Source organism: Staurois parvus, unplaced genomic scaffold (genome assembly GCF_062004578.1).
Source record: "Staurois parvus isolate SC_StPar_1 unplaced genomic scaffold, SC_StPar_1.0 ptg000376l, whole genome shotgun sequence".
NCBI lineage: Eukaryota > Metazoa > Chordata > Amphibia > Anura > Ranidae > Staurois > Staurois parvus.
Window position 1 is genome coordinate 921,472 of NW_028318172.1, and position 72,089 is coordinate 993,560.

The 72,089-nt window shown below is 43.7% G+C and overlaps 1 protein-coding gene across 2 annotated transcripts; it reads right to left on the reverse strand.

The window, feature by feature from the left end:
- Positions 1 to 13,909: 13,909 nt before the first annotated feature.
- FYTTD1 (forty-two-three domain containing 1) lies at positions 13,910 to 58,894 on the reverse strand. 2 transcript variants are annotated; one of them, XM_089685445.1, is made up of 9 exons: positions 58,668 to 58,894; positions 38,909 to 39,022; positions 35,866 to 35,984; positions 31,751 to 31,845; positions 28,226 to 28,319; positions 24,720 to 24,781; positions 15,401 to 15,475; positions 15,200 to 15,311; positions 13,910 to 14,997 (listed from the first exon to the last, which is right to left on the reverse strand). In XM_089685445.1, exons 1-9 carry the CDS (start codon positions 58,723 to 58,725, stop codon positions 14,902 to 14,904), a joined length of 825 nt encoding a protein of 274 aa, XP_089541571.1. In that variant the 5' UTR covers positions 58,726 to 58,894; the 3' UTR covers positions 13,910 to 14,901. The 2 variants fall into 2 exon arrangements, with proteins under 2 accessions (XP_089541571.1, XP_089541570.1); XM_089685444.1 differs by having other exon boundaries at positions 28,226 to 28,322; positions 58,668 to 58,893.
- Between the last annotated feature and the right edge of the window lie 13,195 nt (positions 58,895 to 72,089).

Genomic DNA, 72,089 nt, shown 5'->3' on the forward strand with positions numbered 1-72,089 from the left:
GCAACATCAATGTAAACAAGACTCCCTCAGGTGTCAAATCTGAGTGGGAACAGGTTTTGTTGACACATACCTTTGTATTTATGGGGTGCAGTTTTGGAGGTTTGATATGAGTAATAACGTCCTACCTCCCTTGTATTCAGTGCTATTTCATACCCATGGTTGTTCCAGTATCATTTAAACTATTTTTTTTTTTTTTTACAGAGTATTCCAGTTCAGAAATGAAAGTACAATCTTTTAAAGTAGAACTCCAGTAAAAAAAAAAAAAAAAAAAAAAAAGACAGGAAATATCTGCAATGGAGATGCATGCAGCATTTTTTCCAGTGGTTAAGAGTTAACAGAACTCTGTGGTCACAATATACACTTTCATTTAAGAATCTTAGCATTGTAATAGCAATATAAACAATAGTAATTTTTGAATATCCAAATAAATCTCCATTCATGTTGTGAGTGCTGCCCTTCTGCTGGTCATCACTTTCCAGAACTTCCAGTATTCCCTACAAGCACTGTGGGTAGTTGGCAAGTGATTAGTTTTCTTTGTTTTTTTTAATACTATTGTTTGGGTTTCTGGTGGAGAGATACCCTTCGTTTCCTCTCCCAGTGACAGTAGAAGCTAGCACAAGAAGTGGAGGAAAATTTTCCCACCAAGATCCAAATGACAACGGAAATCTGACAACAGCCCGAGCAGGCTCACTCAGGTGACTCTCTATAGTAGTGTTTCTCAACCAGGGTTTCGCCGCAAATCAATATTGTGTCGGATGTGTACCGCCTAATGTCTCCAGTGTTCTCAATGCACACTGACAGTCACTACTGCCAGCGTGCATTGATACCCGATGCCTCCTCTGTAGTTCCGGCTCCTGTGAACTCAGAGGGAGTGCAGAGAGGGGGAGCGCACAGCAGGAAGAGACAATGTAACAGGAGGTAAGATCTTTATAGCTTTAGGTTATGCCATAACTGTACATAAAGCTATTATGATCTCACCGCCTGCTACATTCAGTCCCATCTAGCCACATGCCCTTGGCTTGTGCTCCCCCCCTCTCTTCAGTCTGCATTCAGTGCTGCTATACACTAGATGTCAGCTCCTGCTACATTAATCCACATGCTCCCACCCTCTGCTTATTTCTCCCCTCCACAGTCTGCATTTAGTGCTGCCATACACAGGATGTCACCTCCTGATCCAGCCAGGTGTTCCTGCTCTCTGCACTCCTCTCGATGCCACCGTCTGAGTTCAGAAGAGTGGTAACTACAGAGGAGGCATCAGGTATAAATGCACACTGTCAGTGCATACTGAAAACAACCTTGGGCAGATATACCTCCACCGCAGTTTTGATTTGCGGTGGCACCCCATTAGAGAAACCCTGTGTTATTGATTTGCAGAGCGGTGCAGGGAAGTATACTGTTATTTTCTCTAATGTTCCCCACAGGTTCTCCTCTTCTGTCTGCCCCAGGCTTTTGTATGTGATATCACCTGGGATGGACAAGAGGAAGGCTAGCAGGGATCAAGGAGAAAAAGGTATGTTACAACAGCAGCCTCCTTGCGCTGATTTGCATTTGTTTGTCAATTATTGTTGTATCTACAGCTTGCTGATCAAATCCAATGTTCCATGAGCTTTACAGTTGAAACATTTTTTCAGGGCCTCCCCGAGACTGTTTGCCAAGGGTTCCCGCACAGTAAAAAGGTTGAGAAACACGGCTCTACACTATTGCCCTTCACTCCTACCTTGGCAACTGCATAAAAAGGTTATGTAGGTAAAGGTCAAGGAGCTGCCAGCACAAACAGTAATTAGAAACTCCCAGAGAAGGAGAGAGAGCTATGATGTGACAGGGAAGAGGGGAACTGTACTAGGAAATGGACGACTCAAATTTTCTTTAAAGGCACTTTGCAAGCGAATAAAACAATTATGGAAAGGAAAAACACTGCACAAAGTAAGAATTAAGAAGGGAGAAACAAAACAAACAGTCTGGAAAAAAAATGGATACAGCCAAAATCTGACCCTTATTGGTACTTCTAGCCAATTTAATTTACCCTCCTGATTGGAGAAAGAACAAAAATCTCCCAAGCAGATATTTCCACGGGTGCCACTTCCTAGCTTCACACCAGGCAAATAAGATTTCCATGTCCTGTAATGGAAGCTCCCTGAGGCCAGCTTCCTGGCGCTTAACAGTGCGGAGATAACAGGACCCAAGACCTGATCTGGCTCAGCTGGTAGTGTCCAAGGAGCATCCACTGCCAGATGGCAGTGTACCAAGCCCTCCTGGGTTAGGCCGGGCTACCACTATCATCAGTGTTGCCACCTCCCAGGTCCTGCACAAAAGACACAGAAATAGTTGAATCGGGCGTGAAGGCACAGATTAGGGAGAACTGGTCCCTAAGGTTTTACCAATGCATCTGCCCCTATTACCAGTGGGACACACCCTGTCCAACCTGTAGTATAACATGGAAGCCAGTAGATGCACATCCGGAGTTCCCCAATGCTGGCAGATTGCTGAGAACATCTCAGAATGCATGGACTACTGTGCCGGTATTAGCAGCTGACGGTTAGGAAAAAATCAATGCAAGCTTTCTATACCTGGAATATGTACTGCTGTCAGATGGCACATGCTGTTCTGCCCCAAACAGAATGTGTCTCACCTTTTCCTGAGCTGCACAACTCCTGGTGCCCCGTTCCATATCCCTGAAAGGAAAATTTCCCATTCTCCAGATTTCGAACAATCAACCACCAATTCGAACTCTAATACTATGGGGACAGAGTCCTCCGGCAATAATGCATTGCATGGACCTTCATGTTCTAGACAGACAATGTTCCTCTAGAAAAGACATGGAGTGGAACTGTATGTAGGGAACTGCTTCAACATAAATACCATTTCCCCAGCAACTTCATGCAGAGACAAAGTAACGAAGGATAAGTTCTTATATTCTGCTTTACACTTGGAACTGACTGCTTCCTGAGCAAAAGATCATTGAGGTATCCTAAGATTGACACCCCTGTGTCCTCAGCAAGCCGAGCACCAGGGCTAGGAGCGCTGTGAAGCAAGTCCGAAGGCAGTGCCACAAAAGGAAAATGGCGATCTTCGACTGCAAATCACAGAAACCTTTGATGAGCCTGGAAAAAAAAAATAACCCATGCAGATATGCATCAATGAAGACAATGGACACTACAAATCTATCTAATCTTGCAGAGAGGCCACCACTGATCGGACCGACCCCATCCAAAAACAGAACGTTTAGAAATTGGTTTAGTGCCCTGAGATCGAAGATAGACCTCATGTCCCCGTTTGGTTGTGGGCCTGCAAACCAGTCGAGTGTCTCCCAATAACGATCCCATAACTTCTGCTCTGAGAGAAAATGGAAGGCAAAAGCCTTATAATGCTGCAGTGAACCCAGAGGGTCCAAAAGACCTCTGAGGTTTCTACCAACCTAAAGTCAACTTAAGACAGAGCAAACCACCTCAGAGGCTGCCCTAGCATCCTCTGGTCCGAGATACTTCTCAAAACACAGCAGTCTCAGACTCTGGAGGAAAAAAGTTTAGAGCACCTGGTATTCCCAGGCAATCTCCAATCCAAGTACTAACCAGGCCTGACCCTGCTTAGACTCAAAACTCAGACAAAATGAGGCACATTCAGCATGATGTAGCCAGAGTCCATTGCAGCTGCCACTTCCACCACCAGAAATGGCTGCAATGCCAAACACAGTGGCCTAGATACAGCTGACACCACTGGTCTATCTGGAAATGCGACCACCACCCTAAGTTCACTGGACCTTAGGGAGGCGCACCTGCCTCCCAGCTGCTTCTGCCTTCTGGGACCATTTATATTGTATAACAGGTAAATAATGTAGCAACTATTATTTGCCAAAACCAAATTATGCAGTCTCACATGGAAGCAGGTCCATAGCAATGTTGGTGTACAGCTATGCAATCACGCAGGTATGCAAGTAAGCAGATATGTAGGTAACACAGGTATGCATTTATGAGGTTCAAGCAAGTATACAGGAACTCAGAAAGTATGCACGCAAGTATTTTTGCCCAAACCATGGTTCTTTCTATGTCCCTGGAAATTTGTATTAATGCATGTAAGTATGCAGTTCAATGCAAGAACACAGGTCAATGCAATTATGCAGTTCAATGATTATGCAGGTATGCATGCAATAATGTAATACTATGCTGCACATGCCCCGCTCCACTTTCTAGAAGCGTATGTTTCACCAAATAACTGTCTCAAAATTAACTGCCTTTGGCCCTCTACTAGTTTGTCAGGACTAGTCAAGCACAAATGCATCAAACGCAGCCTCTCTGCCACTTCAGTGGAGCCGAAATGTAAGCTCCTGCAGGTCAAATCGAGCTACACTGGAGACACAACTCCTTTAAGTGCAGTGGTACCAGTGCAGGGGTGTATCAGAAAACAGTTGTACAAGCCCTCTGGGATCATGCAGACTAATGCAGTGTATAATCGTTTTCTGTCTGGTCATGGAGCTGCCCTACAGGTAAATACACCTCATTACTCAGCCTTAGACTGATCCATGTCCTAGGTGTCTCATCGAAGCCTCACTGATCCTTCAGCTCATGTGTGTTTTCAATCATAAGCAAAATGGCCGCCCTTCTAGTTCCTGCCTCTACTGCATAAGAGTAAGCTATACAGAGCGACCCCACGCCCTCAAACAGCTGGAGGAACAAACTGCATCCCAATACTCCTGAAACACAGAACATGGCCAGGCCAGATCAAACAGCACACTGCCCCAGTGGACACCGGGAGAATGACCAGTCAATTTTTTTTTTTTTAATTCAAAAGAATCACTGCAAATGTAAACGTAACATTCCTGCTACAAGATTCATCACAGTGGATGTAATGCAGACCTTTAAGGACTCAGTCCCCCCTTGAGTATAGCCCCCCACCGGAAAGTGCCTTGGTTAGCCATATACTGCACAGGGTTTCGTTATGCAGGGTCCAGTGCTGGAAGGCTGCATTACAGGCAAAACCCCAAGGATTCTTTTCCTTATCCAGCAAGGCTCGGGTACTATCCGTTTTGGCTAACAGCTTTTTAAATGGATCTGACTGAAGTCTTTGGTTCACAGCAAAACCGATTTGTACCTCCAAGTATGCTCCAAGAACACATGCAGCACATCAGTGACCATCCACCTTACAGACAATGGAGAAAAAAAATGAAGTACTTCCTGTGTAGGAGGGGTTATATAGGAGAGGACTTCCTGTTTGATTGATCTGCCATCCATTCACCTATAGGTGGTATATAGCTCACATAGTAAGGATTATAGCCTGCTCTGTGTCCCGTGATGTATGATAAAGAAATACTAACTCCAACTGAACCTTCAATATAAATGAATTAAATAGATTCCAGGTACATCAAAACTAGAAGTGTTCAATGTCTTACAGTTTGTTTTCAAAAGCAGCTACAGCATGAATAGAAAAGCCCATCCCCTGCCAGCATGTTGTATAATGAGACCTTTGCTCTTTGTGGGCAAGTAGTGATCTCTCTGCAGAGATCTGACATGCCCACTGCTGAGTTAGAGCTCTCAAATTAATAGAGAGCAAGAGGGTTGCTGATTGCTATGAGACTCAGAAAGGGACATGTCAGACCCGTGTACCTGTGGTCAAAATATAAAATGATATATTCATTTTTCGATTATTTCTAGCCTACTCATGTTAATCTAAGAGATCTTGAAGTTTGTACACTTACTTTGTGAAGATTCCCACACATTTACTTCTTTGAATTCTGTGACACATTTTCACTATTATTACAGTACTAATGCTGTAAAGTTGAAGTGTATGCTGTGACCATAGACTTTCTTTAACAGAGACACCACTGTTTCCCTACAGAGAGCAAGGGACCTTCTCTGTAGCATGTTAGCAAAGGACAGGCTTTTTGACCCAAGCTACAGCTGGTTTGAAAAGAAATCTAACTGAAAGACGTTCAAAACCTTTTGTTTTGAGGCACTTGGAATGTATTTAGCGAATCTGACCTTCAGCTGGGCTTTAAATAGCATGGCCATGCTACAATTTTTCAGCTAAAAACTCTTATATATCATAAGAATCAAAATTTTCTTTTACAAGTTATATATCAGAAACTTAGTCATGACTGTAGCTTTAACATAAAATGTGTATACAGGCACCCCATGTACTAATTAATCATGGTATATAAAAGCACCTCAGATACATAAAACAATCGATTTTACTTCCTTTCTGCTCCTGTGCACATTTTCTCCTCTATGGTCCAGCAACTAATTATGAAGATGCACATGCACAACGCATGATGATGGAGACTAATGGCCAATCGCTGCAGTTATTAGTATTTAAAACATCCTCTCTCAACCTTTCAACACAGAGGAACCCTTGAAATATATTTCTGGTCTCAGGGAACCCCTGCCAAAAATGACTATATCTACCTAACTCATGATACATTAGTGTGATGGTCAGTAAGAAGAATGCTACTTACACTTGTGGTCATTGGAAAGAGTTATCCCCTACTGATAGCCAAGAAGATCCATGGTGTCATTGGGAACTTATCTAAGAGGCAGAAATCGCTCATAGCTCAAGGAACCCCTAGCAACCTCTGGAGGAACCCTGATTTAGAATTTTGTACACACCTTTTCATATCTGGCAGCTGGCACTGGGGAAAAAAAAAAGAAGAAACTGCAAAAAAGGACATCTCCCATTACCGCCACCCCCCTCCCTTCCCCATTTACAATTCTTGAAAACACATCTTTCCCTCCAGTAGTGTGAATTCGACATGCTATTCTGAGATAAGGTCTGTTGGGTCCCAAACCTTTATCACAATATGCCGATGGCCCACGTTAGACAGCTTGAAATTGACTCTCACCAGACCCATTTGGGATTCTGAAGAATGGCACAATTATCTAGTTTTTATTTACATTTTTACCAACTGCAAAGTCTTTTACTAGACCCCTTACACGTTTTGAAAATGAACATGAACAACATGAGCCCCTTAGATACACGGTCTCCATTATGTATAGACTGATGAACAAGTTACCCCATCCCTTTTGTCCCTCCATTCATCGAGAAATAGAAGAAAGACCAACAGATTCAATTGACTTCTGAACAAAGACAAAGGGGTTGATTTACTAAAGGCAAATAGGCTGTGCACTGCAAGCTCACCAGCAAGTGCACTGCAGGTGCAGTTGCTTTAGATCCGAGGGGAAGTTCTGAAATGAGGCGAAGATCTGCTGATTTCTTTCATCTAATCATGTGCAAGTAAAAATGCTTTTTTAATGTTCCTTGTATGTTCCCCTCAGGCTGTGCACTTGGAAGTGCAGTTGCTCTAGATCTATTTGCCTTTAGTAAATCATCCCCAATATATTCTAGGCACGAAACATATGTACACACAAAATAGTAAGAGTCTGTCTAAAAGATCCTTACACAATAGTATAGGATGCCACAAGTCCCACACCATACGACCTCAACTATACCAGACCCGTGCTGGAGATGTGGCATAGCCCAAGGGATACCTTGCATATTTTTTGGTCTTGCCTGTCTTTGCAGCTGTTTCAGGCAGAAGTACACTGTATCACCAAAAATGTATTGACATCCCACTACCAAATTACTCGGCCTTCTTTTTACTATATAAATATCTCCAGGAAGTCTTTTGTGAAATCTATCCTTCCATATTAGATTAACGTTGTCAAGAGCTGCATCCCCAATATGCTGAAACAACACCAGGCTCCATCCATCCATATGAAGATAACCAAAATAAATAAAAATAGACGTACAGTGAACCTTATTGCCTTATTTTTTTTCTTCTTTTCTGGATTATGAAGCGGCATCTCATCACTAACTGGCCTAGATGGTAACACATATTGCTCTTTGTAGTTTGACAATTTTATTTGAAACGAATGTAAGCCAGCTTGTAAATTCAGGCTATGTAATTATACCCACTGTACAGTATGAGTCTAAGGGATGGAGATATATACAGTCATGGCCGAAATTGTTGGCACCCTTGATATTTCTCCAGGAAATCATGTATTTCTCACGAAACGTATTGCATTAACACATGTTTTGCTATACACATGTTTATTCCCTTTGTGTGTATTGGGACAAAACAAAAAAAGGGAGGAAAGAAAGCAAATTCGACATAATGTCACACAAACCTCCAAAAATGGGCTGGACAAAAGTATTGGCACCCTTTCACAACTGCGGATAAATAAGAATGTTACAAGCATGTGATGCTCCTGTAAACTCACCTGGGGCAAGTAACAGGTGTGGGCAATATAGAAATCACACCTGAAAGCAGATAAAAAGGAGAGACGTTCACTTAACCTTTGCATTGTGTGTCTGTCTGTGCCACACTAAGCATGGACAACAGAAAGAGGAGGCGAGAACTGTCTGAGGACCTGAGAACCAAAATTGTGGCAAAATATCAACAATCTCAAGGTTACAAGTCCATCTCCAGAGAACTAGATTTGCCTTTGTCCACAGTGCGCAACATTATCAAGAAGTTTGCAACCCATGGCACTGTAGCTAATCTCCCTGGTCGTGGACGGATGAGGAAAATTGATGAAAGATTGCAACGCAGAATAGTCCGGATGGTGGATAAGCAGCCCCAAACATGTTCCAAAGACATTCAAGCTGTCCTGCAGGCTCAGGGAGCATCAGTGTCAGCGCGAACTATCCGTCGACATTTAAATGAAATGAAACGCTATGGCAGGAGACCCAGGAGGACCCCACTGCTGACACAGAGACATAAAAAAGCAAGACTACAGTTTGCCAAAATGTACTTGAGTAAGCCAAAAGCCTTCTGGGAAAACGTCTTGTGGACAGATGAGACCAAGATAGAGCTTTTCGGTAAAGCACATCATTCTACTGTTTACCGAAAACGGAATGAGGCCTACAAAGAACAAAACACAGTACCTACGGTAAAATATGGTGGAGGTTCAATGATGTTTTGGGGTTGTTTTGCTGCCTCTGGCACTGGGTGCCTTGACTGTGTGCAAGGCATCATGAAATCTGAGGATTACCAAAGGATTTTGGGTCGCACTGTAGGGCCCAGTGTCAGAAAGCTGGGTTTGCGTCCAAGATCCTGGGTCTTCCAGCAGGACAATGACCCCAAACATACGTCAAAAAGCACTCAGAAATGGATGGCAAAGAAGCGCTGGAGAGTTCTGAAGTGGCCAGCAATGAGCCCAGATCTAAATCCCATTGAACACCTGTGGAGAGATCTTAAAATTGCTGTTGGGAAAAGGTGTCCTTCCAATAAGAGAGACCTGGAGCTGTTTGCAAAGGAAGAGTGGTCCAAAATTCCGGGTGAGAGGTGTCAGAAGCTTATTGATGGTTATAGGAAGCGACTGATTTCAGTTATGTTTTCCAAAGGGTGTGCAACCAAATATTAAGTTAAGGGTGCCAATACTTTTGTCCAGCCCATTTTTGGGGTTTTGTGTGACATTATGTCATATTTGCTTTTCTGCCTCTGTTTTATATTTGTTCCAATACATACAAAGGGAATAAACATGTGTATAGCAAAACATGTGTTAATGCAATACCTTTTTTGTGTGAAATACTTGATTTTCAGGAAAAATATCAAGGGTGCCAACAATTTCGGCCATGACTGTATATATATATATATATATATATATTTATTTATTTTATTGTTAAACACTTCAGCTCCAGAAGATTTATCCCCCTTCATAACCAAGCCTTTTGCTATAGGGTGCTGCGTTAATTTAACTGACAATTGCACGGTCATACAACGCTGTACATAAATGAAATTAATGTCTTTTTTTCCCCACAAGAGGAGCTTTCTTTTGTTATTTGATCACCTCTGGGTTTATTATTTTTTGCACTACAAAGAAAAAAGGCCGAAATTAAAACAATTTCTTTTAAATTTCTGCTATAAAACATATCCAATTAAAAAAAGTAAAAAAAAAAATCAAAAATCTAATTTCTTCAAACATTTAGGCCAAAATGTATTCTGCTACAAAGTTTTCATAAAAACAAAATCCCAATAAACGTATATTGATTGGTCTGCACAAAAGTTATAGCATCTACAAACTACAGTATATACAGTCAGATCCATAAATATTGGGACATCGACACAATTCTAACATTTTTGGCTCTATACACCACCACAATGGATTTGAAATGAAACAAACAAGATGTGTTTTAACTGCAGACTATCAGCTTTAATTTGAGGGTATTTACATCCAAATCAGGTGAACAGTGTAGGAATTACAACAGTTTGCATATGTGCCTCCCACTTGTGAAGGGACCAAAAGTAATGGGACAATTGGCTTCTCAGCTGTTCCATGGTCAGGTGTGTGTTATTCCCTCATTATCCCAATTACAATGAGCAGATAAAAGGTCCAGAGTTCATTTCAAGTGTGCTATTTGCATTTGGAATCTATTGCTGTCAACTCTCAAGATGAGATCCAAAGAGCTGTCACTATCAGGGAAGCAAGCCATCATTAGGCTGAAAAAACAAAACAAACCCATCAGAGAGATAGCAAAAACATTAGGCGTGGCCAAAACAACTGTTTGGAACATTCTTAAAAAGAAGGAACGCACCGGTGAGCTCAGCAACACCAAAAGACCCGGAAGACCACGGAAAATAACTGTGGTGGATGACCGAAGAATTCTTTCCCTGGTGAAGAAAACACCCTTCACAACAGTTGGCCAGATCAAGAACACTCTCCAGGAGGTAGGTGTATGTGTGTCAAAGTCAACAATCAAGAGAAGACTTCACCAGAGTGAATACAGAGGGTTCACCACAAGATGGAAACCATTGGTGAGCCTCAAAAACAGGAAGGCCAGATTAGAGTTTGCCAAACAACATCTAAAAAAACCTTCACAGTTCTGGAACATCCTATGGACAGATGAGACCAAAATCAACTTGTACCAGAGTGATGGGAAGAGAAGTGTATGGAGAAGGAAAGGAACTGCTCATGATCCTAAGCATACCACCTCATCAGTGAAGCATGGTGGTGGTAGTGTCATGGCGTGGGCATGTGTGGCTGCCAATGGAACTGGTTCTCTTGTATTTATTGATGATGTGACTGCTGACAAAAGCAGCAGGATGAATTCTGAAGTGTTTCAGGCAATATTATCGGCTCATATTCAGCCAAATGCTTCAGAACTCATTGGACGCCGCTTCACAGTGCAGATGGACAATGACCCAAAGCATACTGCAAAAGCAACCAAAGAGTTTTTTAAGGGAAAGAAGTGGCATGTTATGCAATGGCCAAGTCAATCACCTGACCTGAATTCGATTGAGCATGCATTTCACTTGCTGAAGACAAAACTGAAGGGAAAATGCCCCAAGAACAAGCAGGAACTGAAGACAGTTGCAGGAGAGGCCTGGCAGAGCATCACCAGGGATGAAACCCAGCGTCTGGTGATGTCTATGCGTTCCAGACTTCAGGCTGCAATTGACTGCAAAGGATTTGCAACCAAGTATTAAAAAGTGAAAGTTTGATTTATGATTATTATTCTGTCCCATTACTTTTGGTCCCTTAACAAGTGGGAGGCACATATGCAAACTGTTGTAATTCCTACACCGTTCACCTGATTTGGATGTAAATACCCTCAAATTAAAGCGGACAGTCTGCAGTTAAAGCACATCTTGTTCGTTTCATTTCAAATCCATTGTGGTGGTGTATAGAGCCAAAAATGTTAGAATTGTGTCAATGTCCCAATATTTATGGACCTGACTGTACACTGGAATATTTTTTTTCCAATACTAGTAATGGTGGCAATCAGCAACTTATAGCAGGACTGCGAAATTACGGCAGACAGTCTGACACTAACTGACACTTTGTGGGAACCAGTGACACTAATATAGTGATCAGTGTTAAAAATATACAATGTCGCTGTATTAATGACATGGGCTAGGAAGTGGTTAAACATCTAGGGTGAACAAAGGGTTAACTGTGTGCGCAGCCAGTGTTTTTGTGTACTGTGTGTGCTGTTTTTACTAGGCAAACTGGTAGATTTTATTCCCTGCTTCTAGCAGACCGCTGCTGACAGAACACGGCTCTACCTTATAATTTAAAAGATGCGGCGCTATATCACAAGTAATAAAAAGAAAATGGAAATTATCCAAGGTGTCAATATAGTGATCATAAGTGATTAATGTGATCCTGAACAATAAGCAGAGTAACATGCAGTGCAAAAAAACAGTCTTTGTGGTAATATCTCTCCTTCAAAGTGCTGATTCCATGCGGTGAACGTGAAAAAGGACAAGACTGTGCACTCACCAGATGCACAGCGTAACTGCGCATTTAGAGATGAATTATCTCTGAAAAATCCACTGGTAGCTCTTTAAGGTCAGGTCAAATCAGATATTCCTCCACCCGCTGGATGTTGATGATAATCCGCAGTCTCTCTCAAAGATGGCTCTACAGGTGATATGTGACTCACCAAGGGCCACAAAGAAAGGAGACCAATAGCGTGATAACGTTTTAAACGTTAACGTTTTATCCAGCGGGTGGAGGAATATCTGATTTGACCTGACCTTAAAGAGCTACCAGTGGATTTTTCAGAGATAATTCATCTCTAAATGCGCAGTTACGCTGTGCATCTGGTGAGTGCACAGTCTTGTCCTTTTTCACGTTCACCGCATGGAATCAGCACTTTGAAGGAGAGATATTACCACAAAGACTGTTTTTTTTTTGCACTGCATGTTACTCTGCTTATTGTTCAGGATCACATTAATCACTTATGATCACTATATTGACACCTTGGATAATTTCCATTTTCTTTTTATTACTTGTGATATAGCGCCGCATCTTTTAAATTATATGCTTTTGTAAGGTTTATTGGTTTCCTTTTTGATGCTGTGGCTGCTTTAGTTTTTCTAGCGCTCGCAACTTCTTTTACATACGGCTCTACCTTGTTTACATAGGCAGAGCTGTGTTTTGTGTTCTGTCAGTCTCCTTGGCGATCAACGGTAGCCGGCGCTCATCCATTGGTCTCATCTGTTGATCGGCTGCTGCTGTGTCCAACTCACAGGAGAAGCGATGCACCTCCTACGGTGGAAGTGGAAAATCACGTTTATATATGTGATTTTTCACAAAACGTCCGTACTGTAGCAGCAAGTCTGCTATAGGGTGGACTTAAAATGGCTAAAGATAAACATCTGCATCTAGGGTGTAAGTATTATATGTGTGCACCGATTAGAAAGGCAGGATGGGGTCATATTCAAAATGCAACTTAAAAAGATATATCACGAAAATAAAATAAACTAGGTTTACCACATAAAACAGGCATCACGAAATGGCAGACTACAACTCAGTTCCGGGCCAAGTGACAGTTCTGTCTGGACTGATACGGCTGCACCATTCAGCTGCCTCTGTTTAAATGGAGGCTGTCATGTAAAATGCAGGACTTCAATGTGAAAGATACTGTAAAGGAGGGCTGTGATGTAAAGAGGGATGTTGCAATGCACAATGTAAAGGGGGTGCTGTATTGTAAAGGAGCACTGGGATGTAAAGAAGGGCACTGTGCTGTAAAGGGGGAGACTGCGGTGTAAAGAGGGGGCTGTACTGTAAAAGGGGGCTGTGATGTATTGAGAGGTTGCTATGTAAAGAGGAAAACTGTGATTTAAAGGGGTGCTGTAATGTAAAGTGGGGCTACAAAATAAAAAGGGCTGTGTTGCAAAGGGAGGGCCTGTGGTGTAGAGGGAGGGTTGCTATGAAAAGAGGAAGACTCATTTAAAGGGTGTGCTGTGGTCTACATGGGGGTACTGGGATGTGAAGGCGGGGGAGGGGGTCTGATATGTAAAGGGGGAGATGTGAAAGGTGTGGGACAATAGTGTGAAGTTATATCGCGAACAGATTTTGACATCTGCTGAAAGAAAATTTTACTGACCAGACCCGGTGAATTTTGAACTCAATACCCCAATATAAAATAGAGCAGCTCTGAAACTTAACTCAATCTCAGTGCAAACCATCAGTTGTGCATAACCTTTTATTTTGAAAAAAGAAATGAAAGATAAAGGTATACAACATTGTTTCCTCAACTGAATTGAACAATCATAGCAAAAGGGTCATTCAACATTTTGAACAAAGTTTATGGAAAGTATCTTCCATGGGGTGCTTCAAGCCTAGAACCTCAGCTCAGGCAGTTAAAAAAAAAAACATCCCAATGACACACTTGCGTTACAAATTTTTCCATAATTCTACAAATGCTATGCTGTACTTCACAGTATACTTTTTATTTGCAGTATTCTTAACACTCCAAAGGTTAACTGAAGCAGAACTGTGCTTTGTCTCTGAACAAGAACACTGCAAATACTTTTATTCTGCAAATAGGGTTGGCAATAGGATGTGAAAGACAGTTAAACTGGACCCAACAAATGCAGTTGAAAGAGTGCCAAAAGGTTGCACTCAGTGGACATTACCTCTGTTTTGATGGGGAACAGAAATGCAGTAACATGACTTCTATTGAAGATCTTCATGCGGATGAAACCATATTTTGTTGAATAATGTCTTGCCTTGTTTTTAGGAGCCATTTTAGCCATCAATTTCCATCAGTTAGGTGGGGCACGGGTATAAAGCATAAATAAAACTGTACATTAAAACTGTACAATAACAATAAAGGAAAAGAACAACTCTACATCTTAGTATGGAAATATTTATGTCCGTCAAAATAAAAAGTAGTGACTATGTACTCTGTACTCATCTTGATTCATCAGAAAAACCTTAGAAGAGAACCTGAGCTAACAATTCCAAGTCACGTTTCACTTTTCTATGATCAAATGTTCTTTTGTGTATTTTACAGTAAAAACAATACAAAAAGTTTTCCCACTTCATTTCTCAAAAAATAAGGAACGGAGGAGCCGCATCCTCAGCATAGGAGACACAAGTCTTTGTCTCTGCTGTTAAAGCCAAGTGAAAAAACAAAAACAGGAACGTAAACACAACAATCCTAGGCACAAAACGGGCCTCATCCTACAGTCACAAATCTGCTGCCTTTGCTCATAGCCTGAGACAGTCTTTGTTCTTTTAGAATCTTGAAACGTTCATTTAATGTGATTCCCGTCTAGAAAAAAAAAACAAAAAAAAAACCACAGTAAGAATATATAAAATATGTTTAACATTCTTTATTAAAGAAAGGGTTGCAGCGCATACATAAAGGAGATGTTGTACAAGTCATGGTCATCAGAGAGAACAATATAGTTAGGTGGACAAGAATATTTTATGTACAAATCAAGTTAAGAGTTTGCAATCATGTAATGGCATACCTGTTTTACAACGCTGTTTATATCAAAGTCTAAAGGGACTCCTTTGGGTACCTTAGGTTCTGAACCCTCCTTTTTCAACAAAAAAGGTAATGGGGGTCGGGGCAGCCTTGTACTGTAGAATAAAATCAAACTTAGGTAAGTCCAAAAATTGCACAATAAAAGATAGATGATTTATATACTCTTTATATTTCAAACACAAACCTAGGTAACAAAGCTGCAGTAGGATTATCGATTGATACCGTCAAAATACCACTGCTGTTCATAGATGTCCTCCAACTAGAAGAAAAATATAATTTGATACAATGTTCTTGTTTCTGCACATGTACACAAGGGAAACAAAATACAGCATAAATTAAAAACCGATGCTCACTGAGACAAAACAATTGTAACAACTGCAACCAAAACAATTCCTCTTCCCTAAACTATACTACTTGGCAAACGATGTCTAAAAACCTGGAATTAAAATGTACTTAACCATTTAGAGTCTCATATACGCACCTTGATTTTGACAATGCAATATTTTTATTTTGACGCAAAAGTTAATGCAAATCTGGATCTGTAATTTTTGTGCAAAATTGCTCTAGCCATATTAGGCTAAAAGGGGATTACTGGAGAACAACAATTTTCCAATCATTCAACAATATACCGTATTTTTCGCTCCATAAGATGCACTTTTTTCCCCATCAAAAAATGGGGGGAAATGTCTGTGTGTCTTATGGAGCAAATATGGATCGGCCGGCCCAGTATTCCCCTCACCGCTGTGTTAGAATACCGGGCTGGCAGCTCGGCTCTACTGTGCATAAGAACCCACTCCTCCGTCCCACCTGTTCCTCGGTCCAGCTTCCATCAGCCGTTTTCTCACCCTGGCGCATGCATCTTCAGTGTGGGCACCCGGCTGTGACAACTTGAGGCTTCACAGCCGGGTGCCCACTGTGCATGCGCAAGAAACGCTGCGCTTTGTGAATGGCCCCATAGTCTTGTGGGACTTGTCACGTTATGAGGGAAGGGGAAGGACAACTCCACGGAAGTGGGAGCGGGTACCCACCCCCCCTCCCCAAAGGTCCGCAGTCTCTGTTCATTTCCTGTACTATGTCTGCAGTCCATTGGTTCAGAATTTTTGTTTTTTCTTGTTTTGCGCCTTTAAAAACTAGGTGCATCTTATGGAGCGAAAAATATGGTATGCAAATACTGTATCACAGTGCTGAATCGTGTAAAAATATGAAACATTTTTTAGCACAATAACAGTCCCATGCAAAAAATAGTCAATTGAAACAAACCAAATACAGTGGATAAAAAAAGTTTGTTAAAATGTGAGGTTTCTGTGACGTAAACAAATGACAAAGAAATAATTTCAGAACTTTTTCCACCTTTAATGTAACCTATAAACTGTATAACTCAATTGAACAACAAACTGAAATCTTTTAGATGGAGGGAAGTAAAAAAAAAAAACAAAAAATAAAAAGTGTGCACGCCCTTAAATTAATACTTTCTGGAAGCACCTTTTGATTTTATTACAGCAATCAGACTTTTTGGGTATGAGTCTATCAGCATGGCACATTTTGACCTGGCAATATTTGCCCACTCTTCCTTGTAAAAACACTCCAAATCTGTCAGATTGCGAGGGCATCTCTTGTGCACAGCCCTCTTCAGATCACCCCACAGATTTTCAATCGGATTCAGGTCTGGGCTCTGGCTGGGCCATTCCAAAACTTTTATCTTCTTCTGGTGAAGCCATTCCTTTGTTAATTTGGATGCATACTTTGGGTCGTTGTCATGCTAAAAGATGAAGTTCCTCTTCATGTTCAGCTTTCTAGCAGAAGCCAGAAGGTTTTCTGCCAATATTGACTGGTATTTGGAGCTTTTCATAAATTCCCTCTACCTTGACTAAGGCCCCAGTTCCAGCTGAAGGAAAAACAGCCCCAAAGCATGATGCTGCCACCACCATGCTTCACTGTAGATATGGTGTTCTTTTGGTGATGTGCAGTGTTGTTTTTGCGCCAAACATATCTTTTGGAATTATGGCCAAAAAGTTCAACCTTGGTTTCATCGGACCAAAACACATTTTCCCACATGCTTTTGGGAGACTTCAGATGTGTTTTTACAAAATTTATTCAGGTTTGGATGTTTTTTTCATAAGAAAAGGCTTCCGTCTTGCCACTCTACCCCATAACCCAAACATATGAAGAATACGTGAGATTGTTGTCACATGTACCACACAGCCTATACTTGCAAGATATTCCTGCAGCTCCTTTAATGTTGCTGTAGGCCTCTTGGCAGTCTCACAGACCAGTTTTCTCCTCGTCTTTTCATCAATTTTAGAGGGACGTCCAGTTCTTGGTAATGTCACTGTTGCGCCATATTTTCTCCACTTAATGACTGTCTTGTGTTCCATGGTATATCTAATGCCTTGGAAATTCTTTTGTACCCTTCTCCTGACTGATACCTTTTAACAATGAGATCCCTCTGATGCTTTGGAAGCTCTCTGCGGACCATGGCTTTTGCTGTAGGATGCGACTAAGAAAATGTCACAAAAGACCTACTAGAACAGCTGAACTTTATTTGGGGTTAATTCAGAGGCACTGAAAATGATGGCAGGTGTGTACTGACTGCTATTTAACATGATTTTGAATGTGAATATTTAATTGTGAACACAGTACATCCCCGGTTATAAGAGGGTTTGCACACTTATGCGACCACATTATTTTAGTTTTTTTATGTTTAGTAACGGTAGATGGGCAGAAATGAGGCCAGCTGAATACTTAATAGAGTCCCAAAGATGGAGCGTTAGCGTCGGACCAAGGGATGAGGGTCGATGAGTAGAAGGAAGCCATGGTAAAGGAGTGGAATCGGGTGGGAGTCCAAAGTCTACAGTAGCCCACAAAGGAAAATGGTGAGATGCATGGAGATGGGCTAGGGGGGCAATATTGGCCGCCAGATAGTAAGACTGAAGGTTTGGGACTGATAACCCACCCTCAGTCCTATGAGCAAATAAGATTTTTTTTTTACCGATTCTGGGTCAAGAGGAACTCCAAATGAAAGACAGGAGTTTTCGCTGATGAATACGCAATATATGTGAGGGAACAGGGACTGGTAAAACTCGAAACATGTACAATAATTTGGGAAGATAAGTCATGTGGACCGCATTGATTCTACCGAACCACGAAAGCGGATAGTGAGACCAGGAGGACAACAACTCTGTCAAGTCATTAAAAGCAGTGGGGAAATTAGCCCGGTAAAGTCCTTCATAAGTCGGAGTAAGCTTGATTCCTAAATACGGCAGGGCAGAAAGCCATTGAAAAGGGAACAAATGTTTCAGAGTCTCCAAAAGTGATGGTGAGAGGGTAATTGACATAGCTGTGGACTTGGCAGGGTTAACATGGAGGTCTGAAAGAACTGCAAAGGAATCCAAAAGTAAATTTGGCAAAGTAACCCCCGGGTTCGTAACCGATAACAATATATCGTCAGCGAACATAGATAACTTGTGTTGGGAACCAGCTACATCTATTCTCTTAATATCAGAATGCATACGAATGGTTTCAGCCAACGGTTCCAAAGCCAAGATAAATAGTATGGGAGAAAGTGGGCAACCTTGTCTAGTTCCCCTGCCAATCGAAAACGTTGAAGACTCAAAACCATAGCATTTGAGTTTTGCTTGAGGTGATGTATATAGCGAGGAAATCAAACGCAAGAACGAGGGACCAAAGCCAAAATGATGAAGGACCGACATGAGATAAGGCCAGGACAAGGTGTCAAAGGCCTTGTTGATATCTAGAGATAGAAGCATCATATCAATTTTGTGAGTACAGGCCAAATGTTGTAACTGTATAATACGTCTGATGGCATCTCCGGCTTGTCTGTGGGGGACGAAACCCACCTGGTCCTTCTTAATCAAGCGAGAAAGGAAAGAATTAAAACGAGTGGCTAAGATCTTAGTGAGGATTTTCATGTCAATGTTAATAAGAGAAATCGGTCTGTAATTTGCCCAAGAGGAATGGTCCCGATCCGGTTTGGGGATCATAACCACGTTAGCAGTCAAAAGTCAGGGGAAAAGTTTGCACCCCTCCTCATTGCATTGAACATAGCGGCAAGGTGAGGGGCAAGCACATCTGCCAATTTTTTGTAATGTGAAGCCATGTATCCATCTGGACCTGGGCATTTGCCCGTCTTCAGATCTGCAATACATTGCAGAACTTCCGATACTTGAATATCACGGTCCATCAGGTCCTTATGAGCCTGAGTCAAAGTAGGTAAGGACAAATGAGATAGAAAATCAGAGATAGATTGGGGATCAGCCCGTGTAGGATCCGCATAAAGTCTGGCTAGTCTATGCCGGAACTCCTCCAATACCGCTACAGGATTACTGGTGAGAACATTCTGACAAGTGCGTAGAGAAATTGGTTTAGGATGATGCGCGAAAGAGCGCAACCTACATGCTAACATGGAATATGGTTTATTTGCTTTACTATACCGCTTCTGGCGTGTCCATCGCAAAGAGCGCTCAGCCTCATCAGTCAAACAGAGATCTAGTTCCAGGCGAGCCTGATCCAAAAACCTACAGTTCGATGGGGTTGGTACCTGCTTATATTGAGCCGACACAGAAGCTAACTTTGATTCCAGCTGACTCTGTTTATGTTGTCTATCCTTCCTCCGCCTCGAAGCTATCTGAATAATATGACCCCGGAGAACAGCCTTGTAAGCTTTCCACAATGTCACCGAAGAAGAGACAGAACCCGAGTTTAGCTGAAAATACTCTTGGGATTTACGCAATAGTTCCGCCTGAATCTCCTTCAGTGAAAGTAGAGAGTCATTCATAATCCAAGAGGAGTAGGATGGCTTACAGAGGAGAGACCAAAATGGGGTCATGATCGGACCATGAAACCATGAGGATAGAGACAGAGCGTACCAAAGGAAAATGTTTACGCAATACAAAAGCATGGTCAATTCTTGAATGAGAATGATGAGGGTGAGAGTAGTAAGTGTAGTCTTTTCCTCGGGGGTGGAATTCACGCCATAAATCTACCAGGTCATGGGTACTTAACGTACGAGTGAAGGATTTGGCCGACGTAGAATAATTAGAGTTTTCTGCAGGGTATTTATCTAGGGATGGGTTTAATACTAAATTGGAATCTCCTGCCAGCAGAAGAGTACCCTTTTGATGAACAGCCAGGAGGGAGCAGATATGTGATAAAAAGGGCCCGGGGTTGACATTGGGAGCATAATAGGTCAGTATTGTAACATCGATACCCTGAATCGTGCCCTGTAATAAAAGATACCTGCCGCTTGGGTCAGCAATACGCTTCACACAAATGGGGTTTTGCCGTGAAAAGCAGCAAGGACTCCCCTTTGTTTAGTAGGGCAAGTATCCTGAAAAACCTGAGGGTAGCGTGCATCGAAATATTTAGGGGCAGAGGTATTTGAAAAATGAGTCTCCTGTAGGCAAGCAATGTCGACATGGCAAGCCCGAAGAAACAAATATCTTTACCCGTTTTTGCGGAGAGTTCATGCCCTGAACATTCAAGAATAACCAGTTTAGTGACATGGCAATCGGAAGGGAAAAAGATCATCTCCGCTAGGAGCCCTGAAAATTTTTTAATAAAAACACTAAACAGACATGACAAAAAACAGAGAAAAAAAAAAAGACTGGACAGAAGGAAGAAAACAAGAAATCATCTGGTATACGAGCAATATTCCTATGAAATAGTAAGATTAGCACAAACATCTTAATAATCCACTGTGGGTGAAATACCCACAAAAAGGCTGGATAGCGGGCAGGACACCAATCCAGTCCACTAACCAGCTCAGAGGGGGACACCATAGTCCACTGGAACTACTCGACTTAGTTAAGGCAAGAAAATACTAAACAAACAACTTGGGCTAATAAACCCAGGAAAAATTTACCTATAGTTGGCTAGTAAGGCCATAGGAATCTCAGTATACTTAGAACTTCAAAATGAAGAAGCTCCACAATAGCCGAAGGGGTGAGACCGCCCACTGGACCGCCCAGTGAGCTGAGTCACATCCGCGGCCTGAGATCCGTCGCCAGTTCCGCCCATCAACTATAACATAAGTAGAAGCATCTACACAGAACTAACATGGTTATTTAGGCACTAGCCGCTGTGGAGAAAGTGCTACAAGGCATAACTGCATAGGATCACATATGGCAATGTCGCCAGCATCTTCAAGAGTAGAAAAAAAATAAATGTGAAAAACCCAACCGGACAGAGAATATCAAGTCGCAGAAAGCTCCTGGAAACGCTGGGCCTGTAGGGATCGAAGAGCCTGAGAGCTACTCTGACTTGGAGAAGATTTACGCAAAGATTGGGAACTTCGAGGGCATGTAGAAACTGTTGCCTCCCCATTCTGGGAGTGTGCAACTCCAATTTCAGTTCCAAAAAGTGACGGCGAAGATCCGCTGGTAAAGAAGCTTGGAACTGACGACCTTGGAAGGAGAAAGAGAGCTTGAAAGGAAAGCCCCATATTTACTTAATATCAGCTGATAGTAAAATCTGGAGGTAGGGTCTCAGGGTACGACATTTGGCAGTCGTGACTGGGGACAAATCCGCAAACAGCTGAATAGAGTGACCCTGAAATTCCAAAGCCAGACGATTCCGAGCCGTCTGTAGTAGACGCTCTTTAGTGCAGTAAAAGTGGAATTTAATGATAATGTCCCTGGGAGGGCCCTCCATGGGTTTAGGAGCTAAAGCTCTATGGATACGGTCAAACTCCAGTCGTTCCAAGGGGAGTTCAGGAGCCAGTTCCTGGAATAGAGCGGTAGCAGTACCCTGTAGATCGGCGATTACCTCAGGGACCCCGCGGATGCGGAGATTATCTCTGCGGGCTCTATTCTCAGCATCCTCCAATTTATCCTTTAAAGTGTCCAGTTCAGCATGCAGATCATGCACCTCCTGTTCATGGCCCTCCAAGACCGTATTCACCAGATCCATATGTTGTTCCAGTTGATGGGCGCGGTGGCCCAGTTCTTTTAGGCCTCTTACCAGATCAGAAGATAATTTACGAGAGGCAACTGTAATCTCCTCCCGCACTATGGCACGGAATTTGTGTAGCAAGGCTTCAGGGTTTTGTTCAAGAGGGCCGGTCAGGCCCGATGGGAACTGCTGCTGACTATCGCCATCTGACTCAGGATCCCCTGTAAGCTGCGTGATGTCATCAGGCTTTGGGGGGCTGGGCATTAGCTTGCTAATGTGACTATGTGGAGGGGATTGCTGTTGAGCCCGGTTTTTGGGTTTGGTGCGTGGGGTACGGTGCATTTTTAAGAGAAGTCCAGGTAGTTCACAAACACCTTCAACCGGTTGAAATTATACGCCAGGGTGTAGAAGCCCAATTGCCAAGATATATGTTCCGGTGGCACGGCACAGGGAGATCACACAGTCCTCTTCCCCGATTACGCGTGCGTGTCCCCCAACGGGTTGCCTTCACATAAGATCCATTGCTGCGGAGCACATCATGCGTCCCGCCACAGCCAATAAATTGTAGAGAAGATTATCGCACTGGAAAGGGAGGGGTAGATACAGACTTCAGATGTAACTGTGGCGGTACCTTCCATCCATAGGGTGATGAGGTCCCAAGCAGAGCAGGCATAGGCCCCAAGATCTCAGCAGCCGGTTGGCCGCGAGGATCCATGACAATCAGGCCTGGTGGTCAGCAACACTAAAGGCCTGCAAGGGGGGCCACAGGAGCCCCCAATTCACCCTCTATGGAAGGGAGGGCTGATGGGTGAAGCCTCCACCCCTATCAAGGGCTGCTTATCCACTTCTATGGGCCTCCAGGCCCTATTGGAACCTATGTGGGCCTGGTGTGTCCCCTGGGACCAAGACAGAAGCCAGGGGGACCCACACAGGCTGTCCCAGCAACTGGCCTTATAGCAGGGGGCCAAGGGGCAGAGCGGCAGCGCCCTGTCCCATCCGTGGTAGCGGGAAAGACCGCGGCACCACAAACCGCGGTAGGCTGCAGATTGCCCGGATCGCCGAGTGGCCGGAGGGGAGACAAAAACGCCCGGCACCCCTCCTCAGATGTCAGGCAGGGTCCGCAGAGCCTCCGGTGGCCGTGTAAGGTCTGCTGTCGCCTGGATGGCAGCGAATTTAACTTCAAGGCGCCAGAGCTCAGGATCAGACGTCCGCTCCAGTCGCCATCTTGGACACTCCCCCTCAGTTTGCGTTTCAATTGAGTTGTACAGTTTATAGGTCACATTAAAAGGTGGAAAAAGTTCTGAAATGGTTTATATTTGTTTAATTTTTTTACATCACAGAAACCTGACATTTTAACAGGGGTGTGTAGACTTTTTATATCCACTAACTGTGGTAAAGACCCAAACAAACAAGCAGTACTCCCTGAAGAAGCCACGAGGGTTAATGGTGTAACGTGTAGGGCAGAGCCAAAGTGATGTCACTTCTGGTCCAGAGCTGATGCCGGAAGACATACTGTCTATATGCTGGTAATGAGTCTGTGACTCGGATTTATCATGCAAGTGTTTTTTAGTGGTTTGTTTTATTTAATTTTATTAAACAATACTGCACTCTCAGAGGGCCTACTATATTTTTCTTAGAGTTATCTTCAGATTCAAGTATTGCTCATAAACCCATCCAGTGGTTTATTTGAGCACCGGTCCCACCAATGATCCAGAATCCAGGGATGTACCTTCTGTTGATCTTCATAAGAGCTTTTCATTATAAACAAACGAAAAAAAAAAACAGGATAAAATTTGTACTTTTTATACTGTAAGGCCTTGCTCACTCGGCCGTACTTAAGTGTACACCCGTGTGAGGGTCGTGTTTGCCCACACAGGACGCACAGGTGTTCTTTGCATACACATGCAGACAGTAACATTCATATCAATTGAGATGCAGTGGCTGCTCCCAATGTCATATCCATATGAGTCCAGGTGTGTGTCCCCAAATGCAAAAACATTGTGATTCAGGGACAAGCGCCCATTTGGATGTCAAATTAGGACCAGCAGCTGTGCCTGGGGCTCAGCAACCACTGAGTACCAATTGAGATAATCAGACTGCTTGCACAGGGATGCATGAACACCTGTGCATCCCCAATGCCAGCCCTCACATGGGTGTACGCTTAAGTACGCCCATATGATTGAGGCCTAACAGTAGTTATTTTAAACTTAAAACTGATCAAAGAAGAAAAAAAGTTAAATCGTAACCACACACATTTCTGTGCAGGACGGCTTAAGTTTCAAGAAGTTTGAGACTGTTGGAGCCCTATTTGAACTCTTCTGCATTTATGCAGAGCTAGGCAATGTTTGTACAATTCATAGAACACTAGTGGCAACACATTTGTCTGCCTGTGCACAAGGGTACTGTGCACTAGCAGACAAAAAAAGGAAATAAAACATCTTCAACTTTTCTTCTTCTGCAATGAACATCCTATGTACAGGCTGGAAGAACACATGTTCTATCAAAACCTCAAAAACAGGTTCATTACAGCTCCACTAAGCCTCCTGTGTGGTTTACACAAATGCTAAAGGAACTGTACAGTGCTAGATACTCACGGATGAGTCCTCTTCAATTCTGGCAACTCTTCAAGTTGATCCATGTCCATGGTAGTCTCAACCTACAGAAATATATAAAGCATTAGCCTGAAGAATATGTAAACTATAAGAACACCATCTATAGTGTTTTTATTTTATTTAGTAAGATTGATATGCTGTATGATCTTTACCTGTAATTTACATTAAATAGGCTTTACACTACTGTACAGATTGTAATTTATATTGCTGCTAGAGATATCCATGGTTGCTTTCAGATATACACTATATTGCCAAAAGTATTGGGACACAGTCCAAATCATTTGATTTAGGTGTTCCACTCACCTCCATGGCCACAGGTGTATAAAATCAAGCACCTAGGCATGCAGACTGCTTCTACAAATGGTTGTGAAAGAATGGGTCGCTCTTAGGCGCTCAGTGAATTCAAGCGTGGTACCGTGATAGGTTGCCACCTGTGCAATAAACGTCGGGCACCATGGTGTAAAGCACACCACCACTGGACTCTAAAGCAATGGAGTGACAAATCATGCTTCTCTGTCTGGCAATCCGATGGACATGTCTGGGTTTGGGGATTGCCAGGAGAATGGTACTTGCCTGACTGCATTGTGCCAAGTGTAAAGTTTGGTGGAGGGAGGATTATGGTGTGGGGTTATTTTTCAGGGGTTGGGCTTGGTCCCTTCATTGCACTAAAGGGAACTCTTAAGATGTCAGCATACCAAGACATTTTGGACAATTTCATGCTCCAAACTTTGTGGGAACAGTTTGGGGATGGCCCCTTCCTGTTCCAACATGACTGCGCACCAGTGCACAAAGCAAGGTCCATAAAGACATGGATGAGCGAGTTTGGGGTGGAGGAACTTGACTGGTCTGCACAGAGTCCTGACCTCAATCCAATAGAACACCTTTGGGATGAATTACAGCAGAGACTCCGATATCAGTGCCTGACCTCACAAATGCACTTCTGGAAGGATGGTTAAACATTCCTACAGACACACTCCTAAACCTTGTGGACAGCCTTCCCAGAAGAGTTGAAGCTGTTATAGGTGCATAAGGTGGGCCAGCTCAATATTGAACCCTGCCGACTAAGACTGGGATGCCATTAAAGTTCATGTACTTGGAAAGGCAGGCGTCCCAATACTTTTGACAATATAGTTGGGCAGCACAGTGGCTAAATGGTTAGTTTTTCAGCCTGGCAGTACTAGGGTCACTGGTTCGAATCCCAACCACGGCACCACCTGCCTGGAGTTTGCATGTTCTCCCTGTGACTGCGTGGGTTTCCTCCGGGTACTCCAGTTTCCTCCCACTCTCCAAAGACATGCTGGTAGGTTAATTGGCTCCTGTCTAAATTGGCCCTAGTATGTGTATGTATGAATGTGAGTTAGGGACTTTAGATTGTACACCCCTTGAGGGTTAGGGACTGATGTGAATGTACAATATATATGTAAAACGCTGCGTAAATTGAAAGCACTATACAAGTACCTGTAATAAATAAATATAGTGTAACACTAGCATAAGCAAATGTGAGCAATGCCTTTTCATACAGGCTTTAACCCTGTTATACGCCCCATATATATGCAAGTGTTTGTAAATTATTGTGAAAGTTAAAGCAGTGTTAATCCCCATAGAAAAATTTTATATTGCAGTTTACCAATTCTTAAAGCCTCGTTCACACCATATGTGCAGAAAAGATGGAAACTGACATGCAGATTTCACTTGCAGAGACATCAGTTTACAATCTGTTTTCATGCGCGCTTCAGTGAGTTTTATACACGCAGATTCCTGCGCAGAAAAAAAAAAATCTGCATGTGATACTAGTGTTGTGAACAGGGCACATAGAGAACAATTGATTTCATTGTGCCCTTGCAGAACACGGGCAGAAAATCTGACACCATGGTGTGAACGAGCCCTAAATGTTGTAAGCTGCATAAGTTTTATTTTTTTTTACCTGTTGACTGGGCCATTAATCTTTCCGCCTTGGACAGGAAGCGGTTAACGCTGCAGCATTATTTTAAACATGGAGTTGGCATTGATAGTTTCAATACCTGAAATGTGTCTTTTTGGAGTATGTAATCCAAGATCATCCACTGAGATGATCAGCAAGGTCAAATTCTATGGCTGTCTTAATAAGGAAGAGGAGGTGAAGGACAGCTCACAGATCTCAATTATCCAGAGCTCTGGATATAAGAAGCTAATGTGAAGTAATGTTCACTTGTGATAATAGATTGCATCCTTAGTAGGAGAAATTAAAACAACTGCAAGTGTATGTCCAGCCAAAATTTTTTTTTTAGTTTTGGACAGAGTGGTGTAGGGTTATATTTCATGTTGGGTTTTGCTAATAACTGAAAATACATTACAGAGATTTCCACACACTTCCTCTTTTTAAACTCTCTGTAGTCACTGTAAAATCCTTTTATTGGAATCTACTGAGGGACACAAAGTCATATACTGTCTGGTTACACTGTTTCTTCCTTGGTTCCATATGGGTCACGTTTCATCTCCCCAGTTTATGATTAGGTTTAACCTATATTTCCTGCCAAGTCTTGTTAAGTGTGTTCTCATGCACATTACTCCTTCCAGTCATGTGGATTTTGTGGGACTACTACTGGTTTCAAGGAGGACTTCACATTCTTTTTAGGTTATTGTTTCTAACCAGATTCAAGGATCTGCCATGGTTAGTGTCGCATGATAAAATAGTTGTCTGTCCCGACAATATCTACAGACGAGTTCTCTTTTCTTGCATCGTAAAGATAATGGCTTAGGGCCTTCCTATTTAGATTGGCTTGTCTGCCCTGTTCCAGAACCTTCTTCATAGGTTTCTTCTTTGAACCTGTTTTAACTACAACCTTGAACCCAGTCCTTGCTGCCCAAGTCAGGTTGTAAGTCGTTTTTTTTTTTCTTCCCTACACAGAACTCACTTTTTGTTACACCCACAGGTGGGTGCTCTCTCTTGATCCATGGGTCAGTGTTCCCTCCATATGGAGTTATACTCCTCCGATAGTGACCTTTTTACTTTGGTCTTGATAAATCGGGTTGAATTTCCGTGACCTTCCTGTGGTCATGTTGCCAGGATCCCATATAAAGCAGGAGGTTCGACTTAGTTTGGTTTCAGGTTTGGATGTTGATCATTAGACACCCCTTCGGTGGCAAGCAGTCCTCTAGTTCTGCTTTAGATGTTACTGTTGCCCACTCAGCTGGACTGCTTTGGGATCCCCAGCTTGTTCTGGGGGAACTCAGCAGGGGGGAGGAACCAGAAGCACCAGTGGGGGACCTCAAAAGAGGAGAGTCGGGGCTGCTCCGTGCAAAACCATTCCACAGAGCAGATAAGTATGACAGGTTTGTTAATACAAAAAAAAAGAAAAAGCTGAACCTTTACTATCACTTTAATCTATCAGATGTGGCTAAATTTCTGATTTTCTATCTTTTTTTCTAGCACAACATATACAATTATGTTAGACAACACAAGTTGTTTGGCAAATATTTAGACATTGAGGTCTTATGTATTTCCCTACCTTTAAGCCTCTCTTCTGAAAATAAGTTGCTTGTCGTTGGTCTCTTTGTTCATCTGTCCTCAATCCTCTTCTAAAAGCAGAAGTCTGAGAATAACTACTGCAATGTATAAAAAAAAACAAAAAAAAAAAACACAATCACAGACAAGATTATTCAGTGGAACTTTAGTCAGAAAATTAAGCCCTGTTATATCACTTCAGGCTGGCCCATTTTGCAGGTATACTGTAGCTATGTAAAACATTAAAAATAAGTGCCCATACGATTTAAAATCCAGTAATACACTGTATGACCCTGCTCTGCACATGCTCAATTGCTCTCTATTGTTAGGAACTGTGCTGAATTTATAGTGGCAGATCTGCTGACAGCCTAAAGGTTTAATGCTGTTCAGAGACTCTGGGCTTCAACAAAATGGAAGCCTCCAGCAAGAAACGGTTCCACACTAATTTTGCCAGCATAATTATTAATGTGGGATATTTCTCGCTAAAGAGCATTATTTTATAAAATTGTTATGGGTAAGTTTCACTTTTAGAAAGCATCTGAATCTTAAATCTGATGTTTAATCCCCTTCCCTGTGTCCTCCTCTAGCCCACCTCTTCATCCCCATTTTCAACACAATTTCATTAACAATTACATGATCAACTATCAACATTAATTACGTACCTTATTTAAGGCCCAGTGACAATAATGGGTCTCTGTGCTTCCTTATACAAGCATATCATGAAGCCAACAGGGTGCTGTGTATAGCTTCCTAAAACATCACAGCACCCTGTGAGTAAGCAATTTCAGTACAGGAGAGACAGGAGTTCAGCTTTATCAGCTTTTTCCATACCATGAACACTAATACATCTGAGGGGACATATTCAGTAACGATGAGAAATGGCCACTTATATAAAGAAGGTATGCAAAAGGCCCATTTTCTTTGAACCCCCCTCCTTTTTGGTGTACTCTCAGTTTTACACATCCAGGTGAACTACACGCTGCAAGCACTTTTAGCAAGGAATACTGTGATTTCTTAAGTTAATCTGTTCAGAAAAAATTATGTTAAAGCATATCTATGTTCACAATGTAAAATAATATATTCATTCTGACACTGTATTTTAATTATTTGTAGCCTACTTCTATTAATTTGAGCAATCTTGAAGTTTGTAAACTTACTTTGTGAAGTTCCCCAAACATTTACTTCCTTGAATTCTGGAACACATTCACTATGCCCTGTGAATAGGCACTGCTGTGTCATAGATTTTACAAAGCCTGCTGCCTGAACTACAGGGGGTGCTGGGAAGAGGAGTTTCAGGAGGCGGAATCACCACATGAATCACTGATTACAGGAAGCAAGGTACCAAGGGACATGTAGTCCTTAGAAATGGAAAGTAAACAGAAGTTTAGGAACTGAAAAGCGTGCAGGGAATCCAGGAGATTGAGGAAAAGAGATGGCCAGAAGACTGACAGCACTCACAATATGAAAGGAGATTTTTCAACTAAGCTTATATTGGATTGTCAAACAAACTATTGGTTTTTTTGCTATTACAGTGCTGGTGGTATAAACTCTACGTGTATGCTGTGACCACAGAACTCCTTTAATCTCCTGTCCTTTTTTTTTTAACTTTTTGTCATATGGGATTATTACCCAAAAAATCTCAAAGTGGTTATAAAGATAGGCGTGCCATCTGTATTCATTGAGACTTTCAAAAGTCTAAAAAAAATCTCAAAAAAGAAAAGGACTAATGTTGAAGTTGCCAAAAATTTTAATTCAAGATGAGTGCACATCACATGAAAAGACATTCTGTATACAAATGTTTAGGCGAAAGCTTCTGAGTTCACATATTGCAAAGAAGCAACATTCAGAAGTCAGAGAAGAAATAGAATGAAATAGAAGCAGGGAATTTTTTCTTCTTTAGCAAACCTTGTAACCATTCAAAGACCCTCTAAAATCACTGGAAAAATCAAACAACATACTTAACAAGTGTTTCCAAGCCTCCTGGAAGATCTGAATACCAGGACATTCTCTTACACAAATTTCAATACTTCCCTGCAGCCCTGAGGGCTACCCTGACCCCTATTCACCTTTAAAGTGATACTAAACTCTGGTTTTTAAAAAATCCTTAGAACCAGAAACGATCTCTCCTGCGCTCTATGACCCAGGGCAAGGGTGGATGGATGGAACCAGAACTTGAAAAATCCGACCACCAATGCATATAAAGTTGTGCAGCTCTAAACAAGGCTGGGGAAGCCCGACAAGTACTGCAAAGTGAAACAAAAAGAAAGCACACCAACCTTGCGCATTACCTCAGTAAACCCTAATTTTATTAAATTCAGAATAATACGTATTGTATTTTTCTGAATTTAATACAATTATGGTTTTTTAAAAAATCCTTTTCAAGCATGTATTCTCTACTCTAAAAGTACATTCCATTGCTCTCAATCACCTCCAAATCCTTTTCCTTTTTTTTTTTTTTTGGTGCTGTGATACATCTTGTTACAGGGTGTTAAGAGGGTGGCTATATTTGTTCGCCATGGTCCCACTGTACGTAGGAACGTAGCCACCATCTCTTGCTAGCTCCAGAGATGGACTATGGTCTATGAGATTTGTAGTGTTCATACAGTAATGTATAGGACCACAAATAATGTGTACGGCTCATTCCAAACAACGGGACATGAGGGAGGGAAGGAGAGGTTCAAGACCTTACAGAGAAGATTACAAGGAGGAAGAAAAACACAGCAGGAAACAATTCATGAAAAAAAAAAAAAAAAAAAAAAAAAAAAGATTACAGGGCCATTAAGTAGTGGATATGTATGGATTATTTTTGGAAAATAAGGATATAATTTGGCATCTCTTTAACACCTCCTTTATGGTGTTTAGTTATGATTACCAGCCCTACTAGCCATCAGAATAGCAAAAGGTGGTAGGCCATCCTTAAAAGCCAGACCTAAACCCATCACAATAACTTTTTCCCCAAACAGTAGATCTAAAAGGCTTTTTTTCCCCCATTATGGATAGAGGGTTATAATCCCTGTCAGGTTTTTTTTTGCCATTGGTGTCCCAATAGAGAAACTTCCCATCTCATAGCTAAAACAGGAAGTAAGGAGAATTCCCACCAAAGTAAGTGAATTCCTGTGTGTCACTAGTGTCACCAGAACATGTATCCTCACTGGAAGAGGTCCCCTCTTAATCCTGTTCTGGGGACAACCCACAATTTAGGATTTTCTCTCTCTCAGCGATAACGGTACACCTGACAAAATAGGAAGGGTGAATCTCCCTAGTAGACTCAGAAAGCAATAAAAAGCCTGACAGATGTTCTAATCCCTCTCCACTCTATCCAAAACTAAAAAAAAACAAAAAACAAAAAAAAAAAGTTTTGACTTTAGTTATACTTTAAAGAATTACAAATAAAAAATACATGCTAGTACCAGCAAAGAGCAATAGAGCCAAAGTAGATAATAAAAGCAGAAAATAAATATGTAGTGAACAGACCCCTAAACAGGTAGAGACAGCCTTTACATGAGGTTAAAACACATGTCCAGCTTACCTATGAAAATAATTTCTCTTTAGAGAAGGTACAAACCCTAGGCGCCTGGAAAGATTTGTTCTCCTCCTGAAGGGTGACCACTGACCTTCTGAATTCTTTATAAAATGATGAAAGACATTATAGTTAGTATACATTTTTTTTAACTTGACAATTCTACAATGGTATATTCTATTGACAAGAAGTCTCCTTCCTTTAAGTCTCCTTTAACATGTGTTCTGTTTGTCCGTTTTTCAACCTTCTGTGGATGGAAAATGGACAGTAATGTATTCTATTGAGAGTGCAGGTGTATAGTGATAGCCATCAGTACAAAACAGTATGCATCCACGTGCATTTAGAAAGAACAAATACGCTTGCATCCTTTACCATTTAATACAGGCTTACTAATGTAAACTGATATTATTGGTATACATCCAGGGATGTTTATTCCTATCGCCTGATGCCCGGGACATGTAGTTCCAGGCGCCGGGCAAGAAGTTTTGTTCTACGTTTAGCCCTGCAGCGGGCTACTCAGGTGCTGGCAGAAGCTGAAGACAGAGAAGCCTGGCTTCTAGTCTGGCGGCAACCCTCACTGCTTGGCACATGACAGCAGAGGAGAAGATGGGGGAGTGGTGTTTTTCTTCACAGCGGTTGCTGTTCTGAGCAAGTACACAGTACATGGACTCCTATCTCCTAGCAAACATCCCTTTTTACCTGTCCTAGCCCTGCACTAATAATCTTCTGCAATGAAAAGCCAGCATGGGGAGTTTTGCTTCTCTTTCCACAGGAAGTGCACACATACTTTCCTGAATTCTTCCTACTGGCTGTCAGTCCCAAGACATTAATCTGCCTCCAGTCCCTGCAGCATACCGCTCAGAGCTCTGCTCCTCTGCTGTATCCCACCTGTAATGGACATCTCCTGGAATCTTCCTGACCAAGTGCACTGTGGTATGTGACACTCAGCATGTGCAGTACAGTCACACTACACTCACCCACCACCCCACTTATCCCAATGTCCCCCTCTGATCCACTTATCCCCAATGTCCCCCTCTGATCCACTGATCCCCAATGTCCCCCCTCTCCTCCACGTATCCCAGAAGTCCCCACTTATCCCCAGTGTCCCCCTCCTCTCCCACTTATCCCCAATGTTCCCCCTACACTTCCCCCCCACTTATCCCCAATGCTCCCTCCCCCACACTAATCCCCAATTTTCCACTGTGCTCCACTTATCCCCAATGTCCACCTCTCCCTCCCACTTATCTAAAATGCCCCCTCCTCTCCCACGTATACCCAATGTCCCCCCTCCTCTCCCACATATCCCCAATGTCCCCCCTACACTCCCCCCCCACTTATCCCAATGCCCCCCCACACTAATCCCCAATTTCCCACTCTGCTCCACTTATCCCCAATGTCCCCCCTCTCCCCCCCACTTATCTAAAATGCCCCCTATCTCCTCTACGCATCCCCAGTGTCCCCCCTCCTCTCCCACTTATCCCTATGCCCCCCCCACTAATCCCTAATGTCCCCCTCTGTTCCACTTATCCCCAATGTCCCCCCCTGCTCCACTTATCCCCAATGTCCCCCCTCGCTCCACTTATCCCCAATGCCCCCCCTCGCTCCACTTATCCCCAATGCCCCCCCCTCGCTCCACTTATCTCCAATGTCCCCCTTCCCCCCCCCACTTATCTAAAATGTCCCCCCCTCTCCTCCACGTATCCCCAAAGTCCCCCCTCTCCCCACACTTATCCCCAGTGCCCCCCCCCCCCCCACTAATCCCCAATTTCCCCCTCTGCTCCACTTATCCCCAATGTCCCCTCTCTCCTCACCACTTATCTAAAACTGTACTAGAAGGGGGGGTTGTAAACCAGCCTTTGTGGTATGCATTCCTGAACCCTAAACTCTGCACTCCGCAAGCAGTGCACTCCTGAGCTCCGCACACAGCGCACTCCTGAGCTCCGTACTCTGCACACAGCACACTCCTGAACCTTGCACCCTGTAGGCAGCGCACTCCTGAACCTTGCACCCTGTAGGCAGCGCACTCCTGAACCTTGCACCCTGTAGGCAGCGCACTCCTGAACCTTGCACCCTGTAGGCAGCGCACTCCTGAACCTTGCACCCTGTAGGCAGCGCACTCCTGAACCTTGCACCCTGTAGGCAGCGCACTCCTGAACCTTGCACCCTGTAGGCAGCGCACTCCTGAACCTTGCACCCTGTAGGCAGCGCACTCCTGAACCTTGCACCCTGTACGCAGTGCAATATGCACTACTGGTATTTAACAATGCTCCATTAGGACCCTGCCACTGTTAGGTAGTGGTGTGGTCAGGGTATGGTTGAGTTTCTGCACTTATTCTCTGAGAGAAAAAAGCCCTGGCGGGCTGTCCTGTACATTCAACCAGCCGGCTCAGAACCAAAGCCACTCTGTCCACCTCTATGATATAGGAAACAGGAAGCAATGAGCCATTTTTAAAAATGGAAAGCATTTGATTACTTGATTTTGGTGTGATCAAATGCCTTTAAAAGGGCAGAGGAAAGGTCTGGGGTCTTATTTGCCCAAGATCTCTCCCATAAGGAGTACCTGTTACTGCCTACTGCTGTCACAAGGGATGTTTAAAAAAAAAAAAAAAAAAAATGATATATATATATACATATACACATACACACACATTTGGGGGTTCTAGGAAATGTTCTGCAAAAACTAAAAAAGATTAAAAGTTTAAGTCACCATAATGCCCCTTTTCATTTTTAAAAGTCCCAGTTATTCCTAAAAGCACTTCTTCCTAATAAGAAACATCAACCCTTCATATTTTCCATTCTGGGAAAAAAAAATATATATATTTTTATCAAGACAAGTAGGTTGTCATGAGGGACATGTAGATTGGGACCCCGATTTAGTCCCTTGGACAAGTAGTTTTTTTTTTTTTAAATTTCCACACCCCTAATACATCCGTTCATTAAATAGAACGTGAAAGTCAAGGGCACATCTGACTGATGCAGAAGACAGACAGTGGCTTTAAAATGTCTCTGTTCTCATTTATTGACTATATTAAGAATACACACATACTCCTCAGGGAAGAGGAGGGAGACGCAGCACAAGGAGTAAGTAAGGTGTTCTGCAGTGCAAGTAGTATGTTGATAGGTAAAAGAGCAGAGTGACTAAGGGCTCGTTCACACTTGACTGTTTTACCAACGCTTGCCAAACGCCCCTATAGTGTTTGGCAAGCGTTGGTCCGGCGTTTGCGGGGCGTTTTTCAACGCTTGGCAAACGCTCCGCAAACGCCGCATGCGCGGTTTAGCGGCGGTTGCTAGGCGTTTGTGGAGCGTTAAAAACGCTCCGCAAACGCCTATAAGGAAGTTTAAATGGTATTACCGCTCCACAAACGCCCAGCAAATGCGTCGCAAACGCCGGGCGTTTGCGGAGTGGCACCATAGACTAGAATAGGAGGCTTCAACGCCTCCTGACTCGACCAGAGGCGTCCGTTTTGCCGCGATGCGACGCTAACGCTCCCGTTAGAACAGCATCATGTGTTGCAATGTGCAGAATTGGCAGAGGCATTTGGGAAGTGGTAAAAACGCTTCCCAAATGCCTCTCTGCCGCCTGCACACAACGCTAGTGTGAACGTAGCCCTAGAGATGAGCATAAAAGGGTTTTGCTTCTCCTTTCACTCTACAGCCAAAATATGGGAAAAGACTACCTGAAACTGAAAGTCAATATGCAGAGAAAGATCAAGTCCCCCTTGCAAAGCAGAGCTGTGTAATCTTAGGACAGGATGGATAGATATACAAATCCTTTGGTAGGCAATACTTAGCTCTCATGTATGTATTTTATCTTTGTATTTGGTCATTTGCCTGGACTTCAGCTTTAAAAGCTACCTATCTGAGAAATACGTGCATTGCTATTGCCATTTAGCATTCAAAAATGCAGGTTGCCTGAAGGCTTCAATATTTTTTGAGTTACAGACTGGGAATAAGCATGCAGCAAATTAAATTAGAATTCCTCATCTCTCTACTTCTTCCAGGTTAGCAACTCAAAATACAAAAACCAAAGCATCAGCATGGCAGCCAAGCAACTAACATTTTATAAAAGAACTGAAGACCAATGCTCTATGCAAGACACAAAAAGGCAGGCAGAAACTGCTTACCCTAAGACTAAGTGGAGGGCGGTTTAGCGGACTGACACCTTTCCATGAAGTCATTTTCCGTAATGCCAAGCCTGTTTTAACCCCAAATGTTCCATTTTTCTTTCCCTGTACTCGGTTGCCTGAACAAATAAAAAAATTAAAATGTTCCAGTTAGTGATACATCCATTTAGAACTACAATATAATCATACCCACACACAGTTGTGATTCACAGGAAGGGATTCACAAGGAGGACAGTGCTGAAACAACCGTTATACTGGCCATATCCGGTTAGAAAATCGTTAGAAAAAAAAAACTGTCAGGTTTATAAAGATCTGTCGAACGTGCATACCATAACACCATAATGTAACGTAATTTTGCCCCCAATTATTGACATATCGATCGATAACTTAAATGGTACTTTTTTTGTTGATCGATTACACAATCAACGAAAATGATGTAAAGATTTTTTGACCTTTGTGAACCCTCCCACTGACAATCATAGTGTCTAATCCCACAATATACATTTATAGTTGATAAAAATCCTTGTAACTCAACACATTCTTTTGTTTGGTCTTGCAAAATGGCGACACTATTTTTAAGGTGCGGCTTTTTTTTTTTTTTAAGCATATTGGAAGTTATACTGGTTAACATTTGCAATATTCTCTATTTCCCTGTATGAACGAAAATTAGCCAACAAGATAGATTTTTCTTTTCATTGCTTGTACTCCCGGGGTTACATTTTATTTTCAATTCTTTATTTAGTGACAGCTCACGGCAACAGTACAGCCAATAAAAATAGTCACAGAGAACATGAATATATAATTCCAAAGACCTGAACAGAAAATCAGCAGTTATCTAGAAAGGATAGGTATGTGGCAATAACAAAACAAATCATTCCAACAAAGTTATGCTTAATCATACCCAAGAACATACACAAAAAAGATTTGTGCCATGAAAGTCAGACGTCTTAGGATAAGAGGAGTATCTGCGCCTCAAGCTGCCCCTTACGTATTTAAACTTTTGCTGCAAAGCAACACAAGAAAGAACTAATAGAAGTGACAAACAGAACAAAAAAAAAAAAACAGAAAAAAAGACCGTAGAGGAAAAAGAGCAGATAGAGGCGAGAGGAAGAGAGCAAGGAAGAGGAAAGAGAGCAAAAAAAAAAGGGGGGGGGGAGGCAGAGAAAAGGCAGGGAGAAATTGGAAAGGCAAGCCAGAGAAGGGGGAATACATTCAACACCATCCCCTCCTAGGCCTACACCAAACCCCACCGGCACAAAAAACAGGACACCCCACCAAGCTACACCACCAGAGAAGCGTGTTCCTCTGAATAAATTTGTGCCAATGATGCCACTTCTTGAGAAATCGTGATCGATCACCCCTCTCTGCTGCCACCATGTCCTCCATCTCATTAATGTCTGCCACTTTCCGCAACTAAACAGAGATGGTCGGAGCTTGAGTTTGTTTCCAAAACAGAGGGATGCAGCTCTTTGCCGCCATCAATAATAAAGGCAAGATACGACTTATCAGGATAGTCATGGTGATGCAGCAGATAAAACACAGGCTCCCGGGCAAGCTCATAATCCGTAAACTTCTGGGCTATGTGATGTACTCCATCCTAGAAAGCCTGCAACCAGTTACAGGACCAGAAAATGTGAAGCAAGGAACCAGTTTCCTCCCCACAGCACCAACAAAGATCACTACAGTGGGAAAACATAGTGTGTAATTTGACAGGTGTGTAATACCAACACGTCAGCAGTTTAAAGCCGGATTCCTGATATTTAGAGCAAACCGATGTTTTACAAGAAAATGTGAGGATCCTCTCCACTTGCGCATCCGTAAAGCTCAGCCCCAGATCTTGTTACCATTTAAAAACATATGGCAGCGTATAAGGAGATGACGGGGACACTAAGAGTTGCTAGGTCTGCGAGATTGCATGGCAAATCGGATAAAGAAGTCTAGGCAATACATTCATTCTGACTATTCTGCAATGTACAAACCAGGAAAACAACCCTCCCTGCCACTTCGCCAAATCCTAATAGCCATCAATAAAACGACGGAAAGTTCAACTGAAAAACATCATCCAGTCTCCCGGCCAGAAAAATACCTAGATATTTGATATGAGCAGTCGTCCATTTAAAAGGAAAATCCGCTTTGAGCAAGGCAGATTGTGAGGACGATAGCGACACCCCCAATGCTTCCGACTTTTGGCAACTGACCTTAAAATAGGAGAGAGTTTTTCAAAAACCCTCAGTTCTGAAAGAAGATTCGGTAGAGATACCAGGGGGTTCGAGAGTGGGGGGCATCCCTGACAAGTGCCATTAGTGATCGCAAAGGGGGTGGAGAGATGGCCATTCACCTTCACAGAGGGGCATGAATAGATAGCTTGCAGCCATCGAACCATCCGCTGCCCCAAACCAATGTGCCCGGGGTTACATTTTAACACGTGCATGCGCTGTAGGTTTTTTTTTTTTTTTTTTTTTTAAAGTTTTCGATTGATTCTACTACCAAAGTTTAGAAAATCTTTTGTTTAAGCTACAAAAATGTTACATGACATTTCGGGTTTTATTTGTCATAAAACTTGGTATTTCAAAAATCGAAATTAGCCCACTAACATTTTGAAAGATGAACGATTGAGCATATCGAATGCTTTTTCGAATGATTTTCTAATTGTATATGGCCAGCATTATTCTGGTTATTCCACAGCTGCCCACATGTGCCGATTTACTGCTAATCAGTCAGACTAGTCAATCTTTTAAAAAGGAATGGCAGAAAGAACCCCAAGACCTCATTCGCATGGGGCATTTTGATCTAAGCCCTGTGCAGGGCCATATTTTACCAGTACAGGGATGCACAAGTATCTTGTGCATTCCTGTGCCGACAGTCCCACTGCTATCTATAGGGACACAGCGGCTACATAGACACATGCGCTGCTCCAAAATGTGACATCCTTGTAGATGTACAGCCCTGAAAACACCCAAGGTGCATTCAGGCCGTGCACCCACACTGATGAGGACTTAATGTACAATTACCTAGGTAGCAAATACATTTTTTTTTCTTTTACCTGTTGGCCGTCGAGAACCCCATTTGTTCCGAAACCACTGAAAGGAATTGGTCTGTGCTCCCCCATTGAAAGCAGTTTTACTTTGTTGTTCCTTGTTCAGCTTGATAATGTCATCTAACAAGAAAAAGAATATCGACAAAAAACTTGGTAAATGCATGGACATCATCAGAATAGTTACCACAAAATATTTATATGTAGTTGCTTTGGGTACAGATGTTCTCCAGGCAAATGAGAGAGATACATTTGTAATACATATATGGGAAATGTTTAACAGCCAAAGGGTTTGTCATTTTCATTGGTTGATCTAATGATCTAGAAACCTCTGCCAGAAGGTTCAGCCAGGTTCCCGACCTCCTTTTCAGCAGCTGAACCACTTTGTCATGAACACATTCCCAGCCTACTGCCTGGACAGAAAAGGAGCTTAATGCTCCTGCTGACATATTAACTAACAGAGCATGTGCACTGCAGCAGAATCTGATTGCCTCAGAGTGCTGACCCTCCCTATCCTATTCTGAATTCTTCTGTACAAGGAGATTACAGAAGATCAATATAAATTCAGGAAATTTCATTTGTATGTTGAAATAAACAATGGGGCTACCATTGTTGATGTCCCATTCTGCAAAAGCTAGTCATATTTGCTCTTCTACTGACCCCACTAAGTCCTCATTCACATGAGTGCCGAGACCTGTATACAAGAATGGGCCACTTTTTTCTGACATCTCTAATCTCCAAGTGCTGCGTGCAGCAGCTGCAAATCACAGGAGTGCAGGTAAGTAGCCCAAAATGCATGCAGTGTGCATTTGACAGCGCTGCATAGGGATAACTATGATCCTTACGGAGTCACATGTATAGAGTATTATAAGATGGCTATGTATACTTCATTTTGTCTCATCAGAGATGCTTCAAGTTGTTTACTGCAAATGGCACACACATATCTAGATGGCAAGTGTGCCAGCAGGCTTGTGTAACAGTTTAGGTGGAGTGTCCGCCTTGGTCCTTTCATGTGGTCTGTTGCTATTTGATAAGAAAGGCTATATAAGCAGAGAAGAACTCTTATGGAAAGTGGAATACAGTGAGGGCGGACACTGAATTTCCCATATATGTATATGCAATAATAAATAAAATACGGAGCCTTAACTCATCTGCAGGTAATTATTCAAGTTTCCTTAAAAATAGAGGAACTTGAGCAGGAGGTACAATCTTTTCTATACAGCACTCATCCACAATCCTGTCACATTAAGGCTAGGTTCACATCTCCGTGTTCCTGCGGGCTGTGTTTTAAGCGGGCACGAGAGCCCATTCATTTGAATGGGCTCCCATTCTCCGGGACATGCAGGGAAGAAGTCCCTGCATTTCTTTGGAAAAACACAGCCCGCACGGGAACCTCTGTTCCCAGTGCGACTGCGATGTCCAGTGCAGGCGGCGTGCCATTAGAATTAATGGCACCCGCCCTTGGGTCCGCATTCCTCTGTGCGGCTGCACGGATTTTTGTGCGGATCTGCAGCGGCATGTAGCTGCTGCATCATAACAGACTTTAATGGACTGCTTGCGTACAGCACTTGTAGGTTAGACGCCAGAAAAAAAAAAAAAATCAGCTCACGGTAAACAGGCCTTGGCGCCTGTGTGACCAGGGCCTAACCCAGCTCAAAGATGCAGATTGGGACTCCTAGCTAGTTCCGGTCTAAATATTGAAGCCAGGGAGTCAATGTAACAATTAGGCAGCTAGCTGTGTTCAATGTGTGTATCACATTTGACAGCCTAGTTTCACCTTCTCTATAATGAGAGAGAGGAAAGATAGAGGTGGCCTGTGGGGGAATAACTTGGTCTCTGGAGAGAAATTTGAGCAGAAACTGTTTTCCAAATTATGCAGCAACCAGTTATTTTTAAGTTGAATATTTAATACATAGCAGTTATTCCTGTTAATCTCTTCACACATAGGGTTATTTCAAAGAAAACCTGCCTTGACAAATAGGGAGACTGCGATTCCTAAGTTCACTTTTTGAAAAGGCTAGTTGTCTGGTTGTCATGCTGATCCACTGGCTTCAATATTTGAGTCCATAACAAATATGTTCTGTATACCTGTTCCAATTTAATTTAACCAAGAACTAAACCCCAACTTTAACATTCCAGGAAACCTGTACTGAGAGAAATATGGAGGCGGCCAATTATTATTATTATTATACAGTATTTATGTAGCGCCAAAGGGTTTGCTCAGCGCTGTACAGTAGCAAGAGGGACAGAACATGAGACAAGACAGTAACAGTACAATACACGAGGGGTTCGAGGGCCCTGCTCTTTCAAGCTTACAATCTAGGAGGGAGGGGAAGGTGGTACAGGAGGAAATGTCTGTGGGGGATGGAGTGGTGGGAGGAGTGGAGGGTGACTTCTTGCCCTCCAGAGGATTTACCCCCCTTTCTTACCAGGCGACTTTTTGCGATACGGCACTGCATTACTTAACTGACAATTGCACAGTCATGCAACGCTGCACATAAATGAAATTTATGTCCTTCTTTCCCACAAATAGAGCTTTCTTTCAGTGGCATTTGCTTGCCTCTGCGTTTTTTTATTTTTTTGCGCTATAAACAATTTAATTTCTAATTTCTTCATAAATTTAGGCCAAAATGTATTCTGCTGAAACAAATCCCAATACATTTAAATTAATTGGTTTATGTGAAATTTACAGCATCTACAAATGGCAGAAGGTATACTGGAATTTTTTTTTTATACAAGTAATGGCGGCAATCAGCGACTTATAGCGGGACTGCGGGGGTATTCTGACACTGGGGGGAACTGACTAACTGCCACTGACATCCCCAGTGACAGTAATACAGTGATCAGTGCTAATAATAATATCTGAGGCGATCAAAGTGTTAACTGTGTGCTGTTTTACTAGGGAAAAATACTGCCGTGTATTTCTCTGCTGTGTAGAAAATACACAGCACCATGTTACTGCTGGCAGGAGAGAGACCTGTGTTGTTTACATAGAGGTCTTTCCTCTGTCAGTGATACTCGGTGATTGCCGAGTGCTGGCGGGGAATCTCTGGCCGGGACCCGGTGATAGACATCTGTAGCCACCAATGGCAGGGTGGTGCACGCAAATGCACCCTCTATATACACACACACACACAAACGATTTTGTGCAGCCCTGTCGCAGCACTTCCGCTATAGGGTGGTCGGGAAGCAGTTAAAGCACTTCCTTATCCTAATACATGTCCCATGAGGCATTGCTTCTCACACATTCACATGTTCCCAGGCACTTACTGACATGTATTGACAATGTACAGAGCTGTACAGGGGTTGGACAAAAATAAAGAAACACTACATGATTTGCAGGTGTGAAAGTGACATGTTTTGCTTTGAAAGCAGAATGTAACATTCTTTTGCTTCCGCTGTGTGATGAGACACCTAGCTAACAGATGGGAAGCCTCACTTTCATCATTCACTGCATGCGCTGCTAGTACTACAGAGTCGTATCAGAACTTACAAAGCTTCAAAGAGGACAAATTGTTGATGCCCGCTTAGCCTCTGTGACTGAAGTTGCCAATTTATTTTCCGTGTCGCAAGGTACAGTATCAAAGGTTATGATGGCATATACAGTTTCTGGGAAAGAATTGACCGAGAAGCATAAGCTCAGTCGATATGGTCAACTGACAAAAGGACATTACAAAGGATTGTGACCAGGAATAAGAAAACAACTGCTGCAAAAGTGACTGCAGAGCTCAATCTCAGTCCCGTTTATAATCCTGCGTATCCAATAATAGTCCCTAATGATGTGAGGATAGTCGTCCACCTCCAACATATGATCCCAGGCCTTTTTTCATACCAATAGAAACTGGCTACCTGTTCCTGATTGCCAAATGATAGCCAAAGCCAGCAAGAAGCTCACAGTCAATTTCCAAGAAGCTGAGGAAAGTATGAATATGATGCTGGCTCTAGTATAATTCACATCTTAAAAAGGAGGTTTACTTAATCTTTTAGCCTGAGTTGCATATAGTTTACTTACCAGCCCTCAGGCCAAGTTCTTGGGGGATGCATATCTCCCAGCTACCCTTGCCTCTGTGTTGTTTCCACTTCCCTACACTGATTTCTGCGCTGGATAGCCTTCCTTGATCCCTTCATCCAACCCTGGCTTTTTCATTCTCTTTCTCCTACCAGTTTTCACTGTAACTCTCCACTTTCCAAGCCACTCTCTACCTCCCTATATTTTCCTGCCTGGAGCTACCTGGTTTAGACCACCTATCCTCTATTTAGGCCCATGAAGGGCCCTCAAGCAACACCTTCCTATAGATTCAGAAAATTTACAGATACAAATATTTCTTCATTTCATCCTGTTTGGTTCCCACCGCTGTCAATCAAATTCTATGATGAGGGCGGGGCTGAGCTGTCTGTGTCTATAGATACAGGCAGAGCGGCTCAGGATTGAGCTTGCAGGTTTGCCACAATAGGAAGCGGTTTAATATGGTGGCACACCAAGAAAAGGAGGAGCCAGGAACCCTGGCGGGGGACTTGAGAAGAAAAGGATTGGGGCCAAGTAAATATAGCACGTTTGTTTACAATAACTTTAAAGTGGAAGTCCAAGCTATAACTATCCACTTTTAAATCTGCTCCCACCTCCCTTCTAACACCTATACTCACTACCCTGTAAAAGGAAGATGCATATAATTACCTATTCTCAGGGCACTCCAGTCTGGTTACGCGATAGACTCTTCTCTCTCAGCTAGCAGCAGCTTCAAGGAAGAGGAGGGACTGCTAACAATGAATTCCCCATAGTGAGCTTATGGGTGACATCATTAATCAAGCATTTTAGCCATTGTCGGTGATCACTTCTCTACCCTGAGGCCAGTTACTAGGGAGATCACGCGACTGGACTGAAGCAGCCTGAGAATAGGCAAATATATGCATCTTCCTTCCAGAGCAGGCATCACTAGATGGTAGACAGTGATCCAGATGCAGATCCCAGTAACAGTCTTATCCAGACTGCAGCCTCGCCAAACAGATGCCTGAGTGTCCTCTTCTGGCCAGCGGCTCACATGCCCCCGCTGTCATCCTCAAGGAAGGGCACAAGATGGGAGGCAGGGTGGGACTTTTCAAGTTAGGAAGCGGGTGCTTGGTTGTTAGGTTGCTGGAAAGTCCTGCTCTTTGTCCATACCTGTCCTGTCTCCCATCTTGTATAAATAGGGTAGAACAGTAAAGGGAGTGCAAGGGGGGGGGGGGGGGGGATAGTGCTGCGATGTGATGAAAGGGACAGGAGATCGATATAATTGCAGGTCTGTGAAGTCAAGAGGAGTCTGTGAACTAAGGGGAGTGGTAATAGGAAGGAAGGCTGTGAATTAACAAAAGGGGGAGGGGGAATATGATGTAAAGAGGACTTTGACAGAAGGATGCGTTGGGGGTGGTCTGTGAGAGTGGGGGGTACTGTGATTGAAGGAAATCTGTGATGGGGGGGTTTGAAATGGGGCAGGTCTGTGGTGTAAATGGTGCCTGTGATGTAAAAGGGGGGGGGGGTGTTATGTTAAGGGGGTTCTAAGAAGGATGTAAAAGGGGGAAACTGTGATGTGAAGGGAGGACTGAGGGCACTAACGTAAGGGTTAGTTCACACTTGTGCATAGATCTATGTTTTTCTGCATTGTCTGTTTCTATGCACAGCAGCTGAGCTGCAGTGCACAAAAATATTGAAATGTCAAAATTACATTTCATTCAAAGTTGAAAAAAAAAAAAAAGACAAAAGTTTGACAAACTTAAATGCGCACCTCCTGGACCTCACACTAACAGATGCCCACACAGTAGAACCCTGCATTTTATCATAAGGGCCAGGATGTTTGGGCCCTAAAAGGGGTGAAGCAGTATGATGTGATGAATCGCCATATTACAATCATGAAACTCAGACCACCACTGGAAGAAAATTTTACTGACTAGACCTTCCTGAATTTTAATTCTCTACCCCTGTTCTAGAGGGTAGTTCGTATAAGCATTAGAAGGGATCCTGGAATTCTACTTTAACTTGCTTAATTTGTGCAAACTCAAAAAAGCTACATTTCCCTATTGTTTATTAATAAAGAAATGTGCTGTGATCAAGAATTTTGAATAGCTCATTGTGGATTTGTATTTAATACCACTCCTCTTACCAGAATATTGGGTTATACCTTCAGCTTCTTATGACTGGAATGGGACCTCTTCTGTTTATCTTTTAGCATGCAACATATACCATCTGACATACATTTCCAGTTCTTATATATTATGTGTTTGACCAACTCCCCCCCCCCCCCTTTCCCCCATTTCTTCCCATATTATATTTCATTTCTACAAGCGTCTCCAATATTTTACGATTGTGGTGCAAGTAGCAGGGAGGTGGTAAATAGCAGTAATGAAAGACTTGTCATTTACATTCTGTGACTCAGACTTGTAAAACTGGAAAATTTGTAGCCTGCTTATATGCCGATATATATGCATCTTGGATTACACAACACAATTTTGTGAAATCTTTATATAAAAAATAAAAATAGTAGGTATGCACAAAAGCCGAAAATTCATGTCCGAAACCAAAAATTCAGAATGCACTTGACCAAAAACCAAAATGTACAGCTTTGTTAAAAATGTATCTTTTTTTATATACATATCCAGTAATGTAAAATAACGAAGTGAAAAAAAAAAATAATATATATGTGTGTGCGCTTGTGTGTATGTATGTATGTGCGGCACAGCCACTTAAAGGAAAAATTCACCTTTTGACAAAAAATAATTAATGCACTTTTTTGCAGGTAAAAAAAAAAATTATTCTCTTGTTGCAGGAGCCTTGTAAGCAGATCGCTGGTGTTATGCAGGACTCCTGCAGACCTGTCAGTATATCTGCTTGCCCGTACATCCTGTACAAGCAAGCTGATATACTCTGACAGGAAGAAATCAATGAACTACCACAGCGGTTTTTTTTTCATTTGGACAGGTAGCAGGAGGAGAAAATCCCCCTGTGAAGAACGCGGTACCTGACCCCTGCTGTTCTCATCAACTCATCAAAAGGACCAGCCAATCTCACACTGTGCTGTCACGTGCGCCATAATGCCACTCTCAGCTGCACCCTGCACAAAGATTTTCCAGCTTGTGGGACCATAATCTAGGTGCAAGCAGCCTGAGAGCGAGTGTCACTGGGTTCCAGACATCCGGTGGACCGGACGCGTGGCGGCGAGCACCTGTGCCCCTGGCCCCAATCCGCTGCCATCTGGGCGGCAGCGGACCCTGGCGGGGCCCCCACGATTCTCCGGTCCCTGCTTGTCGGCCAGGAAAGGCCACAGGACCTTTTTCCCGGAGCCCCGGGACTTGCGGCCTACCCAGCACCCAAAGCCGCGGCCGAACCGGATCGCCGGGCACCGCCGCTCTGTCCCCCGATTCCCGCCGACCTGCCAGCCTCCCCGGGGCCCTCCCCACCAGCCCTGGGTCCATCCCTGACCACCACGAACCAGCTCAGGCCCACTGCTGATTGCTGCTTCGCCACCCAGCCCGCTGGCCTGCCTGTCTCCCTTGAGCCCTCCCCATTGGCTCTGGGCCCACCTCAGGCCACCCTGCACCCAGCTACCAGCACCCAGCTACCACCTCTGGACACCCTGCACCCAGCTACCGGGCACCCAGCTACAACCTCTGGACACCCAGCACCCTGCTACCGGGCACCCAGCTACCTGCACCCGGCACCTAGGGGCTGCTTCAGACCACCCAGCACCCTGCATCAGCCGGCACCCAGCCTCGGACCAGGGACCTCTCCAAGCCACCCAGCAAATTGAGACGTCGCCGCACCTCCGCCACCTGCACCGAGAGGGTCAGCCTCCACTACCAGCTGCCTCCCTGCTCCCCTCCGGGTACCACGCGGCCGGGCACCTACCACCACACAGCCCCGAGCCCTGTCCAATCCGACGGAGTCAAGCCTGCCACGCAGCCTACAGCACCCACTGACGCCAGGCCCTACCGCTCCCACAGACACTGGGCCCCTAGCATCCCTCACTCGCTGGCCCGCAACATCCGCATGCACTGGCTCACTTTGCCCACGGACGTCGAGCCCTTCTGCACCTACCAACGCCTAGCCCACTCTACCTCCAGGCATCCGTCCACACAACCTCCTGCCGCTGGGCCCTTCAGCACCTTCAACGCCTCCCGTCGCCGTGCCCTCAGCACCCGACGCCTGGCCTCAACATTTTCAGTCACCGAACCGCCAGCATCACCAGACGCCGTGCCTACCAACACCCCCAGACATCGCACCCTACGACCCCTCCGCTCGCCGAACCACTGTACCCACTGAAGACGTGCCACAGCACCCACGGACGCCAGCTCACTGCATCCACAGACTGCAACCAGCCAGCTGCTGACCCAGCTGCCCTCCACTCTCACCTTCCCCCCTACAGGAGGACTCAAATGGACTCCTCCATGGCGATACAGACTCTCCACATCACCATGCCCTGACCTGTACCCCCTCACCTCCCCCGACCTGACCAGCACCCTGCTCACCCCAACATGCCACCTGCATTCTTCCTCCTCGTATTTTTCTCCTCTATCCCAAAAATCGCCTCCCTCTACCCGCCTACCCCCCCAAATTGGCTCTACATTGCCCCTTCACTTCTCCCCTCTCCCCACTACAGCACTCACCACCTCCTCCTGCTACTCCACTCCCTCGTCGACCCACGTGCACCACTATCAGACCCACACGCTCCTGCACTTCCCGTTCCCATGCCACCTTCCTCACCCTCCTCCTTCTGCTATCCGCTGGGGACATCTCCCCGAACCCTTGGCCCTTCACCACCTCACCCCCCTGCTCCCACCAGCCGCCGCAACCCCCTCAACCTCATACCTGTACCCCTACTCCCCGCATCCATCCCCCTCTCTCGGTTGCACTCCTGACGCCCGCTCGGTTTGCAACAAGCTTACCGCCATCCATGACCTCTCTATCTCCCACTCCCTCAACCTCCTAGCGGTCACCGAGACCTGGGTACAGGCCACTGACTCTACCTCCCATGCGGCACTCACCCATGGAGGTCTCATCTGGACCCATTCACCCAGACCGAGCGATCGCAGAGGTGGTCGTGTCGGCTTGCTCCTATCACCACTGAGCACCTTCCAGGTCCTCCCTAACCCCCCCTCTCTATCCTTCTGCTCCTTTGAGACTCACTGCATCCGGCTCTTCTCCCCCACCCCCCTAAGGATCGCAGTGATCTACAGGCCTCCTGGATCCATACCCCGCTTCCTGGATGACTTCCCGGCCTGGCTTCCCTTCTTCCTCTCCTCTGAGCTACTGACCATCATCCTTGGGGACTTCAATATCCCCATCAACGACAACATCCCGGCTACTTCCCAACTCCTCCACCTAACATCCTCCTACGCGCTCACACAATACACTCAATCCTCCACCCACATCGATGGGAACACCCTGGACCTCGTCTTCTCCCACCTCTGTACCCTCAACCAGTTCACTAACACCCCCTTCCCTCTCTCCGACCACCACCTCCTCACGTTCTCCATCTCCCCTTCCCCTAACTCCCCCCCCCAAGGCGCTAGCCGCAACCTCCGCAACCTGAACCCGGCCCCCCTCCACTCGGCTGCCGTCACTGTCATGTCCTGACCTAGCCACCACCACATACGACTCACTGTCAGCTGCCCTAGACTCTCTGGCACCCCTAACCACACGCAACATCAAACCTAGACCGCTCCAACCATGGCAGAACGACCATACTAAATGCCTCAAAAGTCGCAGTCGCGCGCTGGAGAGACTATGGCGCAAAACCAGGTCCCCTAGAGCGTTCTCCCTCTATCTGCCTTCCTCACCTACACCTCCTCCCTCCACGCCACCTAGCAGGCCTACTTCGTAAACCTGATCAACACCCTCTCCACCTGCCCTCACCGACTCTTCTCCACCTTCAACTCCCTGCTCGCTCCCCCCCCTCCCTCACTCACCGCCAACGAGATTGCCACCCATTTCCACAACAAGATTGACGCTATCCATAAGGACATAGTCAACTCGCAATCTACCTCCCCACCTAGCCTCCCCCCCCCCCCCCATCACCCCCTCATCTCTCCCCTCCTCTGACCTCGCTACCGCACTGCCCCCTACCTCACCCAAGGTCCCGCTTACCGTAACCCCCCCAGCACTGCACTCCTTCAACCCTGCTACCACTGAGGAAGTCACCAGGGTCTTCTCAGAAGCCCGCCTCACTACCTGCCCCCTGGACCGTATCCCCTCTCAACTCCTCCGGTCACCCCCCTCTTCCCTCATCCGCTCCCTCACCCACATCTTCAATCTCTCCCTCTACTGGCGCATTCCTCTACCCCCTAAAGCATGCGCACATCACCCCCATACTCAAAAAGCCCTCCCTGGACCCCACAGACCCAAACAACCTCAGACCCATATCCCTGCTGCCACTCATTTCCAAGCTCCTTGAGCGCTTAGTCTACGATCGCCTGAGAGCCCACCTAACTGACATCAACCTCCTTGACCCACTACAGTCCGGCTTCCATCCCCAACACTCCACCGAAACTGCCCTCCTCAAAATCATTAACGACCTACTAATCACCAAAGCCAAAGGCGACTACTCTGTCCTCCTTCTCCTGGATCTCTCTGCGGCCTTCGACACAGTTGACCACCCCCTTCTCCTTAATAAACTACTCTCCCTTGGCATCAGAGAAACCGCTCTCTCCTGGTTCTCCTCTTACCTATCCTGACACTCCTTCAGCGTTTCCTACAACGGTGCCACCTCCCCTTCCCTCCCCCTCTCTGTTGGGGTCCCCCAAGGCTCTGTCCTTGGACCCCTTCTCTTTTCCATCTACACCTCCTCCCTTGGCAAACTCATACACTCCCACGGCTTCAACTATCACCTCCGCCCTGATGACACTCAAATCTACCTCTCCACCCCTCTCCTCACCCCCTCAGTCTCCGCCCGCATCACTCACCTCCTAAATGACATCTCAGACTGGATGTCGCTCTATTTCCTCAAGTTTAACCTCTCCAAAACCGAGCTCCTCGTCTTTCCCCCTGCCCATGCCCCCCCCCATCCTATCCATCACTACCAACACCACCATCAATCCCGTCCAGCAAGCCAAAGTCCTAGGCGTCACTCTGGACTAAAACCTTTCCTTCCAACCTCATGTCAAATCACTTACAAACACATGCTGGCTCCACCTCCCCCACATCGCCAAGATACGCTCCTTCCTTACCCCAGACACCACTAAACTACTCGTTCACTCCCTGATTATCTCACGCCTTGACTACTGCAACTCCCTTCTCACCGGCCTACCCCAGTGCAGGCTCTCCCCGCTTCAGACCATCCTGAACTCAGCGGCCAGACTCATCCACCTCACCAACTGCTCCACCTCTGCCACCCCCCTCTGTCATTCCCTCCACTGGCTCCCGGTTGCCCAACGCATCAAATTCAAACTACTGACTCTGACCTACAAAGCCATTCACAACACTGCCCCTACCTACCTCACCAACCCGATTCCCAAGTACCACCCTACCCATACCCTTCGCTCCTCACAGGACCTCCTTCTGTCTTGCTCCCTGGTCTCCTCCTCCCACGCACAACTGCAAGACTTCTCCAGGTCCTCCCCCATCCTCTGGATCTCACTGCCCCAATCCATCAGATTGTCGCCTTCCCTCCTCACCTTCAGGCGCTCCCTGAAAACCCACCTCTTCAGGGAAGCCTACCCCACCCTTACCTAACAGCCGTCCTCCATTTCTCCTACCACTCCATCCCCCACAGCCACTTCCTCCTGTGCCACTACCCCCTCCCTCCTAGATTGTAAGCTCGAAAGAGTAGGGCCCTCTAACTCCTCGTGTGCTGTTCGCTGTTGCTGTGCTGTTTCATGTATTGTCCCCGCCCCTCTATTGTACAGCGCTGAGCAAACCCTTTGGCGCTATATAAATTTGATGTAATAATAATAATAATTAGGCAATTAACCCCTCAACCTCCAAGCTGCCACCAGATTTGGGACTATCAACTAGTGTTGCACAGAAATGAAAATTCTGGTGCCGAAACTGATACCAAAAATTCAGAATGCATGTGTTCGAAACTGAACTGAAACTGAAATGTCTGCGTATGTGGGGGTGGGGAGGCTCCAAATTTTTTCTATTTTTTTTTCTACTTTCATGAATATTTTTTTTTCAACTTATGATTTTATTGCTATCACATAGGGGACCAATAGTCCCTTATGTGATAGCATATGAGTGACAGGCCATCTTTGTAAGGGGGAGGGGGTGGGCAGTGTGTGCAAGGAGGGGGCAGGAGAGGAGCAGAGTATACAGTGAGGGAGCAGTGTATACAGAGAGGCTCCCTCACTGGCTGTCACTATATGTCAGTGCCGGTTTTTAAATGCAATTTCCGGCTTTTTTTTTCTTCACTATAGCTCAGAGAAAAACTATTTTAGCTTGGGGAAAGAAACTAAAAAGAAACTTTGTTTCTTTTAACTCGGGGAAAGTGACAGGTCATTCTCAGAGCTATAGTGAAGAAAAAAAAGCTGGTAATTACATTTAAAACCGGCACTGACATATAGTGACAGCCAGTCACTGTATACACTGCTCCTCCCCTGCCTTTCTCCGCCGCCCCCTAACATCTGCAGTACACACAGCCCCCTGTATCAGCTAAAAATGCTGATAGGGCTATTTTCAGTCGATATGTTTAGGTCGAAATTTTGGTGCATCCCTACTATCAACCCTTCACAATGTTAGCAAGAACAAATGTGAACAATAAACATCTGTGACACACACACTGTCACCACAGACAAGTATATTCAGAGGATTATTATATACAGTAGCACTCTTCAAGAGAGTTTGCATTAAAACCCTTAAAGATAATTTTAACACTTTTCAAAATAGGGTTAATTAATGAAAAGGTCAAATGGTACAATTAAAATATTTACAGAAAGGGATGTTACAAAAAAAATAAAGAGAATAAAGCAACAGAGAAATAAAAGAAAGGAGTTAAGAAGGGAGAATACTTGCAAATTCCTGGTTTTAGAGTTTTGAGTCCAATTGTCCGAGCACAAACATTGCCTTGGCTCTCAAGTCCGTTAAGATGTTCCTTGGTTGATGTTAAACGTGAGCTCAATACTAGATCCGGTCAGTCCCTTTTCTATGATATCAACCGGGAACAACTGACCAATCGGATGGGTGCTAGGAGGTCACCAAATATATGACCAAGTCCCAACTACAGTTTCATACTAATATTAACTTCCAATACGTGCAGGTGGTATTCTAGCAAATGGCAATTATTATTCAGAATTTCGAACCCAGGGATACCTAACACAGTGTACCTTTGTCACCCAGGAGTGAAGAAACTGGTTTCTCCCCTTTCCTATGTGCCAACATAGTTATATGTGACCTTGATTTGTTTGATAGGATATTCCCTATTCAAATATATTATGGATATTAATGTTCCCTGTCCCTCTTGAATTCTATGAATTGTATGTGGAAACTGTTACAGGTGGAATAAGCGTTTTATGGCATGCTCTGCATTCCTAGAGCTCTAATGGCCTTACAGGTCATGTGTTACTGCTTGACTGAGTTATTATTGTTTTACGATAGGGCAGAGGAAAGGGTTTTCCATGGTTCATGGAAACAGAAATCCTGCCAATAGTAATTAGCAGTTTACTGCCTGGCCAGCTCTGTGTTTTAATTAAGATAAGAGGTTCTTTTGACGTTTGTTAAAAGTTACAGCTACAAATTCCACAGTTTTAGGAGGAGAGAGGGGAGGAAGTGGAGTGGAGGAAACTAGAGTGTTCAAAATCTGGTGCAGTTCTGCATAGAAACCAATCAGTTTCCAGGTTTTGTCAAAGCTTAACCACTTTCCTTCCGCCCTATAGCAGAGGTACTGCTACAGGGCGGCAGAGCTGCGCAAAATCAAGTATGTGTAAGTGATTTGCATTTCTGGGTACAGGCGCAAGCGGTATCAATCTCCGGGTCCTGCCCAGCGATTTCTGGCTGGCACTCGGCGATCATGGGGCAAATCTTACAGGGGAGAGACCTGTGTGTAAACAACACAGGTATCTCTCCTGTCAGCATGGACATTCTGCTTTGGATCTCTCTGCAAAACAGAGAGATACAAAACAGCATGCCTCCCTAGTAAAACACAATACAGTGCATACAGTAAAAACACACACTGCACACAGTTAACCCTTTGATCACCCCAAATGTTAACTCCTTTCTGCCCTGTGTCATTAGTACAGTGTCGGTGCTTTTTAAAAATGTAAACAAAGGTCCATATTTGTCAATCCTGAGTAAAAAGTCACAAAGTGCGTCTAGAGAAAAATGGGTATACCGGATGTTAATTGTTTGCCATTTTTCTCTAGACGCACTTTGTGACTTTTTACTCAGGATTGACAAATATGGACCTTTGTTTACATTTTTATGGCTATCCTATTCATTTTATGCTATTCTATTTACTATTTTATGCTATCCTATTCATTAATTCATGAGCTGTTTTTAGCGTATTAATAAGGGTGTTTTTACATTAGAATATATTTCCTTTTTTATTCATTTAAATGCGTATTTTTATGCATATTACTGATTGCTGAATTTTGAGCACCTTCATATGCCATGGGCAAATTAGTGTTTTCTCCGATATCTCACCAAATGGTGATTAATCACTTATCAAGGGGACTTGCAATTCACCATTATATCCCCGGGATTATACCACTAATTAGTGGCATTTAGCGTTCCATTTTATCTATGGATCGCTGGGTACTAATATGTCCCAGCTATCTTTTTAGTCTCTAAATGCCGGTTTATTGGCATTTTTTGATTAGGATGATTATTGCACATTAGAGTTTTGTACCTTGCTCTTTTAAATGTATCTTTTTTAATTTTACTGTTAGTATTATTGCACTTTCTGTGACATTTATTTTAATTAATAGATTTGAGGACCTGGAACACCCTTTATACCGTGGGTATATTAGTTTATTCCCCTTCTCTGTCACCAAGCTTGGTGCTACATTATTTAGGGAAGTGGTTTGTAGCTGTCCTGACTGGATGTAAACCAGGATTCCTATATTGATTATCTCCCCTGGGATCGTGAGCCATCAGTTCTGGCTCAAATGCACTGTTCTATGTGCTCTGTCAGCGGTATGTAATGCATTACAGCTGACAGTTCCAGATATCCACGGCAAAATGGCGCTTAGCCGCGCGCGCATGCGCAGTTGCCCGGTCTCTCCGAAAATGGCGGCGAGTCAGTGCGCATGCGCGACTCCCGTTCTTTGCTATATGAAGATTTGGCGTCTATCACAGAGCTGTCAGTATCCCCTCTGATGATGTGCCTTAGCACGAAAGGCCTCAGGAGGAACTGACAGCCTGTGACGCCTTATTGCCGCCCAGACCACGAGGAAGTCTGGCGGCTTCTTCATTCAGGGTCAGTGGTTTTGCTTTTTATGTTATTCACTTTATATGTCTGGCCATCTGCCTAGCATCACTACTGATATACCCTGCACTGTTTATTACCAATAAAAGTTATCTTTTGAAATACTACACTATGGGTACTCTCCCACTCTTTGCCCCTTATTGAGGGGTCAGCAGACACCGTTTTCCACTTCATCCAGAGGAGGGAAGCCTTCACCTGGAGTCTGTATCCGGCCGATCTATCCCGATGCTTGGGAGGTTCTGTGAGCCCAGCTGACCATCGCATGATAACACCCCTTCCTGAGGGAGATCGATACTCTGCAGAATTGATTAAACATACGCGCATTTCCTATGCGCGGTCGGTGAGTGCGCACTTCTGCCATTTATTCCGGATTTCTCATAAGCTGTGTCCAATCTACTTTATCGTTGATTCTATGAACTTTTGATAACCAATTTCAGAACAAACTTTTTAGATTGAATTTTCTAGACCAGAACTTTCTAGATCGAATTTTCTGTTTATTTTTAGCGCTGCACTTTACTTATCTATCTTCACTTGAGGCTGTTGTGATCTCCTTTCAGTGCTTTAGCTGCTTATATATTTTTTATTGTTATACAAGAAGCGCTCGCTACATCTTTTATAGCTATATAAATCCTGTATAATAATAATCATAATCTTCTTGAAAGATGCAGACTTTTTTCTGTACCACTGCTTGAAGAAAGTGTCCTCTAAAAACTGGCAGTAGGTTTGGGAGTTGATTTTAAGTCCATCTTCAACCCGAAAAGGTCCAACTAGCTCATCTTTAATAATACCATATCAGTACCCCACCTCCACCTTGCTGAAGTGGAGCTCTGTGCCTGTTACTGATCCAGCCATAAGCCCATCAAGAGTCACTCATCTCTTCAGACCATAAAACCTTTGAAAAATCTGTCTTCAGATATTTCTTGGCCCAGTCTTGACGTTTCAGCTTGTGTCTTGTTCAGTGGTGGTCGGGTTTCAGCCCTCGTAACCTTGGCTCTGAGCATCTTGTACTTCTGGGCACTACAGGTAAGTTGCAGTTCTGGAATATGACAGCACTGGAGGAGAACGAATTTCTGGTATCTTCACGTTTGATTCTTTTTAAATCTTTGGCAGTTAATTTGTGCCTTTTTTCTCAACACGTTTCTTGCGACCCTATTGACTATTTGCAACAAAACATTTAATGGTTCTGTGATCACGCCCCAATATCTTAGTAATTTCAAGAGTGCTGCATCCCTCTGAAAGACTTTTTAAAATGTTTGACTTTTCAGTCAGTTAAATCTCTTTTTTGGCCCATTTAGCCTGAGGAAAAGAAGCTGCCTAATAATTATGCACACCTTGATATATGGTGGTGATCTCCTTAGGCCACACCCTCCCGCCTTACACAAATACACATCACCTGATATGCTTAATAAGCATGGTGATTTAGTCACAATACTCGCTTGCCTAATTATTGTGCACATAGTATATCTGACTTGCTGCAGCTTTCAAAACACACTATAAGTTGCTCAAAGCATGCAGGGAAATCAGTGTATGCAAAAGCTTGTACAACTGTGAAAGAGTGTACAATGAGTTCAGCTTAAGGGCTTGTTGAGACATGTGGCAAAGACTACTGCTCCTCTAAGATTGTTGCCCAGATTGCTTTTCAGAGATGTTTGACAGGCGGCGAGGAGGAAATATGTTGCCTCCTCACTGCCTGATTCAACACTTTAAAATTACACTACCAAGCTGCAATTGCATGCATTACACGCGATTGTAAGGTGGTCCCATAGACCTGCATTAGTTGCATTTGGCAGTAGCAACACCTGCTAAAAGTGACATGTGTACAGCCATGAACAGCTACATGTCTCTGTTCAGGAAAGCAGTTGGGAGGCAGTAAAAACGTGGCTCAACCACCTGGATTTATTGCCCCAGGCCACATGTGAACCTGCCATAAGGGCCAGTTCACACTAAATGCATTTTAGCTGCTTTTTTTTCTGCATCCAAAATGCACAGAAAGTAGGTCATATGGTTGTCAATCTCAAAGCTCACATCAGTGCTTGCAGTTCCAGTGTGTTCCGGATGCAGGAAAAAAGTAGAACATGCTGCATTTTTTCTGCACAAAACTGTACTGGAACGCGGTAAAATGCATCAGAATGCACCAAAAACACACTGGAACACACATCCCTATTTAGGGAAAAAAAGGAAAAATGAACTGGAATGTATAAAAAAAAAGCGTAAAAATGCACCAGAACGCTCCAAAAACGTGCATGCAGAAATGCATCTGGAAAGCATCTGGACTGCATTTCTATAGTGTAAACCGGCCCCAACACCCCGGTCGCACCGATCCCGACTTTGAAACTGATTTCGAAGTCAGATGGCATGCAGATTTGAGGTGCGATTTGTAAGACATCTGACACAGATGTTTATGCAAATCGCACCAAAAGTAGTGCATGCATTACTTTAGAAATCATTGCGACCAAGTCGGAACCACACCGATATGACTTCTGTAACTGCAGACAATAGGGTGCAACTTGCATTGCGATTTGCAAGTCTTATGGCATGTGGCTCATCGAGGCTCAATAGTTCAAAGCTCTCCAGTGAATCCATCATAAAATAATCACTGCACTCCAGGCTGTTGCAATGTTTCCTATTCCTGCCTAAAAAAGGCAGTGCCAAGACTTTATAGAAATGACAAATTAATAATTTTTGTACTGTCTGGTCCTTGTCATTTTTAAACAAATTACTGATTAAAACTAGGTTTTTCACATTTATGTACTGTGCTCCCTTTTTTCTATGCCATTAGGGCCTACTCACACAAGCATGTAGAAAACAGTGCCACGCCAACACCTCTCCTCCTTCCTTCTGTCGGTTCTCCCCCCACAGAAGATGTCAGCCCCACTAGGAGCACATTGCCCTCCATGTAACAATCACAATCAGTGGTCTACAACTGAGCCCAATCAGGGTGAAAAGGCAGGGACTGTAACTGGAGCCTCTGTTTGCTACCAGCGGATGTGGTTGATCTATGTGGCATATACCCCCCCCTCCTAATTTTGCTATTGGGATTATACACACCAGCAGCCACATTGTAATGGAGTGCTGATGCAGTGATAACATCGCACTTCACGGTTTACTTTTTTCTCAACTTTATTGGTATTTCACAAACTGACATTCCATTAATGTTTATTCACCGCAACATGTATGATGTGAGGTTGTGCACTGCTAAATGATGGAGTGGAAAATAGGACATGTCCTACTTCTGATCAGCACACACTGACACAGTGTGAACAGAATAAATAGGACATAAGGACACAATCTGCACTGGGGCCACAGTTGGCAAGGGGGCCCAGCACTGCCCAACTCTCCTGGTGGGCCCTTAGGCCTTGGTTCACATCTATGCAGGTTTGTGGCCGGTGTTTGCGCGGGCAAGGCAGCCCATTTATTTGAACAGGCTGCCATGCCTGCATTTATGCAAAAAAAAATGGATGCATCTTTAACAAAACATGGCCACAGGGAAATCACATGGTGCTTTTTTACCTGCGATTCCTGCACCCACACTGCTTTTTTAGATGTATGGGGATTCCATTAAGAATGAATGGCAGCCTCGTGTGTGTTGACTGTGGGTATCACTGCAATTCCCACACCCGCAAACCACTCACATAAATGTGAAGCAGGCCTTTGGCCCCTTTCACACAGGGTGGAATCCATTCCGTTTACAGATCGGGCAGATGACAGGTCTGTGTCCACTCAGTTCCTGCAGTATGGTCACGGACAGACCCCACTCTGTTCTATGGGTGTAAACAGATTCTGTGGTCTGTTTACATCTGACTACTTCCGATCTGATCCGAGATCCCCTTCTGTTTTTATTTTCTTTTTAGTGGACCGGACCTGGAGGTAGGCAAGCTTAAACAGATACTAGTCCATTTCCACAGGAATGCATGGACCTTCCGATCGAGTCTGCCTGAAAACCTGACTGATAGACCCGATAGGATCATCCGTGTGAAAGGGGCCTAATGGTGCAAATTCGGAGTTAGCGCTCACTTTGTAGCTGGTGATTTGTGCGGATGATGTTCATCAGGATACATAACCCCAGGAATAGGTGACAACAATGGTAGCCGTCTCCCTGTACAGTGTAGGTGGCCCAGAGAAGTGTAAATCATGGCTGATCCCAGTCATTGGCTGCACTAGCCTGGCTGGTGGGAATGGTATTTCCAGCTACTGACACTGGGAGGTAATGATTCTCCTCAGACCAGCAGGATCTCACAGTCTCCCCATCACACATATGAAGAGACTCTGTATGGATGACACACGGCCCTGCATACTGACAGGGATCAGGGATCCTCAATGTCTTCCCGCTCCCCAGCGCACCGCACACTGCCCCGTGTCTATGAATACACATACATACATACCGAGAGACATGTCGATCTTGTCAATGACTTCATTCGTGTTGGCTGTTTGCGGCACCATCCTGGTGTCCGCCTAGAAGACTCCTTGCACAAGCCGGCTTCTCCCCGTGTATATGACAACGCTCTCCCTACTTCTACTACAGCTCCAATCTCCCGTGACTAGGCCTCAACCAGCAACTCAGGGCAAACCGGAATCACGTAACCGGAATGTTCCCCCACACTGCCCTCTACTGGCCCTGAGTACTACCGCTCTGATTCTCAAAGCAGGCTTCTGGATGCAGGTGCGCATGCGTGCTACGATTCATGTGGCGTTCAAGCTATTGTAATAGGATGGATGTTCTTGAAACTATAGAAGCCAGACAGCAGTTCATGAAAATGTGTTAAAGTGGAAATATAGGCACAGTTTTGTTTTTCATTTTGGATAGAGTTAGGCCCTATTCACACCAGAGTGTTTTGTAACTCAAAGCTCCAAAACGCTGAGGGAGAAAAAAAAATCAATATCACTCTGTGGAGATGGTTCACATCTCCACCCAAAGTCACCTGAAGCAGAACGCCTAAAGCTCCAAAATGTTTTGGAGCTACTTATGTAGTTGCTGCATTTTTGGTGCTTTTTCATACCCATTGAAATACATGAAATTGTGCAAATCACGCGTTTTCATGCGCTTTAGCGCGTTGTCACTTCACTTCCTGTCCTGAAGCCATATCAGGAGGTGAGAGGAAATACTTCCAAACTGAGGAATTTCCTAGTTGTCCCCAGGATCACCAGAACTAGTGTCCCCATTGGAAGATTTCCCGACTATTCCTGTTCTGGTGTCAACCCAAAATTTGGGATTTTTTGTTTACTTTTTTTTTTTCTATTTAGGTATCAATCGTACTCCCAGATACTCAAATATGTTTGCTGCTAATTACCCACCATGTATATCGCTCCTCTCTACTTTATTGAAGATTTGGCATGGTTACCCTGTCTCGTTCCTGGGCAGAGTCATGGCAGTCAAAATGAATATTCTGCCTAAACTACTTTATTTACATCAACCCCAGTCCGTCTCGAAAACGTTCCTAGTCCATTTTCAGAGGCTGATTAATAATTTTATTTGGTGTAACAAACGTCCCCGTTTTACCTCATCGATTTTGTACCGATCGCAGCGGACAGGGGGCCTTGGTCTTCCCAATTTTTGGCTCTACTACCTGTCAGCCCGTTTTGCACAATTATCACAATGGGCGACTATTAACTCCCAGATCCCGTGGATCAGATTTAAATCTCAATCTATACGTCCATTTTATTTGCCGGGTATCTTGTGGTCCAAAATACCCCCTTGATCGTTAAGTACTTGTAACTCTATTGTGGCACATTCATTGACACTTTGGTCCCGATATAAACTTAAACTAAATCTGGTCTCTTCTGTTTCCCCAGGTGTATCATTTTTTGGTGACCCTAATTTCATTACAGCATTTTCTTCTCCACAGGCGTTTCGTTGGTGGTATGATAGATCCTTTATTAGGTTGTCTGACTTTCAAAGAGGTGGGTCTTATATTACCTTTAAGATGCTGCGCGTACTTTTCGATGTTCCGTTACGGGAATATCATCGGTATCGACAGATTAGACATTTTTTTAATTCACACTTTGGCTTCATACCTTCATCTCCGATTTTATTCTTTTAATGTATTAGCCGTGACTCTACTAGGGGCAAGGGTCGTATCTCCGATTTGTATCATAAATTCCTGGTCAGTTCCTTTCCCACACCTCCTTTATACAGACAAAAATGGGAGGTGGATAGTGGTATCACCTTTTCCGATGAGGATTGGGACTCCATGGTGGACAACATGTGTAAGAGCTCCATATCCCTTTCTGTCCGTGAGATTGCCCTCAATGTATTAACCAGATAGTATTATACCCCGTCAAGACTACAAGTCTTGTATCCACAGATGTCCCCCTTATGTTTCTGTGGCTGTGGCCTTACCGGTACTTTGGTACACACTTTTTGGGCTTGCCCAACTTTATCCTTGGTGTGGCGCAGGATATCCAAGGATATCCAAGGTAGTTACTGCACTGGTGGGTACCCCGGTACATCTGACTATACAGTCCTGCCGATTGGGTGTTCAAACTAGTGTTATGAGATTGATACATACTATTTGTATATCCACTCTGTGGGCTATTGCCCTACATTGGAAATCTCCTTCGGTACCATTGGCCTCTGTTTTACAGTAGATGCTGTGATGCTCATGGAACGAATTCATTACACCATACTGGATAAAATGCACTTATTTGATAGAAAATGGGAATCTTGGAAGGTTTATAGACATTTACTGCATGCTTAGGGCCATTCCATTTGAGGATTGCCTGATTTGTACTGTTGGCAGATATATAATTCTACCTATCTCTTTATTTATATTTCTCATGTACTTAGATTCTATTCTCTCTTCTTTTCTTTTAATTTTTTTCTTTTTCGATATGATTATGCCTTTTTGGAATGTACAATTCAACTGTGCTTTGTTACAACTGTACACATTGTTTGAAGCTGTACTGTTATTTTACAGACTATTTCTTGAAAATAAAAACCGTTTGTAAACAAAAAAACAGAAATCTCTATTCAGGGTCTGTCACTCTATCCTCCAACTCAAACCTTATATTCTTTGCAAACCCTATTGCCACCCCCTTTGCTCTTCTAATTGGGGAATCTCCATAGAACCACACAGGATAGTATCTAGAATTCAATTTCATTTTATTCTCTGTCTCCAAATGTGTCTCCTGTAAGAAAACCACTGACGATAATCTATGCTGTAACTCCTTAAATAACCTGAATCTCTTCCCGGGGCTATTTAACCCATTTACATTATAAGTTACAAACTGTATCTCTTCCATTCTTCTTTTACCTCCTCTCCTCCGTCCCCTCACTCCTTCTCTCTCTACTAATGTGTCTCCCCCCATATCACAGAGTGTTAACCTAACTACCCTCCTCCCATACCCCTCCCCCCATCTCCCCCCACCCCACTCCTCCTCTCCCCCCTCCCTCCCCCATTCCCACCCTCCCCCCTGTTAGGCTTATAATTTGCCTACAAATCATTTGTGGGCCTAATCCCACCCTAGATTCAAACCTTGAGGTAGAGCTCCGCCTTTGACGGCTCCCCTTCACCCTCTCCTCCCCAGTGACCCTCTAATTTTTGCATGAAGAGAGGTATCAGATTCCATTATCCACCATCCAAGGCCTATGTTTGTCAATTCCCAGGAGATATCAGGTCCTCTTGCATGCCAAAGGCGGTCAAACACCATAATAGCTAACTATTTCATTCTTTTACTTGGTGTTTCCATAATTTTGTCCAGCTCCTGTAAGTGTTTACAGGATAAAAAAAAACATCAAAAGCACACTTAGGAGAGAAACTGAAGAGCAAAAAAACCGCTGAACTCGCCTAATTGCATCTAAACATGCCTAAATACTAGAGGCATCTAGTATTTGGGCATTAATGCATTCAAGTGGCTAGAATAAATGACTATTTTGGCCAAAGGAATCCATCAGCACTCAAACACTTGACACGCATAAACACTTGTGCAGTATGCAGCTTTTACAGTGTTTTTAAAGTGGCTTTTCTTCTGCCAGGGGAAAAGACGCTCATAGGGGCTAAACAGATGCCCTGTGTTCATGGGGCCTAGAGAAGAACAATGTTGCCAAGCAGAAGAGGAGCTTTTGATGCAGAAAAAAAATATACAGAGTCTATTTTACAATGAAAGCCTACCTGCCAGTAATGTTTCATTGCTAGATTATAGTTCCACTTAAACCAGAACTATATTCACCTTTATTCCAACACAGAAGTGACCTGGAGTCACCGCCAGCCACTGAAATCTTCAATTTGTCTGCTTTCAGGTACTGATCTTTAAACAATTTTTAATGTCCAGGCTGAGATGACATCACCCCCATGTAGAGGCGTAACTAAAATCTTCAGGGCCCCCGGTGCAAAAAAATACGAAGGGCCTCCCTGACCTGAGCTTAGGGACCATTACTCCTGTTGTGGGTCCCTTTATTATGCTCCTGCAGCAGGACCCTTTCGCATATTCTGCAGTGGGCCCCCTTCCTGCTCTTACATTAGAATGAAGCTTCATAAGGTCCATGCAACCTACCACCAGCTAGGTCTATAACTGGAAGCTCCGAAAGTGTTGCTGGCTTCCATTGGTTGTGTTGAGTGTTTCATAAAGTCAGCAAGTTACTACTCCCTCCTACAATTAGAATGGTATATTGTCACCAGGAGGTATCTGCGAAGAGACCAAAACAATATTAACCCGGAGTGCCGCCCTGTACTATCTGGGATCTAGTTTGTCAGTTTCCAATGAGTAATACATCCAGCCAGTCCAGATATCATGAAATTGTAATTGTTTATCTTTAGACGTGATGTGATGGTGGGAGTTGTATTCCGGACAAGGTGTGAACCATAGTTGGGATCCATCAAGGTGATCTTCAGTGTCCGATTTGGGATCAAAAGCACAGTTAGAGAAAACATAATACTATGTGAGGTCATACTGCTGGAGGTGAGCAGACATCTGGTGGTGGAATCTTGCACTTTCATGTTTTGAAACACTTGATGGTTGCAGAAGGATGGAAGTACTTTAATGAAGATAACTGGACTTTTATATTTACTTTAACAAAAAAAAAATGATATTTAATTTTCAATTTATGTTGTCACTTAACCTCCCTAGCGGTCTGATTATGTCAGTATTTCTGTGCTTAAAGCCGTACATTTTTTTGCATGGAAATATGTTGTTTTTTTATTGTAGGCCTGTAATTCTTAGATATAACTCACTGAAATCTGTCCGAACAAGAGTCTAGTAAACATCCCGGGTATGATAAAATTTGAAACACAAAATCATAAATTATAATATAATAAATAATCATAAAAAATAATAATAATAAAATAATAATAAATTTAATTCAATAATGTAATCAAACCAAAAACACTGAAATTTGAAATAGAGTGCCAAGTTTGCACATCACTGAGCAAAGTCGCAAAATCGTTTTCAGTGTCTGATGACGAATTTCCCCACGAATCATTATCACTCAATTCTGCAAGTGGTTCTAATTTACTATCGCTGTTCTCTAGCTGGTCTAAAATCACTTTTGACCTAAAGGGATGCTTTTTGGACGCCATGGACATTTCTCAGTTTCCAGGCAGAAAGAACAGTAAAAATGCAGGCAGGGCACAGGACAAAGCACTAGGGACAAAATGTATGTGAAATAGTTTGATACAGGAATGTTTTACTATGTGATTTTAGTGTATTGAGTGAATGTCACTTTTAAAATTTTTGAATTTCCCACCAGTTCCATCCCCCATACATTCTGTACGTCCAGACACTTGCAGGGAACGGAACCCGGAAGACGGATGCCGGCATCGGCAGGAGGAGATGGCCGGGGACGCTGCAGGGGGGACATCACGGGAGCGCAGGACAAGGTAAGTGCTGGAGGGAATCCCTGAGCAACGCTGCAGGGTGATCCCGAGTGTAGCTCAGGGTTACCGCTTCTGGTACTGAAAGTTAACCCCGAGCTACACTCGGGAATACCGCCAGGGAGGTTAATATTGTAGCACTGCACTGGTCACTGTGTTTAATTGGTAAGGAACTTTAAAATGGTATTAAACCAAAGAGCATATATTTGTAATATTGTAACCAATTCTTAGATGTGATGGCTGCATTAGTTTTCTTTTTTAAGGCTTTCTTTCTTTTATTTTCATCTGGTGTTTTTTATTTTCATCTGGTGGTCTGTTTTTCAACAGACCAAGCTGACATAGCAATTAAAGAGTTGAGACAAACCATTTAATGCTAACACGGGTGCTTTCAGTGGACAGACTTTATTCATTTATGTACAACTTGTATCCCAAAAGGAACAAAACTGTTGCTGTAACTGACAGTGTTTGCTGATGTTTGGCTTCAATTTGTCAGTGCATCTAAATCAGCTAGCACATCCAACACTACCCTCTGCCCAGACTGACAATGGTGCTGTTCAAAGGTGTCTCTGTTGCTTCTTCATCCAGAGTGTGGGCACCCAAATACTGGAAGTTTGTTACTGGCCAAATTAACAGGTGAAAACAGTGGAAAAAAAAAGTATTAAAAAAAAAAGAAAACTAATGCAGCCACCACATCTAATGATTGCTAAGCTGCAATATATTATATTTTTAGTTTTGAGTTTAATACCACTTAATGCTTCCTATTCACCATTGTTTCCCTTTAAAGGTATGTATACAGCGTAGGTGTCCATTCACACCAGAAAGTGTGCATTTACTGCATATTTTTCCATGCACAGTGATGTGAATTTGATGCATGTTTGTAAATACATTTGCATGCATTTGTTGTGCATTTTTCCTAAACTTGCATTTTTTTAGATCACTTCTATCTTCATCCTTCTGTGAACCTTTATGTGCACTGCACTAGTTTGAAGCTCATTCCCATGCATTTGTACATGTTTCTGTGCAATTGCAGTGTGGGAAAATGCAGCTTGCTATACTTTTTTTTCTCTGCACTGCAATAGTGTGAATTATGCCTAGGATAACCTGGATTTTGGACTGTCTATGCATTTGGTGTGCAGTCAAAAATGGATCCCACTGCATCTGGTGAATGTGCCTTAAAAAGGAGATGTGGGAGTTGGTCCCAGCAAAGCTGGATTTAAACTGGCTAAAGATGGATTGAAATTCGATCAGGTCAGAAGGGACCAGCCAAATTTTGATTCATCTATGGTGCTTCCTATGGGACTGTTGAGAAATCTTTCTTGATTAGTAGGCTGCAGCCAAGCAGATGAGCGCATTATAACCCTAGGTTCACACCTAAACGTTTTCTGCAGTTGTTTGCAGAAATACACTACAGTCCATTTAACATGATTTCCTATGGGACATGTTCACATCTCCACGTTTTCACCCGGTGCATTTTTTGGAAAGGGTCAGGGACTTTTTTGAATGCAAAAAGTTGCATTTTTGGTTCTAGAGACATCAATGGAAACAATGCAGAAAAGCATTCAGTGTGTTTTTGATGCATTTTTGCAGCATTTTTTTTATACATTTTGCATTTTAAATCTGCCTAGCAACGAGAAAAAAAAAAACAAGGAAAACGCAAAACACAGGTGCAAAAACACAAAATGCAATGCAAAAATGGGCCAAAAGCAAACTGCAAAGGCTTCCTTTAAAAGACCATAAAAAAACGCATAACACCGTGGTCACATTGGGTGTGACTTGGCATGCGATTTGCATGCTAGGCCATCTGCCTATCCTATGCCAAGTCACACCCTATTGTCCGCTATTAGAGTGAATGGCTTCAATGAAGCCATTCACACAGGTGCATAAACATGTAGCACAGAATCGAAATCTACAGTTAAGAACATGTGATTTACACACTTACCCATATAAATGCATGTATACGCATTTGGACCTGCATAAATTAAGTCTAAACAAACGGGAAAAATAAATTATTAATAAACCAAGTTATGTACGCATATGCACCCTAGTGTTTTTTAAGCTCAAAAAAACGCTGGAAAAATGCTGGTAATACCATTGTTTAGTAGGATTCTTGTAGCGTTTAGGAGAATTACCGTTTTTACAGTACATATAGAAAATTCTAGAAAAAAAGCTGTTTGGAGCATTTTAGTAGCGTTTAGCGTTTTTTTTTTTCTGCTGGAAAAACACTCAAAAAAACTCTACAAAAACAATTTATTTTCTGCTCCTGGATACTGAAGCTCAAAAACCGCTAATAGCCTAAAGTAGTGTGCATGGACACATAGGGTAACACTATTTAGCTTCTAAGAGCAGAAAACAATTCTGATAACAGCTTCGAGGAGCTCCTAGAAAACACGTGTAATAACATCAGTAAAATGTTTCCACCACGTGAATGAAGCCTAACAGCGGAGCATTGTCAGAATATAATAGCACAGTGGTTGCGTAGATGGGGAAATTTTTGGGGGTTTTTTTCAATCAGCCCACTGGCTGACCAAAAAAAAACAACAACAATCTATGGCCAGCTTTAGGCTTTAGAATGCAATTATAGCCAAAAACTTGAATTTGAAATGCAAAATGCTAACACCAAATAAAACCAAGTAGGAACATCCTGCTGGTTTACTGTTCTTGTTCTTCCTCCTGCGGGTTACAATGCTTCTTCACCAGCAGTGAACTCAGTCCAGCATTATTATCCTGTGCACCAATGTCCTGACGTACAGTAAGGTGAAGGGTTTTAAGTGCTGTCACCACAGATAATCCTCCCTATTAATCAACACAGGACATGTACAGTATATGCCGGAGACTGAAGGAGGGATCCTAGAAGATTTCCTGTGTCACTTCCTTCAGATGCAAGGCACCCCTCTTGGATTCCTGCTGCACCAGTTGGAAGACTGCAGTAGCCTCTGTGATTATGTCACAGCAGAAAAGAGAGAATTTTAAAGCGGTTTTTCAGTGATCTGTGGAAAAAGTCAACAGTTACAAAATATGTAGCTGCTGACTTTTAATAAACACTCACCTGTCCCAGGATCCAGCGCTGTCCTCACCTGGGCAAGTTCTTCACGGGCATATTAAGGCTACTTTCACACTGAGCAGTTTTTGAAGCGTTTCTGCATTAAAAAAAGTGCCTGAAAAAGCTCAAGAAAAAAACGCTTCCCTATGTATGTGAATGTACAGTATATCTATGTACCGTATTTTTCGCCGTATAAGACGCACTTTTTCTTCCCCAAAACTGGGGGGGAAATGTCAGTGCGTCTTATAAGGCAAATATGGAGCGGCCGGTCCGGTATTTCCACCGCGGCCCTGTCAGAATACCGGGCCGACCGCTCAGCTCTGCAGCGGGACCTTACCTGTTCCTCTATCCAGTGGCGTGCTCTCTTCCCGGCTTCTGTAATGTGGGCACTGGGAATGACAGCCGGGTGCCAAGTGCGCATGCTCAAGAAGCGGTGCTTTTTGTGAATGGTAAGGCGGTACCTGGGACACATGACAGATCCCAGAAGCCGCCGGACCAATCACAAAGCGCAAGTGCTTCTCGCTCATGCGCACTGGGCACCCGGCTGTCATGCCGAGCGCCATTACAGAAGCCGGGAAGACAGCGCGCGGCTGGATCGAGGAACAGGTAAGATAAAAAAAAAAACTCTGCGGAAGTAAGAGCGGGTACCTGTCAAATTCAGGTACCCGCTCCCCACCTCCCCAAAGGTCAGCAGTCATCTGTACTGTCCGCAGTCTCTGGTCATCCCTGTGCTGTCCGCAGTCTCTGGTCATCCCCTGTACTGTCCGCAGTCTCTGGTCATCCCTGTGCTGTCCGCAGTCTCTGGTCATCCCTGTGCTGTCCGCAGTCTCTGGTCATCCCTGTGCTGTCCGCAGTCTCTGGTCATCCCTGTGCTGTCCGCAGTCTCTGGTCATCCCTGTGCTGTCCGCAGTCTCTGGTCATCCCTGTGCTGTCCGCAGTCTCTGGTCATCTCCTGTACTGTGTCTGCAGTCCATTAGTTCAGAATTTTTTTTCCCGTTTTCTGCCTCTAAAACCTAGGTGCGTCTTATGGTCAGGTGCGTCTTATACGGCGAAAAATACGGTACGTTTTCACACTGAGGCATTGCACTTGCAGTGCGGTGCAAAAACTCCTGCTTGCAACATCTTTGGGGCATGTTTGGTGAGTTAAAAAAAACGCCTCAAAAACACCTCTTCCTATTGAAATCAATGGAAAACGCCTAAAAAACGAAAGCGTTTTTAGTACAGTTTTTAAAGCAGAGCTCCACCCAAAAGGGGAAGTTCCGCTTTAAGCCTTTGTCCCCTGCTCCCCATTAAGGATTGGCACATTTGGGGAGCGGGTACCCAAATTTGACAGGTACCCGCTCCCACTTCTGCTGCGATCACCTAGGCAATCGGAAGTTGTCCTCCCCCCCCCTCTCCCCGTAGTCTTGCGGGACACGTGAGAGGTCCCAGAGGACAACGGGGCTATTCAGGAAGCGCAGCGCTACTTGCACATGCACAGTGGGCGTGATCTGTCACCGGCTGTGTCCACGTGACACAGCCGATGACAGATCACTGTACTGGCCCACTGCTGGTACCATGTGATCACTGTGGCCACAAAGTGCAGCACGTCTCGCGCATGCACAGAGGGCACCTGACTGTGAAGCCGCAAGCTGTCAAAGCCAGGTACCCACACTGAAGGTGCTGGCACCAGGGAGAGAAGACGACCGGTGAAACTAGCTGTATTGAGGACACCGCTGGACCGAGGGACAGGTAAAAGGCTGTATTTTAAAAGTCAGCAGCTACAGCTACAGAAAGTAGCCTCTGGGCAGCCAGCTGTGACAGATTGTGGCTTCACAGCTGGCTGTTCCCTGGGCTACGTGATCTGAATGGTCCTGAGGTTTTTTTGGGACCTGTGATATGTTCCAGAAGGCTGTAGGGGAAGGAGGGGGGAGCCACAAGAAATGGGAGCAGGTACCTGTCAAAACCAGGTACTCGCTCTCCCCACAAAAAAAAAAAAAAAAAAACGATGTGCCAAATGTAAATGGAAAGGGGGGGGAGAAAGAGTGTAACTTCTCCTTTTGGATGAAGCACTGCTTTAACTGTCCGGGAGAAAGGTAAGGTGAAAAAAAGAAAAAGACATGTATGAATCTACGGGGGAGGGGGTGACTGATGAATAAAAAAAAATGGCTAAAAAAATGCCTTTAAAGTGGAAGTCTGCTGTGTGGGCTCTTGCTATTCATACTTGCATATAATGGCACACATATATGTCACACGGTGCCCTACTCCAGCAATGGGTTACAGAATCTAGCCATTGCCCCATGCTTCACCACTCCTCTTTGGCCATTGGGCAGCCAAGCAGCAGATAAGCACTGGCATTTTAGGTCCCTGGTACCTGGCTCTGTTCTCGGCTTTTTATAGATACCAGAGATGAGTCCATACAGGGTACAGTGTATTTGGCAGAGTTTGTGACATCAGATGTATTTTATAGTTCTCAGGATTGAGATGTGCATGCTTGTTCTCTTTTTGGAATATTTTTAACTTTTAAAGCAGATGTATGGTCAAAATGTAAAATCATATTTTCATATCCATATTGAACGTTAATTATTTATAGCCTACTCCTATTGATCTGTATGATCTTGAAGTTTGTAAAAGTACTTTGTGACGATTCCAGCTCATTTGCTTCCTTGATTTCTGTGACACATTCCGTATTCACTACGCCCTGTGGTTAGTCATGATGATTGTAAGCCTCTCCCGTAGATCCTGATCATAACCAGAGACCAGGAGCTATCTGTAACAGGTCAGTGACCTATGAAAATATTGAAACCAGAGAGAGCCAGGCAACATTTTCCAAGGGAGATCAGCAATTGCAGCTCCTGTGTTCCTTTTTATTGCAGTGGCCTGGGGAAGACATAATTAAAATCCAGCCGCAAGGGTCAGCTGTCCATCTCTCCTTGCCAGATATTGGCTTATACCACACCTGTATACCTGGATAGGATTTCGCCACCATTACCTATATACCTGAGGGCGAGATTGCTGCAGGGAGAGGTGCGCAGTGACAGAGAAATCATATACATGGAGGATCCAGTTTGGTGATCCTAAAGGTGTTTTGACTCTTGTGGGTTGAAGCAAGGAGGTGAGCGGGTATTTCAGCTATCTGTGGATATCCTTCTGTGGTTACGCACATCCACTATCCAGTTGCACGAGTGTTTATGCATTGGACTGCGTGATGTTTAAACACCAGTTTCGACTATTTCACATATATATAGTTCTTTAGTGTCATGTGTTTATTATTTTGCATGTTTATCCTTATTTAGTGTGACACGGTCATTTCACTTCCGTGGTTATTTTTATTGTCACGTGGCATTTGATTTTTTTTTTTAACACAATTTATGTGTTTGGATTGATATTTGTCTCGTGGGGGTATTTTCTTTTTGATAGCGAGTCTGCACATTTGATATAAGGAGTGTTTTCCTGTATGTATGTGCATTTTCGTTGGTTTGGAGTTCTTTTTTGGACAGTATTCACATATTAGTCCCATTTGGACTATTCTATTGTGTTGGTTTGAGTGTCAACCATCACCTTAGATCAAACATAGGATCAATTCACTTATATACCATACTCGATGAGAGTACTGGTATACACACTTCAGTTATTGTTATCACTTTGGATCCATTAGTGGATTGAAATTCACTTTTTTCACAAAGGATCCCTAGAGGAGCAGGTCACAATTAGATACATAGTATTTTCATGTTTGGATTCCATGGGGATCAGGTCACTTTTATATTTATCACATTTATTTATATGTGTTTATGGTTTTTGATTTATTTATATATTATTTGAGTAGCGCTACATCATTTTTATTTAGTTTTGTTCATTCGATCATTAGGTATATGGTTAGATGTTAGCAGCTTCTCTTTGCTATTTGTATTATCACTCTTTTAGTTAGGAGCACAGGAGGTTTACACCAATACATTTTATATTACTCCCACAAGTTTAAGCTTAGTCCTGCCATTGCTTCATTGCATGCTTGATGGGCATGGAAAGGTCAGTCATGTGTTCCTTTTGCCATGTTAACATAAACTTTTTTTTTCCCCTAATATAAAAATGCACATACTGTATACTGAGATTCTATTACCATTGTAGGTATATCATAAGATGGCAGCAACTTAAAGCATAATAACCCCTAAATCTTTTTCACCCATTAGATCCATAGTAAATGGTAGAATTTTGGCATCCGAAGGACCATCTGCCCAAACAGCGTACATAACTTCACACTCATGAGCCAGCCTAATAGAAGTCATATCTGCCAGCCAAGCAGAAGATTTCTACTGGAATTTAAGTCGTTGCTACAATCTTAAAATAGAATGTTTTTTTTTTCTTTATTCATCAGAGCAGGACATTTAGTGATCTTTAGTAGATTGCTTTTCAGAGGCCGGTATAGCAGTAATTGGCAAGAGTTTAGGAGGTGCTACTGTCTCCTCCTGATGCCGGTTTTTTACTTTTATTTTTAATTGTCAAATGGCAATTTTATATTGCGAGACAGTGCTAGAACTGTGAGCAAAGGCTTTCGGGTTGTATTGTGGCCCCATTGGTCCTAATGAGCGAGTCTGACAGGAGGTGTTGCCTGTCAAACTCTGCAGCCTGCACTCAGCAACATGCACCTGTACCCAAATGGATGTCATATGGCATACAGTAACTGCACAGACACAGCCCCTGTGTTCCAATATGATATCCATGTGGGTGCAGATGTGTGTCACCAAATATAGACTGTATAAGTTCAGAGGCATGCAGCAGCACCCACTTGAATGTTATGTTGGGACACAGCAGTGATGTCCGTGCAACCACTGTGTCCCAACTGACATCAATGGGAGTGACCAGAAAGGCACAATGAATTTTGTGAAAATGAATGGCAAGATAAATGCAGCATGTTATCAGAAAATACTGGCAAACAATTTGCATCCTTCTGCAGGTGAGCTGCATATGCATGACACTGACCC

What these genes read in the sequence shown, in the direction of transcription:
- FYTTD1 (XM_089685444.1), bottom strand. Translation starts at nt 58,725, where the DNA reads ATGGTGCCGCAAACAGCCAACACGAATGAAGTCATTGACAAGATCGAC. An exon ending in GGGTTCTCGACGGCCAACAG is followed by an intron (nt 35,985 to 38,908) that starts GTAAAAGAAAAA and finishes TTATTTGTTCAG; the next exon opens with GCAACCGAGTACAGGGAAAG. An exon ending in TAAACAGCGTTGTAAAACAG is followed by an intron (nt 14,998 to 15,199) that starts GTATGCCATTAC and finishes TTTTTTTTCTAG; the next exon opens with ACGGGAATCACATTAAATGA.